General features: G+C 36.5%; 2 protein-coding genes across 2 annotated transcripts; both read left to right on the forward strand.

Moving 5' to 3' along the window:
* The first annotated feature begins 20329 nt into the window (after nt 1-20329).
* Nucleotides 20330-20866, forward strand: LOC131044436 (TMV resistance protein N-like). The gene has a single exon (XM_057977757.2). The coding sequence runs from the start codon at nt 20330-20332 to the stop codon at nt 20864-20866; it is 537 nt and encodes a 178-aa protein (XP_057833740.2).
* Nucleotides 20867-21099: 233 nt separating this feature from the next.
* On the forward strand, nt 21100-23201 carry LOC131857100 (disease resistance protein RPV1-like). Its single transcript, XM_059209185.1, has 3 exons — nt 21100-22155; nt 22294-22569; nt 22653-23201. Exons 1-3 carry the CDS (start codon nt 21100-21102, stop codon nt 23199-23201), a joined length of 1881 nt encoding a protein of 626 aa, XP_059065168.1.
* Nucleotides 23202-72089: the final 48888 nt, after the last annotated feature.

Below are 72089 nucleotides of genomic sequence, written 5' to 3' on the forward strand. Positions count from 1 at the left end.
ACACAGTTAGGAACCGCACCCTACAAAACACACGTTAGATCACAAAATCACCTAATGCTTACTAAGGAAGGTGATGAAAATTCGAGGGTAGCTATATGCCCCCCCCTGTTTCGGCTTGCTAATTTTAGTGAGTTGAAACAGGGTATCATGTTTACCACTTCGAATTGTTAAAGAATATTGATGACAAATGCTCACAAGAAGATTTGATATGAGATCAAAAACTAATGGAGAATCATTTGGTAAGAAAGAGGACTAAATCTCAATTCCAACACAACAAAGAGTGTGAGGATTTGAGAGTTCTCTAACACAAGATGAAGGATGTAAATGGAAACAAAATGCAAAGAGAAGAAAAGAAAGGAAAAAAAGCATGAATACACACATTGGTGATCCATGAGAAGAATAGTGAGAGAGAAAACATGGACTTCTCGCCCCTAGATCTTGTCTAGGTGATCCATGGGAAAAGGACATGGAAAACTAGCCCCTAGAGTCTGTCTAGGTGATCCATGTAAGGGAGGAGAGTGAGAAAGTCTAGCCTTATGCCGCTAGTTCCACTCAACCTCGTGCATGTGTGTGTAAGTGAGGTTAGAAGCACCTCATAGGAGTCTATGCCCGAGTATGCTACAACCTGTATATGTATAGTACAAAAGTGTGACATCTCGCTCTAAGAGTCTGTGCTCTGGTTCCAAGAATAATCACCTTGCATAAAAGAAAAATGGAGACATCTCACTCTAAGAGTTTGTGCTCTGGTTCCAAGAATGACCCATTGCTCAAAAAGTGTAATGTTTATGTCATAAGAAAATTAGAACAAGGATACCTACCTTTATCACAAAAGAAGATACCCCAAAAATGCAACAATGTCATAGATCCAAGCAAGAGAGTTTTACACTCTTTAAGCAAGGATAAAATAGTTGAGAAGGGATATCCTGTAGTATGTGTAAAGGAGATCCTTAGAGGAGAAGAGATCTTTGTACAAAAGACACCTATCCCTGAGAGAAATTGTCCTAGACAAATATAACATCTTCTAGAATAAGACAAAGAAGAGAATAAGAATGCAATACTTCCTTCTTTTGCGAGGTGAAAGTGATTCTTAATGAAGGATGACGCTCTTTTTAACCCAATCGGGAGAGTGAATTCATTATGGATGTATTTTACCAAGTGCAAAAGAGGTTGTAGTCAAGGACTTACACCTCTTGTAAGAGAGAATCCTTGAACAAACAACAACAAATGTGTACAAGGCATAACATCAAGTAATAAAGTCCACACCATCCACAAAATAGGAAAAAGTGGATCCTTAGATAAAAATAAGGAAAGATCATTGCCTCCCAAGGATAAGGACAATGAGAAGGACTTACACAATCTTCTAGGGAGAGATTTGGACATAAGCAAAAGAAGAGATGTATGAAATCATTCTTGTCCCCATAGGAACAAGAAAATTAGGCTATTATGTTGCTTCAAAAATATGATTGCACTTGAAATTGTACCATCATGAATGACAATGAGCCCCCAGTAAATGAGCTACCAATGTCACATAATGATGAGCAACATAATAGCCATTAATGTTATTTAAAGACATGATAGATTGAATGAGGTATTTGAATATGACATGCTAAATGCTCAACTATAAGTGAGATCAAAAACATGTATAAAATGATAAAAATTGAAGAAGAAAAGTCACAAGACATCTTAGAAGAGGGATGAATGTATTTTGTTAGAGCCTTATCCCTGGAGGAAAGGACTTTATGATGAATAGGAGATAAAGATTCATAAGTGGATTTAGAAATTTGAGGGGATTCATAAAGAGATTTGTTCATTGCCAAGATTTCCTTATGAGGGGAATGAGAGTTGATAGAAGTAGAAGATGATTTAGTTGAAGTGAGATCATCATCACTACTAAATATAGCATTTACATTGAGAGATGGTCTTTTAGATGCTTTGGTACGTTTGCAGGGATTGTAGCAAAGTCCAAAGGCATAATTGTGAAAATTAGTCTCTAGAGGAACCTTCATCCCTTGTTCATGAGCGCCACAACCATTTCCATGATACCCATGCTTAGCAAAAATGCGAAAACCACGACCATAACGATCAGCCATTTCAGGAAGAGAAGGTGGTTTTTCATAAGACAAAGAATCAAATCCTTCAGAATTAGAAGTGTGAGGAGAAGAAGTTTGAGAAGTGGCCACAAAATTATTGCTCATAGGTTCAGGTAAGATTGATTGATTTTTAGTTTCTTCCTTCTTTTTAACTTTAAACTCTCTAGGAGGAACCCTATACTCACCTACAAAGGTGGGATTAAAATCAAGGGATCCCCAATCGTCTTCTGCGAGAACCTTCTCAGGATCAAAAGCCTTTTCATGTGTAGACTCAAGTCGAGAAGGATCTTCTTCAAGAGCTTCAGACTCATCCAAAGAATTTTGATTATTAGAGGGTGATGATTCATCCATAGGTATCTTGTTCAAAGAGTCATTACTAGAAGAGGAAGGCTTAGATGTTTGCAAACAAGCTTGAAGATTAGTGTCACCTATCAAGGTATATGTCTTATTGTTATAAATGAATTTAACTTGTCTATGCAATGTAGAGGGGACAGCTTGCATACTATGAATCCAAGGTCTCCCTAATAACAAGTTGTATGTTAGATTTCCCGACATAACATGGATAGTAGTAGGCAAAGTAACAGGTCCCACTATGATGGGTAAGGTGATAATACCTAATGAAGACTTAGCCACATTATCAAAGCCTCGAATGGGACGAGAGTCAGGCTCAATAAGGGATGTATCCACATTCATCTTATGCAATAGATTAATGCTACACACATTAAGGCCAGAGCCATTATCTACCAGTGTTCGTCTTATAGCAGTGTCATTTATGATAACCACAATCATCAAGGGATCATATTGATGTTGAATTTCACTAGTAGGCAACTCATCTTGAGTAAACACAATTTGAGCTTTAGGATTCATCACAGAGTTAACCAAAGACACTATATTACTAGATGTATTAGGTGGAGGAACATTCAAATCTTTCAAGGCATCTTGTAACATTCCATGATGAGCGGAAGAAGTTTGGATCAAATCCCAAAGGGATATCTTAGCAGGGGTAGCTTTAAGTTGTTCTATGAGATCATATTCCTTACCAAGAACTTGTGAAATCCGTGGAGCTTGAGGAAGAATAGGTTGGGAAGGAGGAAGTGAAGTTGGGATAACTAGAGGAGGATTAGGTTGCCTATTGTTTCTAGTATTATAAGTATGGGCAACCGCATGATAACTCTCTCTAGTCAATTGCTTAGCATACTCATAAGGGCTCTTAGAGGAATAACCTCCTTGCACAGTAATAACCGGTTTCTTAGGAGTGCAAAAAGAATCATTAGCATAACCACCTTGAACCACTAAGATAGGCTTATTTAAAGGTTGAGAATTTTGAGAAGGACAAGCACCTTGGCCAGTGAAGAGAGGTTTGTTAGGTGTTTCATTCACATGTATCAAATTGATTGAGGATGGTTTAGAGGAATGAACAAAAGTGTTGGAAGAATTATTGATAGTCTTCTCTTGCACTAAAATCTTATCACAGATTAAATCAATTTTAGGAGAGAGACAAGGGGTAGGCATTGATGTTCTAGTAGGAAAAGTAATAATAGGAAACGTCATATCATCTTCTATCATCAAAGGATCTACATGGGGAATAAACTCTCTAGGAGAAGGATCAACATTACTCTCTAAAGTCTCACTTTTGAGAGGGAGATCTTTGAAAGAGATGTTAACCATCTTGCTTTGAACTAGGGTTTCCTTATGAGTAGAACCAAGTTGAGGAGAGGGAGATGCTTTATTTTTAGAGGGAGAATAATTGAGATTCAAGGAAGGGGAGAGACTATCAAGGGAGTTTCCAATCTTGATTTCATCCCCTTTGGCTAGGGGTAGAGAATAATCTATACCTTCTTCTAATTGTTCATCCCAAATAGTGAGGTTGTTGAAAGGAATGTTTGAAGTATTGTCAATTTTGGGAGAGGAGATAACATTGTTTATTAATTCCTCATCCTTAGGAGGGAGAGCATCAATAGATGTGTTAAACTCATCCTCTTTCCTCAAAATATGTTCAATAAGATCTTTAGGGGAGAGAGAATTAAGGAAATTGCTTATTATTTCATCTTCTTTCTCTAAGGGATGCTTATGGGTAAGACCAACTTTAGGAGAAGGGTAAGCATTTATCATTAATTCATCATCTCTAGTGGGAATTTTGTTGGAAAAGGAAAGGCCATCACTAGGAAATGTAGGGATAATGTCATCTTCTTGCACAAAAGGATCCTCATGAAGGGAGTGTTTTTTAGGAGACACAAAGGCATCAAGGGCATCATTCAACAAAGCATGATCATATCTATTAAAAGGTTTATCTTTTGATTCAAAAAGAGATATCTCTTCATAGAGGGGATCATTGAAAACAACCATGTTACTAGATTTAGTGGAAGAGCTGATAGGAATGTACCCTTGAGAGGAATCATTCGACTTATTTTTCTCATCACAACGAAATGGCATAGTAACAATGTTTATGAGTTTTTGGTAAAATGAAGGTTTGGTATATTTAGGTTTCAAAAATTCATCTAAAGCTTCATCTAACTCATAATCATCACAAATATGAACATCTTGCAAATAAAAATCTGACATTTTGAAATTGCATAAAATTTAAACACACAATGCAAAGAAAAACACTTTTTTTTTTTTTTTTTTTTCTTTTTACTGAAAATGAAATGAAAACACACTAAATCTAGATCTAGATCTAACAAATGCAATGCAAGAGGAAGCAATGATAGATTCACGTCGGGTTCACCAAAATGTGTGGGAGAAAAAGTGACACTAAGCAAACATGCCCTAATCTCACTTTCAAACACACACTTGTGGAATACGAAAGAGCCTAGAGGTATCACACAATTGGCTACTTCTTCTTGTGGAAGAGAGAGCCACGGGCTACCTATTAGGATTTCTATTCCTTTGTTGCAATTGAAAGATGAAATGATGCAAGTTCAATCCCTAACCCCAAAGTGCAAGTATGAACTAATAACAAGATTGCAGAATTGAACTTAAACAATGGAAAGTTGTAAACACAAGGACAAGACAAGAATGTAAATGCGTACCCGGAGTTAAAATCTGACTGAAAATGTTCGGGACGGGGGCACGGGCACCACTGTCCTGATTCTGCCCCTGAAACTGCTCCAGAAACTGTTGTTTTGCACTCTGGAAAAAGCTGTCAAAAATGCTGAAAATGCTGTCTGTCAGGAGGACCAGGGCGCCCAGCGCCCCTGTCCTGGCAGGACCAGGGCGCCCCACGCCCCTGTCCTGGTCTTTTGCTCTACAATTTGGTGTGGAGTGCTATCTTGACCTACTTTTCCCGGATCTGTCACCTGCGGCGTCGTCCGAGTCCCGAAACCTGCACTTATATCTAAAAAGGGTATGGGTGGCTATATAGGGTTTTGCCTTAGTCAAACCCCCGCTTCGGTGATTTCCACCTCCACGAATAGCCAAGTTGTATTGTAAAATGTATTGTGTGTGCAGACCTAGTGTGTGTGCAAGGTCCTTAAATGCAAGAAAGCAAACTAGAGCAACCTAGAAAGTAAACCCTAATTGCTTGTAAATGATAATGTAAATGATCTAAATCAAGATGCAAAGTGATCTAAAGCATGAATAAAGGATATATTGAAGCTTATGCAAAGACATGAAAACAACATGAAATCATACCCAACCCTTAAGGGAGGAGTACAAGCCAATCTTCAGTCGGTAATCTCCTATTGTTCTTCAATGTCTCCCAAGCCCTAAATGAATGAAATTGATGAATGCTTGATGGATGGATGTTGAATGTTATTGAAGTCTTCAAAGATCTGCTCTTTCACTGCATAGAAGGTCCTCGAAAGCCAAAATTCCCGATCCTTTCAAATGAAGAAAGAGAGCTCTTATATATGAAACCCTATGTCTTAATTTCAACTTTTGGCTGACCTAGAGATTGAATCTCCCGCCAATTTCTTGGGGTTAAGCTTTATTTTATGATTGGATCGCGCTCCTAAAATTTCGGGAAAAATGTCTGGGACCATGTGCACGTCGGGCGCCATGGTCCCGACAACTTTTCACCAAATTTTCAGGGCCGTCGGATATGATGATTTTAGAGAGAATCCCTAAGTTACAGGTGATTTCGAGATGTTTTGACCCCCAAAACCAAGCCCCCAAGTTCAAAATAGGACCTAATTAGGGTTTTTGATTAAATGATGTATAGGAGGAATAAAATGAAAAGGGCACACTTTAATGAAAGGGCCCAACTTTATGATGTGGGAGATGATAAAATAGAACCTTAGACCTAATTAATTTGATTAATTAAGTACTAAAGGGGAAATGCAATGCAAAATGCAAAATGACCAAGGCGGGTGCTAAACTAGGTGTGAAATTGTACCACCCTAGCAAGTGCGTACAATTTACGACGCTACACATACATATCTCATAGCTTGATGCTCCTTCCAAGATATTTTGTTTATCTTATCTTTTTATTCTTGATTTTAGATATACACAAATAAAAAAACATGGGTGTTTTAAGTTTTTCTATTTTTGCCAATGTTTTAAAGAGCTCATCTTCATATTTTACATTTTTCATGCAATATGTAAAATTGTGTTTTATGTATCTATTTCTATCTCCACATGTTTAAGGGTGAAACAAGGAGATTCATTATCTTATTACACATTGATTTTTTGAAACAATAATTTTTTAATGTGTTAAGTTTTTTCCTCAAAAAATTGCCTAAATAAAAATACTATATATTATCTTTGGTTTCTCTTTATTTTGTTATTGTTTCATATAATATATACATTACTTTTATTATATAAATTTATCAAGCTCATTTTTTTAAAAAAATTACTATTCCAAAACATTGTTATCAAAAGAATCTCAACAAAATGAAAACAAATAAGAAAATATCAATTTAGAATTACGAGGAGAGATTACTTAGGACCTAACATCAATACTTAACATAAACAAAAACCTCTTTTGAAATGTCAAACCCTTAGCAAATCCCAATGAGAAAAACTTATTATGCAACCTTGTTATTGAAAGTACAAGTCACAAAAGGGATTTAGTGGAAGCAACCAAGATGATCATTCAAGAATTGCATGTGCATTCTCTAAAAATAGTGTTTATAACTAAAATGTTGGAAATAGGAGCTTTCGCCTAGAAATATAAACTAGGAATTTAATTAATCACTATTACCACTTTTCATTGGAAGGAATGATCAATAAAATCGAACTTCAATCCTAAATGAGATATGGATATCATAAATGATTATTTCATCTTTTGTGTGTTTGATATGATTAGATATGATTTTGAATTAAAGATGCAACAACTAGGTATTTAATGACACAAAATGGAAAAGATTCAAGATATACAGGTAAATACAAAACAAAAAGCTATCACAAAAAGATAGATCTAGAAATAAGATGCAAAAAAGAACCTAACACTAAAATTTGAAACTAAAAATGTCAGTCAAGTGTGCTAGGAATCCTAGACCTAAAGGTTCATTTTTCAACAAAAACTTTGGATTTCATATCAGGATGCTCTATAGATTATTCCCTCCAAAATTTAGCCAAAAAGCATCAAACAGGTGTGCAAATCACCATAGTTCTAAATTTTTTGCCTATTTTAAGTCTAAAATTGTAGGACTCGGTCTGCCCTTGACAATTTCACAACTTTCAGCAATCAAATCTATAGCCTACACACAAAGAAGATGGGAATTATTTTGTTGTATAGGGGCTTGCCTAAGTCAAATCTCATGTTGGTGTTTCCACCTCCACAACAACTATGATGATGAAGAAAAGAGAGCTTACCTTCAGTAGGGCATATGCCAAATCTAAAATAAAATGCTAAATTAAATGATATTACCTTAGGCTTGATAAGGACAATGATGCAATGCTCTTTAGATAATTCCTTCAAGGGTTAATTCGATAACATGACATGACAATACATAACAAGATAGATCATGAAAGCACATTTGCATGTAGGTTGCAGTTTTCTTCTCCATAATGCTCAAATTTGAAGATACTTGCTCAAATGAAAGTTTTATGTGTGTGATTAGGTCAAAATGAATGAGATATGATGCCTTTATATAGAGTTCACATTTTATTTCCTATTTTAGTTTGACTTTCAAATGTCATATTAAAGTATCCAGATCAAATCACAAATGGTGAGAACCAACACTCATACACATTTGATTTTGAGCCCTTTTTAGAGGGACTAGGACACCTACACCCTAGTCCACCCAAAAGAGGAGCAAAGAAGGATTTTTATAGAGAAAACAATCCCAAGACATAGGATATGGTCATCAAATGAGCATATGAGTACAAATTGGTAGTGACACGGCCCAAAACAGGATTAAAATGAGCTATAAGAGATAATGCTAAAGTAAGGGCCCAAAAAGGAGTGTGAAATTGTAAAGGAGTTATAATCTATGAGACTAAATTTAGTCCCCACTTTAGTGGGATTATGAACTTACACTCATACTCACAGCAAAGTAGAGATAAAGAGATAAAGCAACAAGAAGCAAGACTAACAAAAAATTAGATGTCACTCTGTTTAGAGAACAATCCCCCAAGCCGAGGATCTTAACTCACACAATAATATCAAAGGTAGGACACATAAAATATAAAACAAAAAAATGGGGAAAAAGGCAAACAAGGCAAAATAAAAACACACAAAAGGGGTTAGTACTAAAAACAAAGGCTCCAAGTAAACTAGTTGAAGAGACCACAATGATCAAAATGTCTCCACTACTAAAATCATTGTTAGAACGCTATTGCAAGAGCACAAGTGGAATTATAAAAATAACAAGAGAATACATTGATTTGTGATGAGACAAGGGTCCATGGTCCAGCAACTAGAAAGTTATGTTATGCTAGGGGCCATTAAAAAACCATGAATTCTACTAGCCAATAAGGTATGTTATGTTGTGTGATTCATGTTTGTAGCATGGAGTCTAATGGCTAGTGAGTTGTGTTATGCTAGGTGATCTATGAAAAGAATGAATTCTACTGGACAACAAGATGTGCTATGTCGTGTAATTTGTGTAGTGCACCAAATAAATACACTTGCAAACTTCATTATTCTAGGCAATCAATAGTGGTAACCATACTAACAAGCTATGTTATGATAGATGACAAATCTTTTAACAATCAAATTAGCAACCCTCACTATACTAGTTGACCAATTTTTCGACAATGTGCTCATTTTTTGCTAATGGATCAAAGTAGTAAGTTGTGTTATGGTAGAAGATTGGGATCTTTTGGAGTCACACATGTGTAGCAAGGTGTGTTATGCTAGGTTTTCTATAGATCAAAAAATTATTAGAAAGATCATACTAGTAATCCATGATATACTAGATGATCAAAGTGTTGTTCAAGCTGCTAGAGATAGATTGTTAATCATACCTCAGGGAGAACAATGCAACACAACACCACCACTTTGGGGATACAAGAATTATTAACTACAAGCAACAAGGAGGACACATATGCCCCCCCCTGCTTAAGATGTCAACATATTATCATGTTGATATCTTAAGGAAGATTGAGATCCATATCAAGGATAAAACACCTTCAACAATAAAGAGATATACTTAACAAAACTACACGTGTTCCAAGCTAAGAAAGAGATCCGCATAAAAGGTAAAAATATTCAAGAAAGGAAGATATAGCTGCAAATATATCTTGCAACAAGTGTGAAGGAATCCTTATTAAGAATACATATCTATCAAAAGAGGAGGAATATATATTTGCCTAAAGATATATACCTCCAAAAAGAAAGGAGACCTCCAATACTCAACACTAAGAAAGAGGAAGAAGATCAAGAATAGCACTCAAGAAACAACCTTACTTAAAAATGCTGAAAGCTAAGAATGCTAGAGTACTTAACTAGGGTTTTCTACTTATAGAAACAACCTTACTTAAAAATGCAAAAAGCTAGGAATTCAAGATAAATATCACTTCGAACACCACTTCAGACACTACTGCCAAGAGATATAACGCTTACACTTCTACTGAATACTGAAAACCCTAGTCACCGCTAAACAAACTTCATAGTTAAAGAGCTCTACCACTAAAATATTTGAATGCAAGGTGATGAAAATTAAATCAAACTCTTGAATTTATTACTATTGGATTGTAATTGAACACTCCATCATGTCACCAATAATTTAGCTCGTGTGAATCTAGTAAAATTGGTAGTCGAGTCTCCTTTTAAAATTCTACCCTTTATCGCAGAGCAATAGATGGTTTGGATGCCTCTATTTTGAGTTAACAAAATGAAATTAAATACTAACTTATTTGTCAACCTTAACTCTTTATTCTACCTTGCAAACCTCCTTGACCATCCTTTTCTTCCTCCAACAGGACCGTGGGACATTATTCATCGAACATAACTCGCACCCACCATCCTGCAAACCCATCATGACTTAAGCCTTTACCCCCATAGGGTCATGAGTTAAACATCATACTTCATGCTTTATTACTGCCATCCCAAAGACTAACAATTAACAACAGCTTAGGCCCATGCGGGACCGCGAGGAGTTACTAGCACCTTTTCCCATCATCCTGCAGTCTAAGCTTCAACCTTTTCCTCTATTTTGTGGGCCTCTAGGGAACTATTATTAGACATTGACATTGCTTCCCACAATCTTGTTGGGTAAGCTTTAGCTTTCTTTTTCTTTATGTAGGCCTGTGGGAACCACTAGCCTTCAATGGATCACTCCCCGCGGTCCTGCAAGCTATCAAAACTATGATCGGCTACCATCTGCAAGGTTGCAGGAACAACTTAAATATCACAAAAACATATAATCAACAAGATTAAAGGTAAAATATAGTAAAATAACTCAATAAAGGGTAAAACTTAATAAAAGAGACTGGCTATTATACGGGATAACAAGAATTTAGGCAGTAAATTAATTAAGGATGACTTAATATCAGTGGTCAATGACAAATTAAAAGAAAATTAAGGTAGGAGGAGACTATTGGCCACACTTTAGGTAACTTTACTTGCCTTTAATGATCTTTCAAAAGACTTTAAGATGGTGCACAGTCAAAAATGGCCATTAAAATTTGACAGTCCTAACAAGTTACTTCTTTATAATGCTCAAATATGAAGACACTTGTTTAATAATGCTTGCTCAAATGAAAGTTTTAGATGTGTGCTCAAGTGGAAATGAATTAGAGGTTACGTATTTATATAGGGTTCACAAGGTATTTCCTATTTTAGGTCAACTTTCAGTGTTCATATCAAAATATTAGGATTGGATCACAAATTGTGAGAACTAACACTCATACATATTTTATTTTGGGACCTTTTTGGAGGGCTTATTGTGCTAGGCACCCTATTCTACTAGGATTATAGCACTAGGCATCATTTTCCACCCAAAAAAGGAGCATAGAAGGATGGTTGCAAAGCAGATGGTCACGAAACATAGGATCTTGTCACCAAATGAGCATGTGACAACATTTTTCGTAGTGTAGCATCCTAAATTGTAGTCACCTACAATTTTATCCTCACTTGGGCCCTCACTTTGTTCTTCATCCCCTAAGGCTTGATTGAAGATCTAATCCTACTCAAACCTGTTACCAAACCCATTCTGTTGGCCATAAATAAGGGAAGGGAGGAGGGGCTTAAGCCACAACACAAAGATATTAGTGATCTATATAGAATGTTATTATTGTCACAAATTTGGTTTGTATGCAAGTGAATGTTAGAAAAAGCAGCATGATCAATCAAAACAAAGTAATAAATGTGGTTGATGAAAAGATAGATTAAGGTGATCAATCAAAGGCCTTCATCATGTGCAACAGTGGTGAGTGGGTCATTTTTTAAGTATAGTATTGGGACAGTGGATGTTGCAACCATATTAGTGGTAATGAAAGTTTATTTCCTTCTATTGATAAAAATATCAAGTTTGAAATTAAAATGAGGAACAATGGAATAGTTCCAGTTGTGGGAAGAGGGTTTGTCATGATCCGCGCTAAGCAAGGTGACAAGAAGGAGATAGATAATGTTTATTTTTTCCCTAGTATTAAGAACAATCTCTTGTGTTAGATAGCTAATCCAAAGAGAATACAAAGTGTTGATGGAGAATGTTGAATGTGTCATCTTCTACTATAACAGGAGCAAGAATATACAAATGATAAAGAACTAATTATTCTCTTTGAGAATAGAAACTTGTCTTCCTCTTAGTATGCACTTGCATCTCCCAAGCATTGAAAATGTATAGAAATACAATAACAATCAATCTTCAAGACTATCATTCAAGGTCCCTCCACACTTTGTTAAACATTTTTTATCCTCTCAAGAATCATGTTTCGTCCTAGGGAGGATTGCATACTCTTGCGATCTCCTTTATTGTGAACTCTTGCCTCTGCATCTGCCATGTGTCATGCTTTTGTACTTTTCAAGGGGCCGACAGTTTGTAGTGCTTAAATTTTACACTATGCCCCCAAGTGTCTTGTTAGAGAATTTTTAACTATTAGCTTTTTATTCTTAAGTTGACATAGTGGTACTTTTAGTTTAGCTATAGTTGAGCTTTTTTAGTTCCTCATTCTTTTACTTTAGTTTTCCTAAATTTATCTTAAGGAATCTTTGTGCTCTCTATAAAAGAACATCATTATGTCTTGTAATTTTTCATCCTATAATCTTTGCTTTTGACGAATATTGCATATTTTTCATGCTACTCTCGTCTATGGAAATTGTTCTTGTTTGTTGTTTGATCTTGTAGGCTTGTGTTACAAAATTTTGTGTTGCAAAATATAAGATGGTATCAGAGAATGGACTCAAAAAACCCCTTCTCGAGATTTGAAAGTTTTAATTGTCAAAAGCGTTGTAGCATCACCAGGTTTGACTTCTTGTGTGAATCTAGAAGTGGGCAATTTTTATCAACTTTTGGAGAAAAACACATGTTAGAAAATAACTTTTTATTTTCAAAAAAAAATTATTTTTGAGAAGGTTCTATTTTTGAAAAAATTCAGTTTCTTAAAAATTTCTATTTTTGGAAAGTTTCTATTTTTAGACATTTCTATTTTGAAAAGTTTTTATTTTCATAAACTTTCTATTTTTTGAGAAATTTCTATTTTTTGGAAATTTTCTATTTTCAAAAATTTTGTATTTTTTGAAACTCTTCAAGCCTTAAAAGATCTAATTAACATGCAGTTGGTTTTTTGGCCATAACTTGGTCATACGAAGTCAAAATCCGGTAAAAAAGATATCATCAAAAATTTGGTTTTGGCGTTGATTAAGTGGTGTTGGTTATTTTATTATACTCTACTCTAATTTTCTATACTAGGTCTACAAAGTCAAAAATTTATTTTCGTTCTTTTGGGGCCATATATTGCACATTCAGACTCCATTTTTCAAAAAATAGATATTGTAGTAATTAGGTCTTATGTGTTGAGCCAACCTTAAGGTTAAGATTGATGATTTGTATAAATAAGTATTGTAATCATGTAAGATGTATGTCTGTGAGTGTTTGTGGTTGTATTTGGATCTGTGAGAGTATTGTATGTGTGAACAAGTGAATTTATGTTTTGGTAGTGGAGAAGAGAAGAGAAGTGTTGTTGTGCAGACAGTGTGCTTAATTGGAACTGTTATCAGGCATTTGGAGATGTTATTCTTTCAGTTCATGTAATCTGGATTGTTGTCTAATCTTTGTAAGGCAGTGAGCCTTCCCAAGGTTGTAGCCCTTTTTTATTTTTGAACAGTGAGCTTTAGGAAGTGTGCCTGAACCATGTGCATTCTCCATTGTAATATTTACACATACTACTGCAAAGTATCATCATATTGTGGGTAGGTTCTCACGGCAGTTTTTCCTTTAACCGGGTTTTCCACGCCAAAATATTGTGTTGTTGAAGTAGTGTTTACCTTTGCTATTATTGTTCTTGATCAGATCTAAAGTTGAGGTTAATTTGGTCTAAGTTTGGTGAAAACTGATTCACCTCCCCTCCCCTCTAAGTTTTCTTACATTGTTGCTACCAACAAAGTGGAGAAGCAAATGAAATTCAAAGGCAAGGTGCTAGGTGTCTCCAAGGCTAAAGTCATTTGCAGAACAATGATTTTCCAACCCAAAGAGAAAAGAAATAATAGTGATTCCTCATTAATTCATTTATTTGTGGGAAATTATGATAACCTCGGCATGACCAAGATTAATCATCTAGATGGAGAGGGTGTCATGGTGTTCAAAGATCAATTAGACACCTCCACTAGCCTAACTGCTTCTTGGGGGAAGCAAAGGGTGGAGACCATTCCTCTTCTTGGTTGTCTAAGTCATTGGTGATGAGTTGGGCTCTGCCTTTGTTTGTTTTGAGGTTTTTGTTGGTCTTTCCTCTAAAAGGAAATCTCTTTTCCTATTTAGTTCTGATTGAGATATTGTTAAAAAGCTTCTAATGAACCAACAAATGAAACTTTGATGAAGTTTAATGGTTTATCTTGTTCTCAAAGTTCTCATTTGAGAAATAAAATAGTATTAGAAATCTATGAATTAAATATTTTCATATTTGATAAAATCCTAAGTTTGTTCATGTATGTTTCATAATTTGTGAAGTGTACATTAATATTGATTAAATGTTATGGTGCTAAATATGAAGATCTATGAGTTTTCTCTTGTTTGAAGCTTGCATCCCTTTCCCTAAGCTGTGAATTAATTCTGGTAGAAAGTTATGTGGGTTTTCCAATGAATTTGTCTATGCAAAAGTTCATTTTATCATACATTAAATCTTTTAGTTTAGTTTTATTAGTAGTCCTTTCTCTCTTCTCTATTTCTGCTCCCCTACCTTTTGATGTTTATTTGAAATCAAAAAGTTTTGTATCACGTAATTGAAAATAGATCTAGGTGATTTCTTTAAAGTTTTAAGTACATTGGAGAGTTCAAATTTACAAATATATAGAAAATTGGTACACCCCATTTATCCCTTGTGTTACCAGTAAATGCACATGAACGTTGCTAAGTTATCTAATATGGTCATGACCTAACTTTTAGGATTCATGGATAAATGTCTCTTAGCCAATAAGATACTTTTATTTTTTAAGAGACATAGTGATACCTCATTGTACTTTGTATCTATATCTATGTTGATAGGAACATAAAAACTACTCAATCAACATAGCCCATAGGAGATTTCTCAAAATCTTTATCACTCCTTCCCTAACATTGTAGTAATAATTAAATATTACTAGTGCTTGCAGTTGGATGAGGTGCAAAGGCTAAGCCGATATATAGTAATTTATATAACTTATTTATCTTTATAATTTAAATTTTAAAAATATAACTAATAACAAGTTAAGAATTAGAAAAATATATGATCTTCATAATAGATCATAGTATATGATCAAAAATTTGATATTAAATTTATCGCATAGTCAAAATCTTGAAATCATTTCAAACATGTTGTCCATCAATATTTCTCACAAATTTAGCCACCAATCACTTTGGTGATGATTGTGGATGCCAACAATAGCATTCTAAAAGATGTATTAATACATACCTGTGGTAAAAATTCAATCACATATTTTTTTGCATTTTTTTTGCTATTCTTATGAAGGATCTCCAAAAGATCAATAAAGGAAAAACCCACTATTGCTTCACATCTTTCAAAATCAAAATGAAGATAAAAACAATAAAGGTCAAGATACCATGTCTTAAAACTTAGGAAATTGTTTACCTACCTTCTACTAATCAAACAATTCTAAATATTTTTTTGGAATTGGAAACAAGGAACAATCCATCTAATTTCTTTCAATAAGCTATGTTTCTTTTCCAATAAAAACATTTAGAAAGTTGAAAATTATATATTTTGATGATACATCATTTAAAATCTATACTATAAGAAGAGTTTGTATCATTAGAACAATTCATAATTAAAAGACAAGTGCCAAATGTTGAAATGTTGAAATGAGAACATCCTGACAATAAATAGATGGTCTCAAAACTCCAATATATATCCTACAACATCTTCCTCAATCATTACTATACTGGGGTCAATTAATAACTCTATTATTGCCTTACACATTTTTGGTTTTTTTATTTTATGTGTTTTAGGTGACTAGCTAAGACTAAAAACTCAAGTGAACTTAGGATCACAAACTATTTTAATATCATAATAAGCTTTTTCATGGAGTTTTACAATACCTACACAAATATCATGTTTATAAAAATTGTTCTTGTATTTTATTTAGCAATTGTTGTAGAGAAAACTTTGAGAACTCTTTTCTATATATATTTTCCTCTAAACAAGACATATTTTTCTTCTTTGTATTGGAAGATTTTATCTCTCCTCATCAAATTGGCTATCAATTTATTATGTTTATTTAGAGATGTCTTCATATCAATTATTCTGTAGCTTCAATTAATATTAGGGAACAATATTGAGAGGGTTTTTTGTTTTGTCATTTATTTTCTACATTAATATTTGCAGTTGTAGGAAAATCAATTTTTATTTTACCTATTATAACAATTGAAATTTCTTAGTGCTTATGGGAAATCATTCAATAGGATATATGTCTGTCTTATTAATCTATAGATGGAATAGCTTGAATTTGTTTGTGTGTGCTATAAATTTGTGGAATATTTAATGTAATTGCCTACAAAGATCGGGATTCATTCTTTTGCCATGGTTCCTTATGTCCATGCTACTTTGGGAGTTTACATCAAGGTTTGTTTGGATTCGGTTGAATCTTGTTTGAATCGTAACACATTATCTTTCATGGATTATGAGTTTTGAGGCCAACTTGTGTAGTGCTCTACATGTTTCATCTATTGTTGAGAATGTACATATGTTGAAGGCAATGAGCCAAAAGAATTCAAAGGTGCAAAACAAATATAATTATTGAATGATCAGTGGAGTAAAGCCATCTATTACAATCATTTATTTTTTCCGATATTATGCTATCAGGAGTTGTTGCTTTCTTGGGTTGTAGCCCTAAAATGAAGTTGATAATTATCTACAACATATTGCTAAAATAATGATTGGCAATAATCAATCAATGAATTGTAATAATTAATGATTAATTGAAGGCACGATAAATAGATGATATGGAAATAATTAAAATTAAAATTTAAAGAATAATTTTACTATCTACATATTAATTTACAATAATAAATGAATTGGTGAATGGCCAATGATTAATGGACATGATTATAAATTATATTCTAATAATATAGTGGTAGTAATGAATAATTGATGTTATGACTAATAGTTGACATTTAGAAGAATATTTTTAATATCTACATTTCTAAAGAAGAATGGTAAAAATGCAAGAATCCTCATCCAGTGACGCACCAAATGTTTAACACAAGACCATATCCTTTTGTGAGTGCATCTTTTTAAATAATAAGAACTCAAATTTGTGAGTTTGTTGTTTGAAATTTTTGTTGTGAATGATAATATTTCTTTGCACTCAAGGCTAATATGTGAAGATAAACCTTCCCTATCAAACAAATTTTAAACTATATAAAGACTTTCATTTTATTTAATATAATATTTTCAAGAATTTAATCATATTTTTAAAAAATATTTAAATATAATCATACAATAATGAATATCATTATAATCCATTAACCTTTCTAACTATTAAAAAATAAGATTTTTTTTTTTCAATAACTATTGATTACTAATTACTTTATTTATATTGTTATTATTTAAAAATCTTGAAAAATATTTTTCTATTAAATATCAATTATGAATAAAAACAAATTAATATTACTAGATAATATTTATGGAGTTTATTATTGATACATTTATTTTTTAAACTTCAAACTAAAAATGTTTTTTAATTATTTAAATAATATTAATTATTAAATGAAAAACTAAAATAATAATCGTAAATATGAGAGATTAAATTTAATTATTTATTTAAAAAATACATTAAGACATTTTTTTTTAAAAAAAATTTAAAAAAAATTCTAAAATTATTATTTTTTATATTTTTAATTATTTAAATATAAATATATAATGTACTATTTCTAGATATTATTAATATAAAATAAAATATAGCTTTTAATATAATTCATTGTAAAAAATTTGTTGAATAGAATTTAAATATTTCAATTAGCTGAAATCAGGTATGGAAATCAATATAAGATTCAACAAATGGAATTTCCATCAATGTAGCCTACAAAAAAATCGTTGGTTTACGGGGTCTAAATTAATGAAATTTATGAAGCAAATCGGCTAAATTTGAATTTTGAAATGGACAAAAATAGACAAATAGAGGGAATGTTGGATTTCAAGGACAGTTGGAAGAATGTTTTGTGAACCACATTTGTGTTTGTGAAGAGAGCGTAGTGCAACGTCAGGTAACTCTAGATAGAGGTAGAATTATGTAAGCTCCAAACGTGCAAAGGAATAGGGAATTTTGAGTAGCTCCAGATTGGGTTTGATTGGGTGCAACTCTAAATCACTACAGATAATCTTTTTAATTAAATATTGTAATCTAAGTTAGAAATAAGTTTGTAAATATTCTTTTATGATGTATAGAAAATAGAAAATTATCTCTTGCACTTCTTGTGTTTTGTATTTTGTGTGCATTGCTAGTTGTTTGGAAAATAGAGCTCTAGTTTCTATGGTCTATGTTTATTTTAGGAATTTTATTCAATATTTGGTATCAGAGTTAGTTGGTTCTAAGTCTTAAGTAAGTTGGGATTTTTTATTTTTATTTTTTTGCATGTTAAGTATTTTTTGAATTGTATAAATGGCTAGATAAGATTTCTTTAATTTTTTCTCTTGTTTCATCACTTTGGATCTTCTCTTCTTTTGTTCCAAACCTTTATGCATTCAAATCCATGGCATTTTCAGAAGTTTTTATGCTAGCCTCATACACTCATCCTTAGATACTTCATAGGCTAACAGAGTCATCCAAGAAACTCTCAGAACCACAGCTTCCAAAAAGAACTATCCTTATCAACCAAAAATAATTTATGAACAAAAATGAATTGAGATTAAAGTATTGTAAATTTTATTAGTTTAAAAAATATATAAAACTATATTGGTATTGGAGCCAAAATGATTCCAACCATTTGAATTGATTTAGTTCAAATATTTTTTTACTTACAACTATGTTACCATTATAGTTCTTTACATTAATTATATTTTAAAACATATAATTATAATAAAAAATAGTCACAACTAAATGTTATTTCATTAATTTTGTAGCTTTATGGAAAAAAAAATTAAAAATTAATTACCTATATAAATATCATACTTAAGAGAAAAATAATTTGAAAGAAAATTTGAAAGAAACAAGAAAAACAAAAATAATTTGAAAGCTAAGGAAAATGAATGAAAAGAGGAGACGTATGGATTAAATGGTGGGTGGGGACTCGAGATAAAGATGTTATATAACACCAAATAACATGAATGAAATGATGATAAGAATGAATAAATCAATGACTATTCTTAAATATCATCTAATAGCAAATACAACTTATAAAGATAGGGTGTAGACATGTAAGTCCCTTAAATGTGTGAAAAAAGGATTACAGTTTTTTCACTACCAACATCTTTTGAATGAATAGTTTAAAAAGAAGAGCATTGTGATCCAAGTTAATTAAATTATTTTTTTAAATATGAATTTGAGATTTTCCTAATAGAAAATTGGTCTATAATTCTTTTATTCTTATTTTGTTCATATTTCTATAAAATAGATTATCATTGTGAATTATTTTGTCAAATGAACCTCTAATTTTAATTGCACTTGGCCACAATTTAAACATCCTTATCTTATATTCAATCTTTGCAATTCTTTCAACTTTTTTGAAATGATTTGATTTAATTTGTTTCATGTCAATTTGATATGTATTAGTGATTTCATGGTTCTTCTACATTTGTCAAAATAAAAATAAAAATAAAGTAAATGTCTTTAAATTTTTAATCCTAAGAATTAAATAACATCTATTACTTTTTAAAAATCTCTATGCAAATTTTAAAGATTCCTTAATTTACATATTAATTTTAAAAGAGAAATCAGACAATACTTGGAATATCGTGAAAAGTACTTCCAATCCACCACCGCTAGTTTTTCTTTCAGGAAGAACATTGTGGGACGGGGGACCAATCACAAGAGCATAGCATCCCTTTGCCGCTCTTTCCGAGCCTCAATATTCTTTCAGATATTTTCGTAAACTTTTTCGAAATTTTTTAATGTGCACTCGAGATTTTCCTAGCAGGTAATCGATCTTGTTTTCCCGCTCTCGATCCACTTCTTTACTGCACTCCTTCCTCGAAGAACAGAGCGTGACTAAGTTTCTGAACTTGTATCAAGTCCACTGTGATTTACACTGTCCATCCTCATTATCATGGCGTCTTCCTCATTATCTCACCAACAAAGTGTGGAATCTGACCCTTCCAGTGAACTTGAAAGGGAAGGGTTCAGTGTATGTACAAAAGGATATGATGCATTCATTAACCACCGGGGTCCTGACGTTAAAGAATCTGTGGCTTCAGAAATTTACAATTTTCTGCAGCGTATGGAATATCGGGCGTTTCTGGATCAGCCCGAGTTGGAACTGGGAGATTCAATTCACTCTACCATAAAAAATGCCATAACCACTTCCATAGTTCAAATCTCCATCTTCTCACCGGGATATGCAGAGTCTTGTTGGTGCCTAGACGAGCTGCTTCTCATGTTGAAAACCAAGGCTCGATTTATTCCTGTATTTTGTGATGTGGATCCCTCTGACCTTCGCTATCCTGACAAGAGAGTTTATGCGCGTGCATTCGTTGAACATGAAGAAAAAAGGAGATTCAGCAAGGAGAGGCTTCAACGGTGGAAGGAAGCCCTCCACTCTTCGTCACTCTTCTGCGGCTACAATTTCAGCACCTCTAATGAGTAAGGCTAAGGCTTTTTCTCGCACTTTGTTATTCCCTTCTCTGTTTATGTTTCTGTTGTTTATTTTCAATTCATAATGATTCAGTTTTTCCATTTTTCTATTTTTTATTATCTCCACAATTATTTGATTACGTTTGTGATCGATTTCTCCTCTCCCTTAAAATTGTCAGTAATGTGAAGACCCTGTGTAAAGACATTGCCTTGGCTGTGAAACAAGAGGTTGAAAACACAAGATGTATGGAAGTTGCAAAATATCCTGTAGGACTTGATGATCTGGTGGAGGATTTTGAAAGGCAGACTGCAGGGAAAGGAAATATCGTTGGAATCTTTGCAATGGGGGGTTCTGGAAAAACAACCCTAGCCAAAGAATTGTTTAACCGCAAAAGACGGAGTTACCATGGATCAAGTTTTGTTTTTGATGTGAGAGAAGCATCTGCTAAAGATGAATTAACTTGTCTCCAAAGTCAGCTCCTCAGAGACCTCTTCCTTGAAGATCACAAATTTATGAGTAAAAGTGAAGGGTCGTCCCATCTTAAGGAGCGAATGGGGAGATCTAGTAATCAATTCCTCATTGTTCTCGATGATGTTGATGACCGGCAGCAGCTAGATGCTCTCTTGTTCAGAGATGTACTCGATTGTGGTAGTCTGGTCATTGTCACAACTCGTGACGAGAGTGTGTTAACAAAAGCCGGAATTACTAGTCATTATAAGTTGAAAGAAATGAAGAGATGTCATGCAAAAGAGCTCTTCTGTAGGCATGCCTTAGGACAGGCAAAACCGCCCAGTGGATATGAGAAGTTAGTTAATGACTTTGTAGAGTGCTGTGGAGGTTTGCCTCTGGCTATACAAGTGTCTGCAGCGAATCTTTCTAGCACTGTTGATGTCAATATTTGGCAGTCAGAGTTGCAGAAATTCAAGAGTAGTCTGAATCTGGAAATAAAGACCAAACTTGGAATAAGTTTAGGCAGGCTAGACCGAGAACAAAAACAAATTTTTATGGACATTGCATGTTTTTTCATTGGCAAATGGGTGAGTATGGGCATAAGGATATGGAAGGGATCAGGATGGAACGCAGAGCACACAGTTCAGAGTCTCAAAGATAAATGTCTTCTTGAAATAAGAAGGAAACCCACGTGGGTTGTTGGGAACCGTAGGTGTGGATTTCCTTATGATGGTCCGTTTGTTTTTAAAATGCATGATCTCCTTCGAGATCTAGGCAGAGAAATGGCGAGAGAAATGAATGTGCAGGCCTCTCCCCTTCGACTGTGGCGCCCTCAAGACCTTAAACTTTTGGTTGGCTTCTTTCCCACTTCATCTTTTCCTATTACAAATTATGAAATCTACCAAAACATTTTTTTCCTTAGCTGAATCTATCTTTTTTTTTTCAAATTCCATCTTCAGGGCTATTTTGACCTGGATCTTTACATGCAGGAAGAGAAAGGATTAAAAAATGTCCTCACTGAAAGCAAAGACAAGAAAACTAGGTGTTTCAATTCTGTTTTTGATTTGTCATTGGATTGCCGAATTACATATTTCTTAGGAAACTCAGATGATCGTGATCTGACGTTGACTGATTTGCTATGGATTGAGCTTCGACTCAATAGGCATGAATGGACAAACATCCCTTCATGGATTCCTCTGGAAAACTTGCAGTGTTTAAGAATCATCGGAGGACATCTACAGAGATTGTGGCAGAAAGATGGCCAGGTATGTTGTTTTTCTAGACTGGTAATTTTGCTAACAGTTATCACCATTATAGATAACTGTTCAACACACATTGTAAATTTCAGGCCCCTTCCCAGTTGAAAGAGCTGCTGCTTTATCGAACCTGGTCAGCAGAGTTTCCAAATGAACTAAGAATGCTCCATAATTTGGAAAAACTAGTCCTACAAGGAAGCTTCACTAATATGCCCATCGTTGATGGGAGGTCCTTGTCAGAATCGCTTGGAGAACTCGGTAATCTTAGAAATTTAGTTTTATTTAATTGCAAACTAAATGGGGACCTGATTTTGAGCAGCAGTGGATATTCGGAGAGTGAGTGTACCAGTACAGCCATATGCACAAAGCTTAAAAGCGTAGGCATTCAAGATGGAAATTTGGCATCCAAGGTCTCAGTTGGTGGAGAATATTGGCCCAGCCTTAAATATCTTGTCCTTGATTCCGTGAAAAATTTAAAAGCAGTGCATTTATGGCTTGCAAAACCATTGGATCATCTAAAGTTCAAAAATTGTAAGCAATTGAAAAGTGTATCAGGGAACTTGGACCAGGGAAAGCTTACACAATTGATTATAAGCAATTGTTCACGGCTTCAAAAGTTACCAACACAACTTGTGAGTTGAAGTTACTGTTTTAAAGATTTGAAAGGGATAGAATATCTCCATTTTTCAATTGGAAAAGTCGAGAAATACAAGACCTATTGTTCAAAGATCAATTCTTACCATGAGAATGAAGAAGACGCCATGAGAATGGAGAGTGGAGTTGGAGTGGACAGAAACTTAGTCACACTTGCCCTGCAAACCTAGTTTCCAACGGCAGAGAGTGTCAGGAGTGAGGAGAGTATATTGAATGTCAAGATGTTGGTTATCTTTACAAATTATCTATTTAAATCTTTTTATTTGATGCCATATTTACATAATTGTGAAATGTTCTGTTCTTAATCATTATTTACTAGAAGACTATCCTTTTCTTATCTTGCTTCCTTTTTCCTTACTTGTAAGTTGGTTTTGGAGCGTATAACTAAAGCTTACTGAACAACTCGTTTGATGTAATTTTTAAAGAGATATAAACTGGTTAGACAGAAATCATAATTGAATTAAATAAATAATTTTATATTACCATTTCTGTTTTTATATAAAAAAGAAAAGTGAAGGTAATATAATAAAGAATAGCATCACAATTTATGCCTAATATAATAAAGAATTGCATCACAGTTTATGCTTATATAGTAAGCAATTGATTTTTTTATTTTTATTATTAAAATGATCTGGTTCTTGTAGAATAAATGTAATAGAATATATTTTTTATTTTTGTGATTAAAATAATATTATGTATACAGAATAAAATTTACAGAATAATTTTTTAATCTTTTGTGATTAGAATAATCTATTTTTTATACTATAAAAACAATCAAATAAATAATATTGCTTTTTATGAAAAAAATGTATTGATAGTACAAAATGAAGATTATAGATTGAAAGAATCTTTTATTTTATGATTAAAATAATTTGATCTACATAAAGTAAAAGTAATAAATATTTAAAATGATTTCATTCATATAGAAGAAAGCAAAATATAGAATTTTTATTTTTATGACTCAAATAAATCTGGCTTACACCATGATTAAAAATAATAACAAGATGAATAATTTTAAATTTTTATAATTAAAATAATATAACCCAATAGAATAAAGATAATTTAATTAAAAAATTATCATTGTGATTGAAATAATTTGACTCACATAAAATAAATTCAACAAAACTTAAAAATTATCATTGTGATTGAAATAATCACTCACATAAAATAAATTCAACAAAACTTAAAAATATTAAGATAATTGTGACTATAAATAGCATTCTTATATTTAATTTAAGAATTTCTCTAAATACTAAAATACTATAATAAATGAATAAAACACATACATATTCAGCTAAATAAATATGTTTTTATATTTTATAGAACACTCCTATTTATTTATTAAAATATTTATTGATTCATTGAATAATATATATATATATATATATATATATATATTTTATAGAACACTTCTATTTATTTATTAAAATATTTATTGATTCATTGAATAAGATTTAAAAAAGAAAAATTGAAAAAGAAAACCATAATAAAGAAATAGTGGAAAGCTTGCTGGTCGATTATGTTGAAAAAACATTTGTCGCCATGGCAGAATTGAGATTAATGTGGAGGAATTGTCATGTTACTTAGATTTTTTATTTATTTAGCAAGATATTATTTTCAAAATTTTTATTTTATAAATATTAGTTGTCTAATCTTTGTAAGGCAGTGAGCCTTCCCAAGGTTGTAGCCCTTTGTTATTTTTGAGCAGTGAGCTTTAGGAAGTGTGCCTGAAACACGTGCATTCCCCATTGTAATATTTACACATATTCAGGGAAAACTTTAAGAAACCCCCCCCTTGGACAAGGTGTAAAAACCTGGCAAAAGTTGTATAATTCCCGAGGAAAATTTTAATTTTACTGGCGAATTTTTGCAGTTTATGGAGAAAAATAATAATCTCCATTGGCGAATTAGCCATGATCGCTCAAAGTTTGTGAAAAATCCTGAAGAATTGTAATGTTTTTAAAACCAAAAAAATATTTGCATGGGCGAATTGTAATGTTTTTAAAACCAGAAAAATATTTGCATTGGCAATTTCAACCTATTTTCAAACCATTAAAAAAAATATTGGCGATTTCAACCTATTTTCAAACCATAAAAATAAAATATTGGCGATTTCAATCTATTTTCAAACCATAAAAAAAAATATTGGCGATTTCAAGATATTAAGTCATTAAAACAGGTGGCACACAGTCGTCAACTCTCTACCTAAAAGACTGCCCATTAGAACATCTCGTGACCTAGCGACAAGCCCTTACGATTCTATCTCCAACTCGCAAGCTGAAAATGCTAAGCCTTCATAACCTTGAGATCTAGCAACTAAGGGAAACTGAACTGCCACTCACCAATTCTTGATCACAAAATGTTAAGTCCTTGTCACCACAGCGACTTGGAGATAGTGGTACAACTTTAACCCTTGTCACGTAGTCGCCAACATAAAATTGTTTATCTCTTAACCGCTAGCACTCCACTCGCAAGCTCGTAGCTTGATCAAGTCTTCAGACATTTAACTTCGCGAGCTGGCGATAACCATAAAACTTAACCACAAACTGTCTAGTCGCTAGCTCGTAACCTAAAAATGCTAACATTAAACAAACATGAGAGCTAGCGACAACTGTATGAAATGAGTTACTCGCTAACTCTCGCAGCTATAATGTATGACATCAGACTAACTTGAGACCTCGCGACCAAAGCAATTTCATTAACAATCTCCAGCTCGGTAACATAAAACGCTAACACCCAAAAAGCTAGAGACCTCGCGATGTAAACCCAAACCAACTTGTCGCCAGCTCGCGGCTTGATCACGTCTTCAGACATTTTACCTCGCGAGTTGGCAATAACCATAAAACTTAACCACAAAATATCTGGTCGCTAGCTCGCAACCTAAAACTGCTAACATTATACAAACATGAGAGCTACCGACAACTATGGTGGCAAGCTAATATGTGCGAGGAATTTTTAAGGTTTGGATGTTGACTCATTCCTGAGGGACTAGTTTGAAGGTTTCTCCTAAGTCGAGGTTGATTAGACAAGTGAGGATGACGGTTTCAGAGGCATAAAAGGATTGGATAGCTTTTGAGTTAGAGATAGGAGATCACGGATTTCTCTGAGAAATCAGAGCTTAGGTTGCTTGTTGTCAGGGATTCTGAAGAAGAATTTGTCCAATCAAGGAGGAACAAAATCAGAACAAAATCATTCACAATAGATGAGCCTTAGCAGGATGCAGTGGATTTGATAGACATGACTTCTAGAGTCTACAGTCATGTTGAAAAACACCAAAATGATGATTTTTCACATGAATAAGCATCACCAAATGAAGTGTTAAAAGGTTATAAATACAATAGAGTGGTGACTTAATTGGTAGAAGAGAAAAGAAACCTTTTTCATTTTCTGAGAGTGGTTTTCTCCTCAAAAAGGAAGATGATGTTTGAGCAGGATCGTGCATGCAGTTGTTGTGTGCTCTGTGATACTGGATGGGTGTTTTTTTGTTTTCTCCTATGTGAGTTTGTTTATTGTCAGATTGGTTGTGAAAGTGAGAAGCATCGCCAGAGGGGGTGTGAAAGACTTTTCTTATCAAGAAAGGCCAAGCATGGCACATCCTCTTCTTCTACTCTGCAATAGGATGGCAGGGGTTTGAAGAAGGAGCCAGCAAAGGAATGAAAAAGGATTTGTTTGGGTGGGGAGTGGTAGCCAGTCATCTTTGTGATGACATGGAAGCTGCAACCCCTCCCCAACATATTACATTTACCCTAAAGCTCCTCTTTCCACTTTCCCTGATCGTGGGCATGAAGGCTCGAGCTCCTCTATCCATTTTCTCTGTTTCTGGGCATGAAGGCTTCCTCCTCTATTTGGAAATGATTTGTTGGACAAAATGTAACATCTCGCATTCCATCTAAAGGCATCAGGGTGATAATGGCATGGCTCAAGCAGTTTTGCAACTTGTATAGTCATTGGGGTTCCTTTTCTGGTTCCAGTAGTGATTCTAGACTTTAGGTGAAGGGAGCAAGTTGTATAGTCATTTACAGAGCAAATGAAAAGCATTTAGTGTCAAGCTTTGTGCAGGTTCTTGAAGGAGTTATATATAAATTTATTTTGTGACGGTCGACGAAAGTAGTAATTTTATTCAGTAGAAATTAAATTCTGATCTATTTCTCTTCGATGTATAATTCTATCTCTTTCAAATGATACGAATCATGAGTTTTAACTTTTTTTATTTGTTGCATTGTTATGGTGTATGTAATTTTTCATTTAATGCTTCCTATTATGCCCAGGAATGCAAAATTTATGTTAGTCTGGAATCATATTAAAGATTCACCTAATTGTAATTGGTGGGTGGATTATAGGTATGAGTAAATGCCAACTTTATGGAGGAGGGAAAACATGTACATGATAGTCATAGAACACCTCCATATATACTACATAAACATCCATAGCATATAAAATCATAAGAGTATTAAGAATGAAAGTATCAAACACCACAATAGATAGGAATACAACATAATTAGTAAAACATGCATGCAACTCAATTAAAGGGAATATCTTTTGAGGATCCAAATCCATGATAGATGTTATAGACAAATCACAATTTCATAATCAAAGGCAAACAAGAAAATATATTCACCCACAATGAATCAACTATTATAAATGGAAGGTCACTTGACCAAGTCAACATCAAGACAACAGACCAGTGCCTTATCCTAGGGCATAGAGTCACTTACAATTCAAAGACAACCTGATAATAAACTTCAATAAGATTCATTTGTAGATAAATAGGAATGAATATGCCATTACATACACAACCCAGATTCATATGTAAACTAAAAAACCCTTGACAATTCAATTCACAATGAAAACATAAATTCAACACAAAGACAATTATGTGAAGATCCCAAATTGCAAATGATATTGATATTATATTCATAATGATATTAGAAAGTAAATTCAAAATGTGATTCAGCTATGCACTTATCAAATTCTTGAACAGTTGAACTATTATAACTATATCAGAGTTTTCAACATCAATAAAAGTGGCCAAATGGCCCTCCCTCTCTACTGATCATAAAGAAAAAATGGCCATCCCTCTCAAATTAATCTTGGAATCCTTTTATAAGATGAATATTCAACAAGCTTAGAACTACTGTGAGGAATCTTGGGTAGCAACTTGACATTTCTTCTTTTGCTTTAGCATGGCTTGCCACCTGTCCACCTCTTTGTCTGTTGGCCAACTGAATGCCTTTACCTCTTCCAACTTTGCAATTGAATCTGTCCATCTAGCATCTATAACTACCCTGGCCTCAACAATAAACTTTGCATGGTCAGCCTCAACCTTGAACAGTGAATCAAGCATACCGTTAAGGAAATCAGCATCAACCTGTTCATATATATGCTTGATTATTTCTTCTTCCTCCATAATCAAATCAAATTCGCTGGTCCAATCAGAAACTGATTTCAAATCTCCATTACTACTATAAATTGAAGGCACCAATTTACTATAACCTTCCCCAAATGTCTTCAATATTTCATTTATAAGCACATCCTTCCTTGTGAAAAATGCATAAGCTGCATTCATTACCTCCACCATGTCTTTAGTGTCATTGATCTTGGGAGGGAACTCGTCACTATACATCATTGCAGTATCTAGCTTATCCATTAATCTGCTTCTTCCTGACCAAACATTGATCAAAGGTCCAAGAAAAGCAATAGCCTCAGAGGATGTTTTACTTGCCTCTTTCAAAGAAATGTGCAAATCATACACTACCATCAATTTTCCTTTCAATACATTAATCCTGTGTTTCAGAATTCCTAACACAATAGAGATAGCCTTGACATTTTGTTCATTTTCAAGCTTTTCAATTTTCTCTATGTATTCCTCCATTTTTGATGTCACATCAGCTGGTGTTTCTTGTACTTGTTCTGTAATCTGTATTGGAGGGGGCTCATTTGCAATTTTTTCTTTCAACTCCACTAACTCTTCCTCCAAACGCCCTTCTTCATCAATGTCTCTTCATATTTTTTAGATAATGCAATCAATTGGCTATATGTTTTTGTGTATCTTCTTGACAAATCCTCTGTTTTTGATAAATTCATGAAAGAAACTTGAGTAAAAAATGAGGCAATCTCTGTGTCAGTTATGTTTTGCAAATTCCAGATCATTCTATCAACTTTCTTTTCTACTTGGATATTTTGAAGGTGGGGCTTTTGAGTGGAAGGGGCCAAAGACCAAGCAGCAAGTGTCTTTGACTTAGGATTAAATCTTGATCCTCTTATTACATCTCCAATTTCAAATTCAGTTTTAAACATTGAGTCCTCTTGCTTCCTAATCTGATCAATAATAAAAATAGACTGGATATCTCAGTCAGGCATCATAATCATACCAGTACTCTTAATCAATTGTCTTGCCTGTTCCACAAATATTTTCTCCCTGTAAGGATCATATTCCTGCAGTGCCTTGATGATCTCCTCTTTCTTTTCTACATTTCCTTCATCTATGATCAGATTTTGTCTTAATTGATTTTGTTTCAACCTTGTCAAAAAACTTTTAAATTCATCTGACTTAATAAAGTCATCATCTTTCATGAACTCATTTGACAACATCACACGCTCATCAAAGCCTTGAGCAAGGGCTTCGTTTGTTTCTCCCTGTTCTTCATTATTCCCTACTTCTCTAAGACGTGTCCTTATTTGATGAAAGTAGTGTCCTTGTTCTGTAACAATTGCTCTAGCAAGGTCTCTCCTCACAATTGTACCGACCTCTTTGGTTTTTTGGTTCTTTGCAGGTGGCACTCGAGTAGATTGAACTTCAACCCCACTCTCTATATCATCAGCAGACACACTAAGTGGCCTCTTGTCATGTGAAGAATGTTAGAGTAAAGTAATTAATTAACTTTACTCTCCTCTTAAGATTTCACTTTATGCATATATTAGTCATTTAATAATTAATATTTAATTATTAAATGCTCTCACCTTAGGGTTAGGTTTTCCTTTCGGTGTTGATCTCCTTTATAAGGATTGATCTCTTGTATTATTGTCATATTCTTGATTCATTTTTCTCTGCTAATAAATCTTTTCACTTTGTCAGAGCCAAAACCCTTGTTTCGTTCTCTCTCTTTCTCTGTGACAGGTTTCTTGCATGCAGGTTTATTTGGGTTCTGTGGATTTGTATTTCTCAAATCCTACATGGTATCAGAGCCATATCTGCTGCAACTTGTTCAGACTTTTAAAAGATTTTGAGATCTCCGTTTTGGTTGCATCAGATCTGTGTTTGTCTTCTGTTTTTTATTTTGGAGTAGGGGGTATTTTTTTTGGTGCACTTTGAGCCCAAACGGACCTCACCGATGAGATCGCAGCGCCCAAAAACCCCTATTTTCATATAAAATTCATCTGATTCGGACACAGTTGCTCCAAAAGGCAAAAAAAATTTGCCCCAAGGCCGTACAGCCCCAGGGCACGCAGTTCGAGGCAAAATAAAAAAAAATCACAAAAAAAAACACAGCGCAGTTTTTAAAAAATGGGCCGCCCGTTTGTAGTGCGCGCCACCGGTGTGCAGCCCGGCGGCCACTGCCCGGCCACCACCGCAAGCAGTAACAACCGGCCGCGGCCCGGCAGCCACCGTCGCGCCGCCGATGAGATCCCCTGCTCCTTGTGCCGCCCGCCCGCCTCCCGCTCTCCGCCAGCACTAGCGGCGCCACCCCCGCGCCGCCCTAGTGCCACCAGCCCTGCGTAAGCCCCTGGTCGCCCAGCGGACCAGGGCCTATTTTTTTAAGCCCTTGAGGGCTATAAGGCTATAAGGGCCCATCTGGGCCTTTTTGGAGCTGTTTTACAAAATCGGGCATAAATCGGGCGTCCGATCTCCGTTTTTCAAAAACGAATAGGCGTTGAAAATCTGACTCCGAGCCTGTTCTAATGGTGTAGGAATTTTTTCATATTTCTCTAGTTTTATTGCATTTTTTTGCAGTCAAAGTCCGATGAGCCTTTTTGCACTCCGAGGGGCATAACTTGCTCATTTTTGCTCCGTTTTTCGAAAGCGAATAGGCGTCGGAAAGGTGGTTTTGTGCTCTTTCCAGATCTGTAGTCTATTTCATTAGTAAATTCTTTAGGTGCTCATAATTTTGTCTCAACCAGTTACTGCTTTCTATCATTTTCAGGCTTTCAGTTTGTACTGGGGATTGGTTTTTTGCATTGTGGGGGGGTGTTTTTCTTGCTTTCTATTATTTACATCAGAAAATCAGAATATACAAACACCAAAACAAAACAACCAAACCCCTTATGCATCTTCTGTCTAGTTCTGAAAGACCACTTAATAATAATTAAAAAATTCAGAGCAGTTGAGGCACAGTTCATAGGATGGCCGACATACCTATTGAATCTCTCACACCGCATAATTACCACACTTGGAAGGGTCGCATGATGACTCTTCTCCAGTCTTGAGGGTTATGGTCCTATTTGGATGAGGTTCAACCTCAGTTGACACGTCCCTTTGAGGTTATGCAGCACAGGAACAATATGGATCAAGCTATGGGATTGATGGCTTTCCACATTTCCGACAGTCTCCAGTTTCATCTTGAGGGTTGTCTCACTCCTCGAGCCATTTGGACCAAGTTTGATGGACTTTTTGGTACTGTCAACGAGTTCAGAGCTTCGCAGCTTGAGGCAGAGTTAAATTCCTTGGTACCTGATTCGTTTCCCTCTATTGAGGACTTTCTGATGAAGTTCAAACAACAAAGATCTATCTTGCAGGGTTGTGGTAAGACTAAGACTGATACAGAGTGCATTTTCCTGATCCTCTCCAAGCTTCGAGGTCCATTTCAGATCTTCTCTTCGACCTTCTATTCCACCATGGATGCCTTGGGTGCTCGACATGTCATGCCTTCTTTTGAGGTCTTTTGTGATCGTCTGACTCATGAGCAAGCTAAGATTAAGCAGTTGGATTCACTTTCAGGTTCATAGAACCAAGCATTGGTAGCCTAGTCCTCCAAAGGAAAACAGAAGCAGAAACCGAAGCCTAAGAAAGATTCAAAGGCTAGTGAGAATCCCTCCAAGCCACCACCTAAGTTTGATTCAAAACCACAGTCCAATTCTAAACAGGGAAAATCTTCAAAGTCTGGTGAGTCTTCCTCCAAGACTAAGAAGAAATCTGGTAATCCTTGCAGTTTTTGTGGCAAGGAAGGACATCTCATTTCCAGGTGTTGGAAATGTATAGAGGCTTTGGAGGAAGCCATGCAGCAGCATAATATCAGTGCACCTCAGCCTCCTTCACAGCCCACAGGGAAAGGTCATGCTCTTTCTGCACGAGCATTGTCCTCAGCATCCACTTGGATTCTAGATTCTGGTGCCTCTCACCATATGACACACACAGAGGATTTAGTCACCGCTCTTGCCCCTACAGTCACTAGACATATTGCAGTTGGTGACTTAGCACAACTTTCCGTTCAGGGTTCCGGTACTGTTTCATTGGATGGTGGTTGTCTACAGGATGTGCTTTTGGTTCCTGACATTTCGACAAACCTTCTATCCGTTTATCAGATTTGCCACTCTAGCTCTGGTAAGACAGTTAAGTTCTCACCTCATGATGTGGTTATTCGAGATCGTCATGAGCCTGACTTGGTTGTGGCTACTGGGAGTGTGGATTCTGCATCTCACTTATATAGTTTTGATGGCTTTGAGAGTTCAGACACTGTTGGTTCCTCTCTTATAGCACATGCAGATTCGGTGAGCAGGCTTTGGCATGAGCATTTTGGCCATGTCAATTACAGATATCTACAACAGATGAGTACACAGGCACTTGTGATTAGGCTTCCATAGATTTCTTGTACTGATGGTGTATGTCGTGGTTGTGTCCTTGGCAAACATCATCGAGATCCTTTTCCTAAGGGTCAAGCCTCTTGTGCTAGGGCAGCCCTAGAGTTGGTACACAGTGATCTTATGTCCTTTCCGACTCCTTCCTTTTCAGGGGCCCGTTATGTGCTCACTTTTATTGATGACTTCTCCCGACGTACATGGGTGTACTTTCTTAAGTACAAGTCTGATATCTTTGACTCATTCAATATTTTTAAGACATTTGTGGAGAAGCAATCTGGACTTTCTATCAGGAGGATACGCACAGATAATGGGGGGAGTATGTTAATCAGGCTTTCAGAGATTTTGCACTGAGCATGGTTTACAACATCAATTTACAGTTCCTTACACCCCTTAGCAGAATGGTGTTGCTGAGAGAAAGAACAGAACCTTACGGGAGATGGCAAATTGTATGATACAGTCTCGAGCTATGAGTTCTTCATTTTGGGTTGAGGCAGTCAACTGTGCCAATTATATTCAGAATCGGATGCCTCATAAGGCATTGCGACATATGACTCCTGAGGAGGCTTGGACCCATGTCAAGCCTGATGTTTCTATTGTAGCGTCCTAAAATTGCGACACTTGCAATTTCGACTGCATTTTGGTCTTCACGATGGCGACGCAACACGCAACCTGAATGGAGACCCCAAAACTTGCTCACGACACCAAAAACTGCATTTTTCAAGCACCATTGGCCTGAACCTCCTTGCACCCCGCTGTCCCGGAGGTGGGACCAGAGCGCCCAGCGCCCTGGTCCCTCAGGACCAGGGCGCCCAGTGCCCTGGTCCTCCAGGACCATGGCGCCCAGCGCCCTGGTCCCTGGGTCCTATTTTGGGCCCGGTTTCCTAAGTGATATCGGGTCTTTTTGATTGCAATTTGGAAATATACTTCCCTGGTCGGCCTAAGGTCGGGAAAATCAGTCTATCAGCCCTAATTGACAAGTATATAAACTACATTTTCCTCTCTCATTGAGGTAGATATCAGAAAAAAGGCAAAAAAGCAAGATTCAAACATTCAAGCATTCAAGCATTCAAGCATTCAAGCATTCCTTCTAAGTCTCCATTCAAGGCTAAGTGTTGCATTCAAGACAAGGATTCAACCATTGAAGAGGAGATCACTTATTACATGCTACATACTACAACATACAACATCTAAACCTTTGCACATAAGGATACAAACATCCTTAGAACAAGGTATTAGTACTTGTTTTACATTACAGTCATTTACATTTACAGCACTTGCTCATTTCTTGGTTAATTCCAAAACCGAGGTTTGACCTAAAGGCAAACCCCTAATCCCTAACCCCCCATCGTCTTCGCTTTTCTGTGTGTAGGTTGCAGGTACGCGGCTGAGATTGAAGATCTGGAATCCTTGTGCAGAGACGAACCGATCCCCCTTCGTTTGACGGATTTTTCGGAGGACCGTGGCGTCGGGCGCCATCGTCCCGACAACTTTTGCTCAAATTTGCAGGACAGCGCCGTATCGACATTTTACTGCTAATTCCAGGTCCGCAGCTTCATCCTATAACCTAAACTCAGTTTATAAGCGAATCTTTATGACTTTCTATGTATTCTTGGCTTAATTTCCTTAACAACATTCTTTACAAAAGAGGGTAGCCTTGCTTTCCTAACCCTTGAAATTCATTTAGCATGCAATCTTACATTGTGTAGGATTGAATCTTATGAGTTTCAACCCCTCTTTTGAATGTAAAGTCTTCCCCCTAAGTGAAAACCCATCGAATCCTAGCGAACCTCCCTTCTCTCTCCTCGGAGTCAGAAGAGGGGAGAACAACTAGGGTTCGACCGCGATTTTCCGCTTTACATTTTGGTGAACCCGACGTGAACATCCTTTCTGATTTTTCATGCTTAGATCTGAAAAGTTGATTACATTTCCATGTTTGATCTTTTGCAAAATTTTAGAGGTGATTGCATAAAAACCCTAAATTTTCTTTTTGAACATTGAACTTGCGAAATGTTTAATTGTTAATGCTTGCTTCAGATCTGCTTTTCTATTACAAATTATCAATTCATGTCTGTACTTTAATTTTGAAAATTAAGTGGTTAAAAGTCAAAACCCTAATTTTTGAAACCCTCTTGATTCAACCTTTGTCCGACAATTTCACTGATCAAAACATCGCCAAATTAGCTGTAACTTTGGATTCTGCAATAAAATCACATTATCCTTCATCCCTGAAAATTTGGAAAAAAGTTGCGAGGACCGTGTTGCACTCCGAGCGCCATCGTCCCCGACATTTTTTCCGAAATTTCGGGAGCGACATCTTACTGTGTTTTTCTGCTAAAATCCAGAATTTTGGCTGATTTTATCAATTATAACACCTTCAAAATTACAATCAAAGTTGGTCTTGCGATTGCTTGGTCTAAGGCTCCTAATCATTCAAAAATTGTCGAAATTAAAATTTTGTGTCAAAATTGCATTTTTTATTATCATAAATCTGAAAAGTGTGTCTACATTCATTCGAAATTTCAGTGCTTTATTCAAATTCTTGCAATTTATGACTTTTGAAATTAAGTGCTTAATTACAACAACTTTGATTTCCGCTTTCAAAATTGAATTTTGCGTGAAATTGAGTCAATTTTTAATTTTCAAAATTTGCATTGCTTTTGACATTCCCTCTAAAATCATAAAATTCAAAATTTCAGTTTCCCTCTCTTTTTCAAAACTCAAAATTTTGCATTTTTCGACAATCTTGATAGGGTTCAATTTTGAGATTGCAACTTTAATTTGGCCTATCTACAGATCGTAAAATCCCTCAATTTTTTCAGATTAGCTCTAAAATCATCATACCTTTCATCCCTGCAAATTTCGAAAAAAGTTGCAAGGACCGTGTTGCACTCTGAGCGCCACGGTCCCGGACATTTTTTCCGAAATTTCGGGAGACTGTTGTGATTGTATTTAACAGCTTAAATCTGGAAGATTGGCTGGTTTTACTGAAAATTGCTACCTTTAAGATCAAAATCTTTTCTCTCTCTCTAGTGCATGAGTTTTACAACAGTAAGCCCTACTTACACTATTCCCGTTAGACGAAGCCGTAGAATTAAGTCCTTCCGAGGTTTAACTACCGAGGAGATGGAACCTAATTTGAGTAGCCTTTTTAACGAGGATATGGGTAATTCCTCTAATCCTCCTAATGATGAAGAAGCTCCCCATGAAGTTTCCGTTGAACAACTTTCCAAATTGGATAACCAATTTGATGATTTTCACCAATGGATGTCTCATGAGTATCCCGATAGTCAAGCTCTTCCTTTAATTGAGGGTCTAAAACGCATGCTTCAAAGTGATAAGAATGGAATTGATGTTTTACGTGGTATCGCACATATTGTGGATTCGAATATGATGCCTATGAAGAGTTGTGCTGAATCTTTAGGTTATACACAACCTCCTACACAAGTCAATCATTCTATTCCTTTGACTACTCCTATTGCTAGTATACCTACCTTTACATCAAACATCATGGCTACCTCTATACAAGACATTCCTCCAGTGATCACTAGTCATGGGGGCAATCCTCCCTCTTCTTCAATTAATCCTCTTCCTTCATTCAATCCAACTTCTTCGTACATTCCTTCAATGAATGTTCCTATTACATCTTCACAAATGAACATGACGCAAGGAGGCAATTCATTTAACCATTCCATTCCTCCTTGTAGTGTTCCTCCTATCCAATCAACCCCTATGGTTGACTATCATAGGGTCCCACCACCTTACTCTTTACCTTCTTTCAATAACATCACACTTCCATCTCAATCTAACACATCCAATATGAATTCTTCGACTGAAGTGACCATTAACAATCTTGCACAAACTGTCTCTTCTTTACAGCAACAAATTGCCTCTATGAATCAATCTAAGTTTAGTGTGCCCACATTTGACGTTGCGAGCCCACTTTCTCTTGATATTGTTCGAGCTATTCCCCCTAAACATGTTGAAATTCCGCATTTGGAGCTTTATAATGGTAAAGGAGATCCTCTAACACATGTTAAGACTTTTCAAACAATATGTACCGATTTTGCTTATGACCAAAGGTTGCTTGCAAAACTGTTCACTAGAACATTAAGAGACAAAGCCCTACAATGGTATTGCTCGTTGCCTTCTTATTCTATTACTTCTTTCGAACAACTTGCAAATGCTTTCATTCAACAATTTCAAAACAATATAAGTCCTAAAGTTACTTTGATTGATTTAATGCATTGTAAACAAGGTGTTAAAGAAAAAGTGACTGATTTTATTGGTAGATATAAGCATTTGTATGCTCAAATTTCTTTTCCAGTGCCTGATAATGATATTCAAAGAATCTTTATTTCTAATTTACAAAAAGATATTCGAGACAAACTTCTGTTTTCTGAGTTTACTTCTTTCCAACAGTTGTGTGCCACTCTTCACAATTATCAACTGACTGTGAGTCAAATGGAACAATCACATCCTATGGCTCCGAGTGATAAGGGTGATAGCAGTCAACAACCATTTGGGAAGATTAAACCGAACAGAGATTCCATCAAATTCAATGAAAACATCATCAACAACAATGTGAATGCAGCATCAGGTGTGCCTCCTATTTCTAAATTTTTCAGGAAAGAAAGAAAGTATACTCCTTTGAATGAATCATTGCATGATATTATGAATAAGTTATTGGGACAAAATGTTCTTACTCTTCCTCCTGTACGAAAAATTGATCCTGCAAAGATTACCTCACCTTATTTTGATCACAAATCTTTTTGTCATTTTCATCGTCAGCCTGGTCATGATACTAAAAAATGTTTTTCTTTAAAGGGTAAAATTCAGGATTTGATTGATAATAATACTATTTCTGTTTCTGGAGTGAATGATAAAGGCAACACATCTGTAGCTCCTCCTAACCAAAATCTTCAGATTTTCACTGATCCATTGCCTTCTCATACCTCTTATGCAATTGAGGCTAATGATTCCTCTCTTTCATCTGATGGTCTTGTGTCTATGACTCCGAATGTGATTAACTTTGTAGAGCAGCAAGAAATCCCTAAAGAACCTTCCATCACATTTGATTCTAGTGAAACCATTAGAGCACCTGATGGTCCTTTATACATAGTTGCAAAAGTCAAGAATACACCTTGCCATGGAGTGCTTATTGATCCTTCGTGCATGGTTAATGTTATTACTGAAGAATTTCTTTTTACTTTGCAATTGAATCAAGTGATCTATGACAAAACAGATGTGATTGTGAAACTATTTGATGCATTTTCTTCTCCTGCAATTGGTTCTATTACATTGCCTCTTGAGGTCCATAATAAATCTCTTGATGTGAACTTTGCTATTATTCCTTCTTCCGAACAATTTCGTGTGAAGCTTGGCTATCCTTGGCTATCTTCCATGAAGGCTATTGCTTCCCCTATTCATAAGTGTTTGAAATTTCCCTATAATGGTGAAGTTGTTACTGTCAATCATAGTCTCTTTAAACCAGCTGAAAGAACCTCTAGTGTTCCTATTGATTACTTTTGGCCTAAACAATTCCAATCCCTTCCTCCGCGAAGTGATCATCTTTTCAAATCTTATCAAAAGTGGAAAACAGATATGATCCTATCTCTAAGTGAACCTAGAACACCTAAACTTGACATTCCTATCATTCTTGAGAAGGAAATTCTTCCTTTGAAAGATAAAACTAATGACTTTCCTCAAGAAGATTCCCAACCCATCCCTATGGATGTAACTATGTCTATGCCTAATAAACCTCCTAAAAGTAGACCTATACCTCCTCGTCATGATGGGCTTGGTCTCCTTCCTAAACCAAAAATTCCTCCTTTATATGGAGCAGTTCCTCCTCCTTATTTTTATAGAGAGAAGAGACCTTCTTCTTCTCCTATTATCCAGCCTAAGAGACCACAACCTAAACATCCAAGTGATAAGGATGAGAACATCCCTCCTCCTCAATCTCCTAATCTTCCTACTAAGACTAGACGAAATCGTTCTGCACGTGAACGCCGGCGAAAGCGTCGTCTTAGAGCTCAAACTTTGCAATCTCCAAAAACACCTTCAACAAGCATTATTCCATTTTCTCCTCAGCCGGATATTGAGCCTAAATCTCCTAAACATAAGATGCATGATGGTCTTGATCCTGTGCGAGTTAAAGATCCTATTTTTATAAATCTTGATGCTGATATAGATGAAAATGTTATTCATGATGAAAATGTTACTCCTCTTGCTTCTGATAGCGAATATGAACTTGTTGATGTTGATAACCATTTATCTAATGAATTTTCTAAAGCACTTATCCTAGCTCCTAGACAAGAACAACGTGGCTTGGAACATGAACATAGCCCTTGTTTGGACCTTGTGATAGCTCCATCTGTTGTGTTGGATGTTCCTCCTCTAGCGTGTTCCCTGCCTTCCCGAAACATTGATCAGCAAGATCGGGGGGTAGATGACATGCTAGACTAGTTACATTAGCATGGCAGATTCTCTCCCCCTCCTTTTTGTTACTTCTTCTATATGTTATTCTCATTCTTCTATTTGTCATCCTTAGTGTTGTCTACTTGAGGACGATGCAAAGCATTGAGATCTCTTTGGTCTCTCTCTCATGTTGACTCAAAAGACACACGTGTTCCCTTCTTCTAGGTGACCTTCCTTGATTGGGGAATGAAGAACAATTATGCATACATACATATGATATATACATGACTTATCATACAGCATACTGACCCCGAGGAAAGCGAAGTCACCTCGTGTTTTGTGTTTTGTGTCTATTATCCTTGGGTTTATCTCACACTTGGGGGCTAAATCCTTGCGATAACGTGCTCCTTTCCTTTCTCATTTCTTATGTGTATCACTACGTTAAAAAAATCACCCCCGTTGAGGCGCGTGCGATCGCTTTAACGTAGGGGGGCATACACCCTGTCTATCCCTTCACGATACATGAAAATTTCTTGGCGAACTTAGCTTTGCCTTGAAAATTTTCAGTATTTCTCTTACATGACTCATAGTGAGGGAACCTTACTACTAACAGTCATGGTTCTCCCTCGTGATCTTCCCTTTTACTTTGTCAATCGAAGTCGTAAGATCCTTAGTCCACTGGGGGCTTGGTGTATCTTGCCTCCTTGACGTGGTGAAAGTCTTTTAATGTTGTTTCCTTGTACTTTACCGGAAGTATGAGCATACATACTCCCGCTAAAGTGGGGGCTAAATGTAGCGTCCTAAAATTGTGACACTTGCAATTTCGACTGCATTTTGGTCTTCACGATGGCGACGCAACACGCAACCTGAATGGAGACCCCAAAACTTGCTCACGACACCAAAAATTGCATTTTTCAAGCACCATTGGCCTGAACCTCCTTGCACCCCGCTGTCCCGGAGGTGGGACCAGAGCGCCCAGTGCCCTGGTCCCTCAGGACCAGGGCACCCAGCGCCCTGCGCCCTGGTCCCATTTTGGGCCCGGTTTCCTAAGTGATATCGGGTCTTTTTTATTGCAATTTGGAAATATACTTCCCTGGTCGGCCTAAGGTCGGGAAAATCAGTCTATCAGCCCTAATTGACAAGTATATAAACTACATTTTCCTCTCTCATTGAGGTAGATATAGTAAAAAAAGGCAAAAAAGCAAGATTCAAACATTCAAGCATTCAAGCATTCAAGCATTCAAGCATTCAAGCATTCCTTCTAAGTCTCCATTCAAGGCTAAGTGTTGCATTCAAGACAAGGATTCAACCATTGAAGAGGAGATCACTTATTACATGCTACATACTACAACATACAACATCTAAACCTTTGCACATAAGGATACAAACATCCTTAGAACAAGGTATTAGTACTTGTTTTACATTACAGTCATTTACATTTACAGCACTTGCTCATTTCTTGGTTAATTCCAAAACCGAGGTTTGACCTAAAGGCAAACCCCTAATCCCTAACCCCCCATCGTCTTCGCTTTTCTATGTGTAGGTTGCAGGTACGCGGCTGAGATTGAAGATCTGGAATCCTTGTGCAGAGACGAACCGATCCCCCTTCGTTTGACGGATTTTTCGGAGGACCGTGGCGCCGGGCGCCATCGTCCCGACAACTTTTGCTCAAATTTGCAGGACAGCGCCGTATCGACATTTTACTGCTAATTCCAAGTCCGCAGCTTCATCCTATAACCTAAACTCAGTTTATAAGCGAATCTTTATGACTTTCTATGTATTCTTGGCTTAGTTTCCTTAACAACATTCTTTACAAAAGAGGGTAGCCTTGCTTTCCTAACCCTTGAAATTCATTTAGCATCCAATCTTACATTGTGTAGGATTGAATCTTATGAGTTTCAACCCCTCTTTTGAATGTAAAGTCTTCCCCCTAAGTGAAAACCCATCGAATCCTAGCGAACCTCCCTTCTCTCTCCTCGGAGTCAGAAGAGGGGAGAACAACTAGGGTTCGACCGCGATTTTCCGCTTTACATCTATATTCTGAGTTTTTGGTAGTGAGGCTTGGGCATTTATTCCTGATGCTCAGCGGACAGCCATGGAGAGGAAGAGCCGACCACTCATATTTGTTGGCTACTGTGAGGATGTTAAGGCATACAGGTTGTTTGATCCTGATTCCAGAGAGGTCTTGTTTCGGCGGGATGTCCAGTTTGATGAGCTCTATCCTCAGATGGATTCTCCATCACCAACTTCTCCCTCATTGCCTCCTCCTTCCTCTTCATCTCTTGAGGATTACTTATCTCTTGAGGGTGATGTAGATGATGATCCACCTTCTCCTCCACCACCAGTGGCTCCGTCTTTGCCGATGTGGGCCCGTGATACTGTTGATGCAGCTGGTTCTTTGGCAGGTGATCCTTCAGATACTCATCGCACTCGTGCTCAGACATCTGGTTTTAGTCTTTTGAGTCATGCCATTTCAGATGATCCTCAAAAGTTTTCAGAGGGGACAGGACACCTTGAGTGGGATAGGGCCATGGATGACGAGTATTCTTCTTTGATGAAGAATCATACTTGGGATCTTTGTCCTCTTCCTAAGGGAAGAAAGTTGGTTCGGTACAAGTGGGTGTATCATACCAAGTATGCTACAGATGGTTCTATTGATAAGTATAAGGCTCGTCTTGTTGCGAAAGGGTTTTCTCAGGTAGAGGGTATTGACTACTCTGAGACCTTTGCTCCTATCGCCAAGATGAATTCTATACGCCTGGTACTTTCACTTGCAGCTTCACAGGGATGGACAGTGTTTCAGATGGATGTGAAGAGTTCCTTCTTGCATGGAGACCTACATGAGGAGATCTATATGGAGCAGCCTCAGGGATTTGTGCAGGACACTTCTTTGGTTTGCAGACTTCATCGTTCATTGTATGGTCTCGAACAAGCCCACAGGACTTGGTATGAGAAGATGGACTCTTTCCTGCTTTCCTCTCACTTCACACGCTGTCATTCCGATCACACAGTGTATATTCAGCGTCAGGAGGGTGATCTTTTGATTCTTGTGCTATATGCAGATGATCTCATCCTTATAGGTAGCTCATCCTCCATGATTCAGAGTGTTCAGAGAGCTTTGATGGAGCAGTTTGAGATGACAAATCTTGGTCTCTTGCACTTCTTTCTAGGTCTACAGGTTATTCAGTCTTCGGATGGGATTTCCATATTTCAGGAGAAGTATGCTCTTAATATGCTTCAGTGATTTGGCATGCTTGATTGCAAGTCTTCCCCCACTCCATTTCAGTCAGGTGTTGTTTTGTCTTCCACTTGCTCTACTCCTTCAGTAGACCCCACTTTATACAGGTAGTTGGTTGGCAGTTTGTTGTACCTGACACATTCTCATCCTAATCTTTCCTTTGGGGTTGGCCTTGTCTCTCGGTTCTCCCATGATCCTCATGAGAGCCATTGGCAAGCAGCCAAACGTATTTTGAGGTACATTCAGGGCACCACTCATTATGGCATTCACTACACTTCAGGATCCCCTCACATCATTGGCTTCACTGACTCCGATTGGGCTGGTGATGTCAATGATCGGAAGTCTACTTCTGGCTTTGTGTTTTGCCTTGGTTCTGGTCCTATCACATGGTCTTGCAAGAAGCAGTCTGCTATTGCATTATCATCTACAGAGGCTGAGTACCGAGCAGCAGTGTTAGCCAGTCAGGAGGTTTTATGGCTTCGGCAGTTGATGGCAGAGTTTGGGTTTCCTCCAGATTGTCCCACTATTCTTTGGTGTGACAATCAGAGTGCCATTCACATTTCTCGCAACCCAGTGGAGCATCAGTAGACAAAGCACATTGAAATCCACATGCACTTCATCAGGCAGTTGATCCAGGATGGTTCTCTCATCTTGGAGTACATTCCTACAGAGGAGCAGGTTGCAGACATCTTCACTAAACCTTTGGCATCTCCGCGCTATCTTCAATTGCGCTCCATGCTTGGGGTGAAGGAAGTTGTCCTTGGGGGGTCTCAGTGAGGCCTTCCTTCCTTCATGTTTTCTTTTCAGCATGTTTCTATATCTCCTTTTGGAGAGGAGTTTTTTCCCACTGGGTTTTCTCCTTTACTCCGCTTTATAGAGATTTTCTTGTATTCGGGTACCTGATCAGGCCTTGTTGCCGAGACCCTTTATTGCATTCTAGTTCCTTTGCTTTCTTCTGCATTGTTTGTAGCTGCATTGTAGCTCATCTTAAGGGGGGTGTTAGAGTAAAGTAATTAATTAACTTTACTCTCCTCTTAAGATTTCACTTTATGCATATATTAGTCATTTAATAATTAATATTTAATTATTAAATGCTCTCACCTTAGGGTTAGGTTTTCCTTTCGGTGTTGATCTCCTTTATAAGGATTGATCTCTAGTATTATTGTCATATTCTTGATTCATTTTTCTCTGATAATAAATCTTTTCACTTTGTCAGAGCCAAAACCCTTGTTTCATTCTCTCTCTTTCTCTGTGATAGGTTTCTTGCATGCAGGTTTCTTTGGGTTCTATGGATTTGTATTTCTCAAATCCTACAAAGAATGTCCATCTTGGGGGTCTTGTTGCTGAGCAGCCACTTCTGGAATTTGAGGTATTTGTTCCATCAGAGTTTCATATAAACTCAACATTCTGTTAATCCTCTCCAGCTACGGATTATCAGAGCAAAAACCTGAAAAACTAGGGTCAACAACCTTCAATTCTGCTTCAACTCTCATCAAATTTTTCCATTTTCTTCTCCTTTCTTGTACTTCCTCTTTTCTCAGCAAATTTCTAACCACTTCTTCATCATCCAATGGTTCATGGTCCTTTATTATGGCCCAAGGTGTCATTTTTGGCAATGCACGTTTAACAAATTGTTTAGGATCAAAGAATCTAGACACGCCATTAACCAACCTATACTGTTTAAGGAAATTGTTTACTTCATCAAAGGAACTCCTACCAATGGTAAAATCAAACACAACCCAAAGCCTAGGAAGAAGAGAACCCTTCCTGTGTTTGTCAAGGTATTCTTTTTCAACTAGGGTCAATTGCCAAATAAACTCCATAAAAGCAATCCTAATTGGAATAAATTTTGGTAAAATATGGGGAGGCTGAGGACACCCATAGACTTTGATCACAGTAAAGTTATCAAAAAATAAAAAGTCCCCCCAGTTATGTGAAATAGACCAGTTTGGAACATACTGGTAAGGTCTCAAAACTCTCCTAATATTAATTGACAATCGTTCCCTATTTATTCCTAGCATTTCCATAATTGGCAAAACAATCCAATTTTCAAAGAAAAGGAAAGAAGAATGGGGAGAACTATTGTCTCAAACCTAGGTTCATCTTTGTATTGGCATTAAGACACCCAATTCTTCTTTGAAAAGCTCCAATTCTTTATTCATGAACTCAACGTTATAGAACAAGATTAAATACATCAGCAATGAATAATGCTTGAATGTAGGGTTGGGTGCACCACTCTGAATTTCAACTAGAGCATTATGAATGTGTTCAACCACATAGCCCACATAATCATAATCTTTGTTAACATCTAGGTTTTGAATGTCCATATCCATCATCGGTAATTCAGCTGACACTGTTGAATCTCCATCAAAACCCAACACTCTGCATAATCCATAGATTGTACAATGCATGCAATGGTGGAAAGGTGTGATGTCAAATGGTGGTTCAATACTATCTAGAATTATAACCGGTTTCTTATTCACCCTAGGCATGTATCTGGGCATTGTATGCTTGATAACACCTTTGTATTTGTCATAATCCTCTACAATCTGCTCCAAATCTATATCTATACATGCAGCACCAGTAATCTGGAAAGCTTCAACAAAGATAGCTCTGTTAATTGAAACTAGGGCAAACTGGTTCTTTCTTCTGATTACCGTAGATACTGGGCAATATCATTTGGCCAACTCTATGATCAAATCCACATAAACATACACATCTGGCACAATTAACTTTGCCATATTTAAATCACAAGGGTTTGACATCGAGACACCCTTAACCCTATTATTCCAGAAATAATGAAACAAAGCAGAACCAGTCATATGAAGCGTGGTCGGGTTTCTGCATTGGCTCAATAAATCTTTCCATGCCAAATTATTTGTATTCAAAGCAATGGAAGTCCCTTGCAGCAAATCTACAAATTCTTCTTTGTATTTCTTATCCTTCTTTTCCTCAGTGGCCTTGGGGTTGGAATCTCCAGTTCCACTCGTCGCCTTGCTCGTTTTAGTTGTAGGAGAAAATCTTAACCAATTTTCTGAAATTTTCCCACACCCAACACTCTGAATTCTCCAACATTGTTGCAGAGCTCAATTCACTGGATTACCTCGAAGATAGAATGCATTAATGCAATTATATAAAATCTCGACTCGATCATGTAATTTATGGTATTTGGGCGTCGTCACTTCTCTCAAGTCTCATTAATTGCCACACTTGCATGAACTAGCTACTGTGGCATTAATTTAAAGCTAAAGTACTCGAGCAAAATTTGAATTCATGCCCTTCTATTTGATTGGCGATTGTCATTCAAAACTTTTACAGAACTCGGCAAACAAGTCCACATGTCAATCCCCATCTTTAATCGCACACTCACAACTGATTATAACAATTTAGAAAGTAACCGACGAGTTAGCAACAATGCTACCAAATCCTCTTAATCGCAAGCTCGCAACCCTTTTTATGAATCCTCAAAGAATCTCACGAGTGAGCGACAGCCGTTGATCTTCATCGAGCCCTTCAGTCGCAACCTCGCAACAATATTTGTAAAATTATTTCTTTACCTGTGACCTGGTGACCACTGCAAATCTAACAAAACAACTTATTTCATTGCAAGCTCGCAACTTGAAACTTAACTTGACCTAAACCCTTGTGATCCCGCGACAACAAGACACTTAACTGCCATCGCATGCTCGCAACACTTTTTGACTTAAGACTTACAAACCCACGAGCATGCAATGACCAAAAAATCAGACCAAAACTTATCTGTCGCCAGATCACAACATAAAATGCTAAACAACTTCAAAACCTTGGAGCAAGCGACAAAACCAACTAAGCCGTGACACCAACCACATCATATGATCACAAATTAAAATGACTTAACCGCGAACACCTCGCAACCTTGCGATAACATAAAATCACACCTAGTCGCAACCTCGAAACATAAAATGGTCAAGTGCAAAACATCTTGCAAGGTAGCGACAACTAAAATCTCCCAGTACTTGCAAGCTCGCGACTTAAACTGACATGATGATAAAGGACCTGCGAGCTAGCGATAACCATAAAATCTCAAAACTATTTATCTCTTAACCGCAGTGACCCAGTGAGTACCAACAAAAATCAATGTTTTATGTTAATTACCTTCATAAACAGGCACGAGCAGTGGCACACATACCATTAATGACTTACTCGCTAACTCTCTTGGCTATAATGCATGGCATCAAACCAATTCGAGACGTTGTGACCAAAGCAATTTCATTAACAATCTCCAGCTCGCTAACATAAAATGCTAACACCCAAAAAACTAGAGGCCTTGCGATTTAAACCCAAACCAACACTCGCTAACTCACCACTTAAATTGTTAAACATGAAATTTATCTGCGAGTTAGAGATGAAACATTAAACATGTCTCATTGTTTGACCACACTTGACATTGACATGGACAAATAAACAGAGGACAACTCAAATTTTCAACACATGACAAATTCGGTTTACTATCCAACTAAGACAAAAAAACAAACACAAAACCCTAATCGCCATGAACATCATGTTAAGCATTTAATGTAGAATAGTAGAAAGGTTCTAATAGTTATGCAATATGAATAATTTTATGGATCTTGTGACACAAATTGTTGCATTTCATGTTCAACATAATGTGGAACCAATTTACTAATAATTCAATTGTCTATTAATAATTCTGAAAATAAATTCTAATTTTTTACTCATAATTCAAATTCACAATTGAAAATATGAAATAAGTATTCCTTCTGATTGACAAATTCAAGGAATACAATATAAGAAATCATCAATGACAACTATAGTATTGTAAATTGAAATTGTAATATGACTCAAGAACTGTAGTATAATTATAAATACCTATAAATTGACTACTAATTCACTTCAGTGACTCAATATGAGGCTTCTATATCCCAAATGGACTCAAGATCCAGAAATTGACTAGTACTAACAGGTTCATCTTCATTCTGAGTCAAGTATTCAAAAATTTCTTCATCTTCATGCTGATTCTAAGTCTGCGATCCATCATTTGTCTTAGCACTAGCAGTAGCAGTAGCACCACCAACTTTTTCAGTGTTGCACAGCCCTCGTCTTTCATGCATGGAATTCCAGATTGCCAGTGCCCTATCATATGGAAAATCTCTAACATTATACTGAGTTACAAACAACCTCAAGCAAGTTTCCAAATTTTTGTCTAATTTGTTTCTGATCTTTGATTTCAAAAGCCCTAATGCAATAAAAACTCTCTCATCTTCCACCGACCCCAATATCATTGTTTGACATAAATCAACAAGTTTCAAAAATTCTGGTATTGCAATATGCAATACTTCACTTTGATCTATCCTTTTCCAAAGCCTTGTGATTGATCTAGGTTCAAATGGACTCTCCAAGCCAACCAACTATTTTTTCATAGACAATGCAAAGTGTTTACATTGTTTTTTAAGATGATCTGAATTTAAAATTCCTTCTATTGGTTGTCCATTGCAATATGCATCTTTTGAAAATGTCAATATCAATTCCTCTAGTTTTTTATGAAACACCTTTACATCATTTGGATTATCTCCAATTGAATGCCAAAATTGAGGATACACAAAACCCATGGCTTCAAGTATTTCTTCTCGAGGGAATCTTTCACGAATCTTAGTTGAAAGTTCATATGCAATAAACTTCAAATTATCACTAACAAATTTAACAATCCTGTCAAAATCTTCCTTTCTAACTGGTAGTGCTATGTCTTGCTTGCTCGTCCTAGATTGGTGCATTGGTATCTAAAATCCTTTTACAAAGACACATAACTCATTTTTTGTATTGAAATGTAAAAAAATTTCAGCATGATTCAAATCTGTAATTATCTGCCACCTAAAAAAATTCGGGCTTCGCCCTGTTAGATCTGAATATAGACCATCTAGGCTCAAGCATGCCATTTTACGTAGAGTGCTATAATTATTTATATACATAGTTTTGTCTTGGGATTTCTTAACAAGTTTTTTTATTGAATCCAGCATGGGGAGAAGACTAGCTAAAGTTAATAGTCTCTATATCACTTAACTTATGTAAGAGATCAGGAGTTTTGCCTACTGTGAGGTGTTGCTCATACATTAGTCCGATCAAGGATTGATATTATGTTAGAACTTGTTCCGCTGGTCCATGAAAGGAGATCCGTCTGGTCTTAACATCCCTGAGAATCTTGTTTCCTTTTGTTACTCCCTCAGCAAAAATCTAAAATTATGCAAAATGTTTAGGACTTCAGCAGAAGTATGAGTGCAGCTTGTGGACCAAATCTTCAACTTTTGACACTATAGGGAAATTGCTTACAATTCTATATGCTAAATTCATTCGATGGGTCATGTAGTGAATGCTAACCATGTATGGTGTAATACTACTTTGTAATCTTGTGCAAAGACCAGTCCTTTGACCTTCCATTACTGCAGCTCCAACACACACCAACTTGGCAATTGTCAAGTCATCCATACCAGCAATTTCATTCAAAGCTTTCCTAACTTCCAAATATAAATTTTCTATTGTTGAATTGCCCCTCATTTTATGAAAACAGAGTAGATGAGCTCGACAAACGTGTTCTTTTATGGTATACACATGCATACAAACCCAAGCAGTGTCATCTACTGCAATAACTTCATCTATGGATAATGAAATGAAATTTGACTCTTTTAAACTCTCTTGTAAATTTTTCTTTTCCACCTCAACGAGACATTTTTCCATTTCACATCCAGTGTTTATTGACCAATGTGACATAGGATAGTGAGGAACATTCAAAAAAGATAATAAATTACTAAATTCTGGGAAATCTTTCATAGGATGCCCTCTCGACAGAATATGAAAAATAACACTCATCTGAACAGTTTTTGCTAGGTTTTCATCTTTCGCTACATGTTCAAGCCCAGCCTTGATTGTATTTCCAAATCCACTATTACCGATCAATGTCATTTTGTGGTTATGCTCTTCATATTCCATGGCATACTTAACATGAAGACATTCTTCCTTTGATTTCCATCTTACTACTGGTGTTTCCTTTCCGTCTATGATCTGTTTTCATAAACCTTACCAATATGCTTTTCTATGGTGTCAAGCTTTAGCTACATCTTCTTCTCTCTTTTAGTTTTCCAACTACAAATCTTACACCTACATTCTGTTGGTTGATCATCATTATTTGGGACTAGGTCAATGAATGGGTACTTTTCTACCCAATCAATCTTAAAACTACTTGTCATCTCCCACTCTCACCCTAGTTTTACTTTCCTTTTTCTTTTCTTCCTACCAACATCATCTTCAGTACTAGCATTTGCATCCGAGTGAATTATCTCATTGTGTGTATCCCTTAGAACATCTTCTATCGTGTCGGTATTGTCATCCTCATTTGATGCATTTAACTCGATGACAATCCCACCTTGTGGTGGTGGTGAGCTACTGTGAATGGAATCTGCAACTGCAGAAGTTGGTGGACCAGAAAGTTTGCCAATTCCAAAGAAAGACTTTATGGTAGTATCTTTAAGTTTAAGTTTTGGGTGTTTTGATGTTCTCCCAATCCCTTTAGTTTCACCGCCCTGAGGAGTCTTACCCTTGTCTGACATCCCAATCCCTTCACTACCCTGAGGAGTCTCAATCTCACCCTTGTCTGACATCTCAATCCCTTCACCACCCTAAGGAGTCTCACCCATGTCTGATTATGACATCTTGAGTCTTGACCTCTTACTGGGAATTAAAAGTTAAAACTAATACTATCAAGTATGAAGAAATGATTACTCACCTTTATGCCTTCTCAATTCTCTAAATCAGGAATCAGGAATGTCTGGGCCTATGTCCCAGGATTGTAACTCTGGCGCTCCGCCCTACAATGAACTTCGACATTCCAACTCAAATTGTGGAATATGAATCGAGAGCTCCCAAATTTACTAATTAGACATGAACAAATTGTAAGAAAGAGTGTATTTATATCAATCCATGATTGCATTTTTGGCGAATTGCATAGGCATTTCAAAATGCATCTTGATTTAAGTGGGGCGAAATGGGTCCTCGAATGCTTATAATGTTTTAATTGATATTGTTGAATTTGGCCGACGCATGCAATGAACATTTAATTTACGGTTGGCAAATTAGGTCCTGGGTACATGGTCATTTTACTATTTCTGGCGAATAATGGAGGTGATCTAATACCCACGTCTGAGTGATTCTAGGTGAATATTATGGGCATGCACGTCAAATGGTGTGTGGTCAATGGTGAAGCCAGAATACAGTGTATCGTTAACCCCAAAATTCTGAGCGATTTGACCACTATGTTGCCCCAGACTATTCACCATTTCCTCAAAAAAAAATACACAAAATTCGCCAATTGGCGAAGATTCACCACTAAAAAACTCTTTGCACATACTACTATAGAGTATCATCATGTTGTGGGTAGGTTATCACTATGGTTTTTCCTTTAACCGGGTTTTCAATGCCAAAAAGTTGTGTTGTTGTAGTGTTTACCTTTGCTATTGTTGTTCTTGATCAGATCTAAAGTTGAGGTTAATTTGGTTTAAGTTTGGTGAAAGATAATTCACCCCCCCTCCCCTCTCATTTTTCTTACATTGTTGCTACCAACAAAGTGGAGAAGCAGATGAAATTCAAAGGCAAGTTGCTAGGTGTCTCCAAGGCTAAAATCATTTGCAGAACAATGATTTTCCAAACCAAAGAGAAAAGAAAGAATAGTGATTCCTCATTACTTCATTTATTTGTGGGAAATTATGATAACCTCAGGCATGACCAAGATTAATCATGTAGATGGAGAGGGTGTTGTGGTGTTCAAAGATCAATTAGACACCTCCACTAGCCTAACTGCTTCTTGGGGGAAGCAAAGGGTGGACACCATTCCTCTTGTTGGTTGTCTAAGTCATTGGTCATGAGTTGGGCTCTGCCTTTGTTTGTTTTGAGGTTTTTGTTGGTCTTTCCTCTAAAAGGAAATCTCTTTTCCTGTTTAGTTCTGATTGAGATATTGTTAAAAAGCTTCTAATGAACCAACAAATGAAACTTTGATGAAGTTCAATGGTTTATCTTTTTCTCAATGTTCTCATTTGAGAAATAAAATAGTATTAGAAATTGATGAATTAAACATTTGCATATTTGATAAAATCTTAAGTTTGTTCATGTATGTTTCATAATTTGTGAAGAGCACATGGATATTGATTCAATGTTATGGTGCTAAATATGAAGATCTATGAGTTTTCTCTCGTTTGAAGCTTGCATCCATTTTCCTAAGCTACAAATTAATTCTGGTAGAAGGTTAAGTGGGTTTTTCAAGAATTTGTCTATGCAAAAGTCTATTTTATCATACATTAAATCTTTTAGTTTAGTTTTATTATCAGTCCTTTCTCTCTTCTCTATTTCTGCTCCCCTACCTTTTGATGTTTATTTGAAATCAAAATAATTTGTATCACGTAATTGAAAATAGATCTAGGTGATTTCGCTAAAGTTTTAAGTACATTGGAGAGTTCAAATTTACAAATCTATAAAAAAATTGATACACCCCATTTACCCCTTGTGTTACTAGTAAATGCACATGAACGTCGTTGAGTTATCTAACATGGTCATGACCTAACTTTTAGGAGTCATGGATAAATGTCTCTTAGCCAATAAGATACTTTTATTTTTTAAGAGACATAGTGATACCTCATTGTACTTTGTATCTATGTTGATGGGAACATCAAAACTACTCGATCAACATAGCCCATAGGAGATTTCTCAAAATCTTTATCACTCCTTCCCTAACATTGTAGTAATAATACTAGTGCTTGCACTTGGATGAGGTGCAAAGGCTAAGTCGATATATAGTAATTTGAACGGATCATGATAAAGGGAGAGGGGGAGTGCGGCTCCTTATCAACCCTAAATGGAAGGAGTGCATCATTATTCAAGGGCACTCACCATGTAATAGAGTGGTTTGGGCCACAATCAACATTAACAACTCAGTTATTGGTATCTGTTTAGTATATGCTGCTAATGACTATAGGGAGAGGGTTGAGCTATGGGATTGGATTGCTTCTCTTCCTAGTATCCCCTGGATCATAGGGGGGACTTTAACATGATTGAAACCCATGAGGATAAATCTAGTGGTGCATCTATGGAGTGTATTTCAAATGGTGGGTAGAAACCCGAGGAAGAGGAGAAGGAAAAATTCCCAATAGTTGGTGCTCGAGAAAATTAGGGCAGCTAACCCAAAAAACATTGAGCAAGATAATGGTAGAACTATTGTAGAGAGAAATGTTATATCACCTATGAAAGATGATGCGCATGAATTATCTTTAGAGAGAAGATTCTCAAGTACGAATGCCAATACCTCTCTGGTTAATTATATGGTTAGAAATTTTGAAGGGTTGGACCGAAATAGTAGTGAATTAGGTAAGGGAGGAACCCCTGTTGGGACTCCCAACAAACATGAACCTCATAGGCATTATGCTGAAATGGATGTGTCCTATGAGCCTTCTATTTCCAATGACCCTGGAGTGGTGGAGGGAGGTCCCCCTCTTACCCAATTCACTACTGATTCGGCCATGGCCCTCCCCCCTAAGAAGTTTGTTGAGATTGAAAATAACTGCGTTATTGAGGTCATTATTGTTGACCCTAGTAGTGGTGTTTGTAACCTGAGTGAGCCGTCAACAGATGTTGTTGATGGTCCTGGTTGCAATAGAGATAGACTAACCACACATGGACCTGATATTGGGGGTGACGTGGCCATCAGTCAACCTGATCTCAATAAGGATTAAGACTATGGAGATGACTCCCAATTTCAGGAGGATTTTGTAGAGGAAGGAGAAGAGATGGTTGATAGTGAGAACACTGACCCTAAGCCTAGGAGGAGAAGAGGTAGGCCACTAGGGTCCAAAAACAAAGGCCCATCTAACATAAGGAAGGCAAAAGATAAGAAGGAACTCCCTAAATGCTTTAGCAGTTTCAAGACTGCCAAGGAGACATAATCAATCCCCCTTGACATGATGAAGTGTATCTCATGGAATATCATAGGTCTGGAATCACTAGACAGGAAGCAGATAGTTAGAAGATTTATTAATCAACATAGAGATGCAGACATGGTTATGTTGCAAGAGCTTAAAGCAATTAAGTTTACTCTCGAGGTCAGTCTTTATTTCATTTGGAGAGATTCTATCAAAATTTGAATGGATCATGATAAAGGGAGAGGGGGAGTGGGGCTCCTTATCAAACCTAAATGGAAAGAGCACATCATTATTCAAGGGTACTTACCATGTAATAGAGCGGTTTGGGCCACAATCAACATTAACAACTCAGTTATTAGTATTTGTTTAGTATATGTTGTTAATGACTATAGGGAGAGAGTTTAGCTATGGGATTGGATTGCTTATCTTCCTAGCATCCCTTGGATCATAGGGGGACTTTAACATGATTGAAATCCATGAGGATAAATCTGGTGGTGAATCTATGGAGTGGAAGGGGTTTGAAAAGTTACATTCGGATAGGATGAAGAATTGTAAAAATCTCTTTGACCCCTTAGTAGGTAACAAGTAGGTTGCAAAGGGGATGTGGTATACCTGGTGCAATTACCAGAGAGGAAAACACAGAATATTTTGTACACTGGATAGATTTTATGTAGACAAGGATCTTTTTTCTTTCACACCGAATGAGCAGGGCAATGCAATGGTAGTTTGGTCAGTTTCCCTATCTGATCACCATCTAGTCATCTCTCACATATGGAAGGGTGGAGACAAATTTATACTCAATACTCATCTTCTTAAGGATCACAATGTGCCTGTTGGTTTTAATATTATTAGGATTCTTAACAAAGGGAACAAGAACTTGCACTCCCACATTAGCAGATAGAATCAGAATGTTAAAAGATGGCAAAACCTATTGCAAACAATTGGATAGAAAAAAGCTAAAAAATAATAGATTTCAGGAGAGATCCCTAACTGATGAGCTCCATCAGGTGGCAAAAGAAATCAGAGCAACCCAAGCAATATTGAGTTGTCCAACAGAGTTTCCCAGGTTAGAGACACTATGAGGAGACACCAACAAGTTAAAATTAAAGGAGCTATGGTTAGGGACCGTAGCAATTGGATGCAATTTGGAAACAAAGGGACTAAGTTCTTCTTCAATCTACTTAGAAGCAAAACAGAGAGAAGATTGATAGACTGTGGGTTGACAATAAGGAAGTTTTGGAGGTAGAAGACATCAAAGAATCCTTTGCCTTATTCTACAAGAATCTCTTCTCTTTTGAAGATTATGCCGCATCTAAGAGAGCTAGAGAGAAATGCAGAGCTCTTATCCCCAACAAAATTTATGAGGAATATTCTCGAACTCTGAAGCAAGCAATACCTATGGAGGAAGTGGAGAAAGCCATGCAGGCTCTGAACAATGATAAAGCTCTGGGCTCGGATGGATTGCCTGTTGACTTTTATAAAGCCAATATGGGTTAGATTAGCAAAGACCTTCATGAACTGTATGTTGAGGCTCTAGAGAAAGGGTCCCTAAAAGGCTCCATAAATAAATGGGTTATTAAATTGTTACCTAAGGAAGGAGACAAGACACTTATTAAAAATTGGAGACCTATTACTCTCCTCAATGTGTCTTATAAGATATTGGCCAAAATTCTAGCCCTCGAATTGGAAAAAATGTTGTCTAAATTCATTTGTCCTACGCAAACATGTTTCATCAAGGGGAGATTCATACTTGAGAACTTAATTACCAATTGGGAAGCAATGGACTGGGCCAAAGTTTTTGGGCAAAATGTTGCAATGTTTCTTTTAGATTTTGAGAAAGCCTACGATAGAGTTGAATGGATTTTATTATGATGATGTTAGAAGCATTTGGTTTTCCCACTAAGTTCTATCACTATGTGGAAGTGTTATTCAAAGATGCATCTGCACTAGTTGAGGTAAATGGTTCTCTTACTTAGGTTATTAAACTGGAAAGGTCCATCAGGTAGGGATGCCCCCTTGCCCTGGCTTTGTTTTTCATTGCCTCTTATGCATTGTACTACTTATTAAGAGATTGCACTATTTCCCCTAACATCAGAGGTGTTGTGCTTCCTAACGGTTCAAATCTGTTGAACATCTAATTTGCAGATAACACTGCTCTATTTGTGGAGCTATCTAAACAAAACTTGGAAGCCCTTGATAGTAAAATAAAATTCCTTGGTGAAACCTCAGGGGCCAAAGTCTCTCAAGTTAAGTCCATCCTTCTTGGGTGGAAGGTGGATCCTCTGGATTAGCTGGGTCAATTTGGTTTTCAATGGGGAGGACCCAATAAGATAGTAAGGTACTTGGGAATACCCTTCTCCATATCTGCTTCCCTTAAAGAAATGTGGATATGGATTAGATGGAAGATACAAAAGAAGTTGAATAAATGGAACAATAAATATGTTTCCCTAGCAAGTAGAGTAAAGGTCTGCTAGAAGGTTCTCTCATCCTATAGTATCTATTACTCCTATGTCTAGATGTTTTGCAACTATCAAATCTTGGAAATCTAAAAAATCATAAGGAAGTTTTTATGGTCTAATGGAAAAGGGAGCAATAAAATACATGCAGTTAAATGGAATTCGTGTCATACTGAGAACAGGTTGGGAGGGCTCGGAATGAAAGATCTGAGACTTCAAGGGATTGCATTTTCTACTAAGTGGATATTTCAGGCATTGGAAGGTAATGAACCATGGAAGGTCCTTGTCAGAAACAACATTGAGAAGGTGATTCCTAAAGGGGCCAAAGCATGGAAATATCTACCCTTTTGTGATCTGGAGGTTGGAGGTTTCCCAATCTCCATGCAGGGGACATGTGTGTTTAAATATATCTGAAGGGCCTGGGAAATTGTGAGACCTTACATCACCAATAATAGGGCCAGCAACAATGACCTCATTCATAGAGAAAGATCTATTTGGCAGAATTTGTATGACACCTCAAAGTCACTTGCCCTTACTTAGAGTTGCTCTGCCAAAGCATGGGCTAATAAAGGTATCTGCTTCTTTAAAGATATTATTGTTAAAGATAATCTTATGAGTTGGTAGGTACTTAGTAACAAATATGACCTTCATGCTTCTCATAGAAGAACTTATAATATGGTTAGAAGTGCCTGTAGTGTTCTTCAATTGCCTAAATTATGTAATGTGGATAATAATAGATTTATATCTTACAAATGGAAGGATGACATTCTTCCCTATGATGTTAAGTCTATCACTGTTTATAACACTCTTGCTTATGATGAATCGGTAATCAATCATGCTAAAAAGTTGTGGTATGCAGATTTAACGGTAACATAGTGGCAAAAAATATTTGCAGATTTATGGAGCAGCCCCATTGCTCCTAAAAAGATGTTTTAAATGGCTTATGTTAATTAATTGACTTCCTTTCAGAAAAGATCAATCAAGTGTGTGTAATGTATGTAGAATACCTAAATCTAAAAGACTTATTTTCTTTGAGTGCAGTATTGCTAAAGAGATCTAGTTAATGTTTGGCATTTCTATTCCTAATCAGGTTAACATCATGGTTTGAAAAAAGACACTAATCTGTTTTGGCATATTCTTTCTATTGATATTTTATGGTACATCTGGAAGATTAGAAATGAGGATAAGTTCCAAGGTAAGACTAGGGCCCTTACTGAGTCATTTCGTGGACTCACTCTTCATCATATTATTTTGCAGGTCACTATCACTATGAATATTGAGAGGAACAAATTTTTGAGATTTATCAAGGATGGCCATGTGATAATGTTTATCTATGAGCTGAAGAATGACTATGAGTGGAGACGTATTGCAAGAGATCATAACTCTTTTTTCAAAGCTCTTGAGACTCTTAATGTAGAAATCTGGAAAGCCAGGGATCCCTCAGTTGAGAACAATATGGATGGAAGGTCCCATGGGCTGGACGGCATGGATGGAACTCTGTCATGGTCACCTCCATGATTGACTTCATACTTTTTTGCCTTTTTTTGCTAGTCAATTTGCTCGTTTGGACAATATCTATATGTATAGTTTGTATTTTTTGTGTAAGCAGAACTGATAGCATCTCATCTTAGGTTTGGACACGAGTATATAGGTACTAGTTGTTGATCTGAACCATAGCCTCAATGGACTGTTGAAGATGTATTATTTGTTTACTCTCTATAATTAATATAAAAAATATATGTGTAAGCCAGATTTATTTTAATCATAAAACAAAATTATATATTTTTCTTTCTTCTATATGGATGACAAATCATTTTAAATAATTTATTACTTTTACTTTATGTGGATCAGATTATTTAGATTATTTTAATCATAAAGATAAAGATTCTTTCATTCTATGGTCTTCATTTTGTATTTTCAAATCATCTTAATCATAAAAATCAGTATTATTTATTTAATTATTTTTATAATGTATAAAATAGGCTACTCTAATCATAAAAATTTAAAAAATATTCTGTAACTTTTATTCTATGTCAGATCATTCTAATCATAAAAATAAAATAAAAAATTCTATTACATTTATTCTAAAAAAACCCATATCATTTTCATGATAAAATCTAAGTATTATTTTCACAAATCAATTGCTTACAATACAAGCATAAATTGTGTGTTGTCTTTACTCTTCTTTTTTATATAAAAGAAGAGATTCTCATATATAAATATGTGTAAAATTCAATAATGATTTATGTCTAACCAAATTATATCTCTTTTAAAATTACATTTCCATCAAACTGCAACACAAAGAAAAGCGAGTTGTTCAATAAGCTTTAGTTGTACACTCCAAAGCCAACTAACAACTAAGAATAAAGGAAACAAGATAAGAAAAGGATGGTCTTTTAAGTAAAGAATGAATAACAACTATTGGTCTTCCATTGCAAATCAACCTGAGCAACAGACACCTAGGTACTATGATTCCTTTTCTACCTCACCATGAAGTGGCAAGACCCTTGAAGTAGTGATAGTTAGCACATTGTGAATCCCCTTCTGTAGCTCCATGCAACTCCATTCAACATAGCAGTAGAGGTAGGACCCCATAGCATTTCTATTCATTCTCTCAAAAATTAATTAATATTAAATTATTATTATAATATTTTATATTATTAATAAATTTTAATTTTTTTCATATATTTAAGTGTCACAAATTTGTCAAATTTAGTATTTCTAGTTTTTATTGATGAACAGTTTTGCATCCATATGTGAATATATCCACATCAAATTAAATGCTTCTAGTTTATATTGATGGATGTTTTTGCATCCACATATGAATATAATGCACCTTTAGCATAATAAATAATTACATATCAATTATGATGGTTATTAAAACTAGCAATTGCATCTTGGTGTGCAATGGGTATGGCAAAGAGGTGTGGAAGGTCAATTAAGGAAAATTTGGGTTTTTTTTTTGCATAAATTTGTGTAGTATATGATATAAATTGGTAGGCCATTTAGAAAATGATAATGTTTATTGAATAAAGGTTTCAATGGAGAATTGATAGCTTCAAATCTGCTTTGTGTCCATATATAAGGATCTAATCATAACTAAAACAAAACCTGTAAAGTAGGGAGATAACCAAGTTTCATTACCAATAGGCTTATGTTAAGTTTGCAATAGGGTGAGAGGGAGAGAGAGAGAGATGAAAATATGGATAGATAGAGGGAGGAAGAGCAAGAGAGGGGGGGGTAAAGAGATTAAAATAGAAAATAATCTATAAAGATAGAGATGAGATATATATGGAGAAAGAGGAGAGGAAGATGAAGGAAAGAAGAAACATATGGAGAGAAAAAAAGAAAGAGGAGGGAGGATTACATAGATATGGAAAAGAAAAATAAATATAAAGAGAGAGAGGGAGAGATAAAAAGATAAAGATAAAGATAGGAAGTGATATATAGAGAGAGTGAGAGATATAGTGGTAGAACGAGATAAATAGATAACTAGATAAAGATAGAGGGATAGGTGAAAGAAGAAATATGGAGAGAGAAATAGTGAAGAAAAGAGATGAATATAGAGTTCTAAAAAGAGGGAGAGGAAGAGAGAGGGGGAGAGAGATGGATGGATAGATCTAGATATCTCTAGAGATAGAGGAGGAGAGAGGAAGATAGAGTGAGAGAATAAGAGGGAAAAAATAGATAGAGAGATGTAGAGGGAGGGATAAAGATAATAGGGGGATATAGAGGAAGAGATAGAGAGAAAGAGATAGAGAGGTCTATTGAGGAAGAAGGAGAGATACAGAGGTAGAGTGATAGAGAGATAGATATAAAAGGAGATATAGAGAGAGGGGGAGAGGGAGAGAGATAAAGAGATAGACATAGAGAGATAACTAGAGATGGAGAGAGTGTGAGAGAAATAGGGGAGATAGAGGAAGAGTTAAATATATATTAGAAGAGAAAGATAGAGATAGAGATATACGAGAAGATAAAGGGAGAGAGAGGTGCCAATAAAAAGATAGATATGGTGATAGAGATGGAATGAGGGAGGAAGAGTTGGGAGAAATAGAGAGATTTCAATGTATAAAGAGGGAGAGAGATATATATAAATAGAGATAAATATAGAGACATAGAGAGGGATAGGGAAAGAGATAGAAATATAGGGAGATGGATAGAAGGATAAGTGGATATAGGTATAGAAAGATATGGATAGAAAGAGAAAGAGAGAGGAGAGTGATAAATCATAGAGAGAGAAAGAGGGATTGGTATAGATAAAGTGAAATATACATAGACAAATAGGGAAAGGGAGAGAGATAGAGAGATATGTATAGAAGAGATATAGAGAGATATAAGAAATGGAGAGGAGATATTGTACAAGAGAGATGGAGCGAATGAGAGAAAGAGAAAGAGGTAGAGATAATGATACATAGATAGAGAGGGGGATAGATATATGGAGATAAAGATGAAGGGGGCAAGGCTGATAGAGGAAAAAGGTGACAAAGACTAGAGTAATAGATAAATCTTTAGAGAGGGAGAAATAAAGAGATGGAGATAAAGATAGAGATAGATAAATATATAGGAAGCGATATAGAGAGAGATAAAGTAGGAGAGATGAGGATAAAGAAGTGTATAAGGGAGATACATAGAGATAGAGATAGAGATAGAGGTATAGATAGGGACCCAGATAAATAAGGATTGTATTTGTGGAGCGAGAGACATATAGAGATAGAGAGGGAGAAACAAGGAATGTGTGTATGAAAGAGAGAAATACCAAGATAGATGTATAAAAATAGATAGAGAGGGGAATAAATAGAGGCTAAAGAAGTAGAGAATATAAAAAGAGAAAGTGATAGGAGAGAGGGATAGAAAGAGGGAGAGATAGAGTTAGATACAATGGGAAGGATATATGAGGAAGAGATGAGATATAGGGAGAGAAGAAAATATAGATAGGGGAGAGATATAGAGATGGAGATAATAATCAAATTATATGCTACCCTAAGAATAACTCCCCAAGGACACATGATATCCTTAAATTGTTGGCATGAAATGAGAAATCAAAAGTTAGTTTCTCTCTTGCTCTCTCACTCTAAACTTTTATTTTAGGTTTTAAGTGGAACTTTATTTTATTGTATAATTAGACATACAAACTTATATATAATTATTTATGGTGAAAGTGGATAATGGAACAATATTGAAAGACTAAAATAGAATCAACCATAAAACCCTATCCTAACAACAACAAAGATCCACCATAACATATGAAGATTACCTAAGACAATGCAAATCAATGAAATCACAAAGATTATACCATCACATGTCTAATAGGGTTTGAATCTCTATTCTTCCTATCTCCATTGATCTTGCTTGATATATTTGCTCTCATATTTTATGTGTGCACAAGAGCTCAACAAAGAACAAAAATGTGGTTGCAAGTAGGCTTGATCGCATGTGTAAAATTCAAAAGCATACTTGGGGGTTGATAATGAAGGAAGCATCTCCTTATATAGAAGACACTGTAAGAAATGGAGGTATAAGATTGAGAGGTGTAAAAGATAAATGGTCATCTAGGATTAGAGGGTAGGTAGAGAAAATAAGAAAATAATGAGAGGGTAGGTACTGTAGGAATTAAGAGATGAATGACATGTGTCATAGGTGGAAAAAGTTAATGAATTAATTAAATAAATAAAGATTCATTTAATTAATAGAAGAAGTGGGATCAATTAAATAAATGAAATATCTATTTAATTTGGGAAAAGGATTATTTAAATAAATAATTGTATTTATTTAAATGAAAAATAAGGCTAGAAGAGGATAAATGAATTAATTAAATAAATAAAGATTTATTTAATTAATAGAAGAATTAGGTTTAAATAATTAAATAAATAAAGATATTTATTTAATTAGACATAAGACATGACAACTTTAGGTGTCTACATTTTGCCCCTCTTTGAGACAATGCAGATTGTCACGTTGTTTCAAAGAAGATAAGATGAACTGATACAAAGTTGCCCCAAGATAGGAATGATATGCCCCCTTGAGAGATTGGATGAAAATGTCTGAAAATATTGCAGACAATCTCTAGATAAGAAAGAAAGGCTAGAAAGGACTGACAAGATAAGATAGAGTGACAGAGTCATGGGATGAAGAAGACTGACTCGGGAGACGAGGGCTAGGGTAGTCTATAAGATAGACTACTAGGGAAAACATCCTCATTGTCATCCACACATCTAAGAGATCAGATTGCAGAGAGAGCAGAGAGCAGTCAGCAATGATGGCAATGATGCATAGATTCGATCACGTTCACCGATATGCGAGGCCAGTAGATGCAGGAGAGTTGGTAAGTACCGCAAAACCTCCTTGTACCTTGTTGCATTAATTGTTGTCATAAATGCATGTTAGGTAGAGAAATAAATGCATATTAGGTATGTCATAGAAATGTGTCAAGAAGGTCAAAAGACAGAAAGGTGTGTCTGTGTTGGTATCAAGTGCGTCTGGGTAGGCTAGGCGCGTATGTGCTTGGTCTAAGCGCGTCTATGATTGTAAAAGTATCTATATCAAATGCGAGCACGTTTGCGAAATACAGGCGCATCTATGCAGGGCAGGCACGTCTATGCAGAACAGAGGCACGTCTGTGTGTTTCAGGCACGTCTATGAAATGCAGAAATGTTTGTGAAGGATGTAGGCGTGTTTGTATCATAAATGTGTGTTTATGTCTTCAAGGTCGAATTGACAGTTATGTGATAAACATACATTGTCGATTGGATAAGCTGCTGAGAGGGTACACTCAAACAGGTCCTCTAGGGAAGACTAGGAGATCCAATAGGGCTAGGATTGACAATTCTATGATAGAACATACGTTGCCAATTAGGAAACCACTCAAGATGATACACTCAAGCATAGGTCCTAGGATAGGATATAGTGATGCACTTTGCGATGAACAGGGAATACCAAAAAAATTGACAATTTTGTGATAGAACGTACATTGCCAATTCGATTAGGCTGTGATGCTCTGCAAAAAGGACAAAGTTAGGATAAACAAACACCGAACAAGAAACAACAAGAAGTCGATTGTTAGATGTTAGAAAATCATAAATTAAAAACTATCCTAAGCAAGCATATCAAGAAAGGCACTACTAAGCAAAAAGAAAGCTTAAGGAATCTACAAAAAGCAACTAAGCTCCTCCAAATGCTCTCTACCATGTTGGTAGTTTCTCCTTCCTTGTTCCTCTCCTCTCCAAGTTCCAAAATAGTGTAGCTCTCAGCAGCTTTTTGCACTATGGATGCTTATGGAGATTCAAGATTAAAGTATTTTCTCTAAATATGAATGAAAAGCTAATACTAGATCCTATAGATACGAAGATGATTTGTTTTAAACCAAAATGACAATTATATGAGTTTATTATGCTAAAATGCTCTCTAAAATTCACTATAGATTAAATGCATACAAGTTTTCAAGATCTGGATTATGAATAAATGGGCTCTATTTATAGGTAAAATGGAGCAATGGATGGTTGAGATTGAGTAATCTCAACAAGGGTCAGGATTGAATGAAATTCAATCCATGTGAGGGCTTTCAACCCAATCCCAGGATGACAAGTGTCAATGTGAGATAGGTTGAGAGGGGAGGGAATAAGCATTAAATGCTTGACATGACCTGAGAGTTAACTTGGGGGTTAGGGTCAAGGTTGGGTTGAGTGAATAAATTCTTTATTCAAAGAATAAAGCTTTTATCCAATGGATAAACTCTTGTGCAAAGGCAAAAGGGATAACCATAGTCAAAGCAATAAATGCTTGAGGAGACACATGAGTGCAAGTTGAAATAACCATAAATGGTCATGTAAGAGCCATTAATGGTCATGTAAGAGCCATTAGTGGTTTTGGAAGACTTTGGAGGTTAAATTGTTGAACACGCAAAGCATTAAATGCTTTTCAAAGACTTTGAAGTCTTTGAGAAGTGACTCCAAGTTGCTTAGGAATGTGACAATAATTAGGGGATGGATTAGGCTAATTAGGAGGGGGTTAGAAGAATCTAGAAGGGGATTAGAAGTGCAAGTGGATTTGGTGGGTGAGGGAAAATAGGATTTTAATTAAAATAAAATTAATCTATTTCAATAAATGTGTGCAAGTTGCATTTGTAGGAAAATGCAAGTGGGGGGGGATAAATGATTTAAATAAATATTTGATTTAATTTATTTAAAAGAGGAAATAGGGGGACTTAATTAAATAAATAGTATTTATTCATTTAATTGATTGTGAATTTGGTTGAATGAATTAATTAAAACAAATTGAATAATTTATTTAATTAATAGGAGAATGTTTGAAGATGCATTAATTAAATATTAATTTAATTAACTGATGGCTAGTGGATTTTTAATCAAATAAATATGAAATATTCATTTAATTAAAATGGATAGATTTATGTGACTACATTTGCCCCTCTTTGAGATAGTGCGGTTTATTGTGTCGTTTCAAAGAAAGAGAAATAGGTGTGAAGAAATGCCCCATAAAATGTAAATTTAATGGGTGGTATGCCCCCTCGAGAGATGGGCCGAAATTTTTTGAAAAATCGGGCAATCTCTCGAAAAAGAATGAAAAGTGGAGGGGAGGTAGAATAGAAGAAATTAGAACTAATGATGAAAGAATGGGAGAAAATGGAGTGAATACGAAGAAACAACAAGCCAATGAGTACCCTGAGGTCATGCAAGAGATACAGAGCAGATGTAGTGTGTGGTTTGGATTGATTCTATACAATTGATCAAAATTGGTTGGACAATCTGGTGCAATCGGTTTAATTGCCCCGGTCAAGTCAAAGCGTGACAGTTGATGTCACTTGGTCGCTTGGACAGGATAAAGTCTAAGTAAGTGAATCAAAGTGACCTCATGTGACTTAGACAATTGATGTAATTTCTCGATGAAGTCAAGGTATATGAAGCAAAATACTCATTGAGACGTAGACAATTGATGTAATTGTCCATTGGATTGTGTTTGATTGGTTGATCAATTGATAGTGTGTGTGTGGGATGGATGGTTGTGGTGAATCATAGCAGCCCCGTTGAGACTAGGTCATTATGATAAATGCCTAATGTAGTCTAGGATTACCATGATCGATTAGCTGTTGAGACCCGAAGATACTTGATCAGAGTATCTGTTGATAGTCTAGGTGTGTGTGAGTCAATGTACCTATGCAGATAGAGTAACTTGCTTGATTGTGTGGATGACTGAGGATGGGAAGCGCAATCCCTCCTGTTAGAGAATGGATGGTGATGAACGTAGCTTGATTGAGTGGATGGGAAACAATGAAGGGATATGTGATGTTGATTATCGATATGGGGAGGGTTGGGGGGGTTTGATGTTAGATAGAAGAAATGGAGGACCTATGACTCATTCCTATGGAAGAAGAGGAAAATAGAGTATGCATTGTCATTACTATGTATGCATGATATGCATCTATTATGAATGTATGGATGGGTGGAATGCAACAGAATGCAATATATACAGATGAGATGGAATAACAATCCATAGTGCTTTATTTTCATCCTTAAGCTTTAAAATATTGTAAGAAAATACATGCAACTTGACATAATGATTCAAGATGACCTGAGTATTCCTTACATCGATTTTGATATAGCAAGTTAATACAAGCAACTTGATATAATGGATCAAGTTGACCAGATTATTTCTTGCGGAACAGACAAGGATCATCTTCATTCATGCATGACATGGATCATCCTCCTTGATCTTGGGCTGATCATATCCTAAGACAAGTTCACACCTTAATAAGAGACAAAAAAACTTTATCCAAATTGGATGAGGAGGAACCAAAGAAGGAGCATTGTTCGTGCAAACAAAACAGTATATACATAAAGAATAAATAATATGGATCCTTGGTAATAGTTCATGCTCATATGGTCGAGGTATACGCTGTAGTCAGCAAGCAGTAATGATCTATGACTGCATATTGCATAAGATCATGTAGCTTAATGAACTTCCCACGTAGACACCATTAGGACATGCCCCAGAACTTCATCGAAATAAAGCGTCGAAGATACACAAACAATGTTGTAAGATCCTGATATAAATAACCCACAAATCAACCAAGTATTTGATAGCTTAACACATAATTTTCTTGTCAAAGAAAATGTCATCTTGTCTTTGTTTTGGTAAGGAAGGATGCATCCTTGTTGAAGATAGTTTGATTGTTGACGTTCATTTTTTGGTCGATTGATAAGTGGTCATTTGTTTGGTGTATGTCGCAATGTTGTTTGGTATCTGCTTTGAAGAATATATGTATAGGGTGGTGCCATGTTTTTGATTGATTTTCAATGTTTTATCATGTTTTTGGATTTTGTGATTAATTTCAAATATTTTTGGTATTTTGAAGAGACAGTTTTGAGTGTTTTTGGATTTTGTGAGATAGTTTTGAGTGTTTTTGGATTTTGTGAGATAGTTTTGAATGAAGAACCAATCAATCACAAGTAATGCAGAATCCACTTCCATCAAAAGGTTAAGGGCATTGCCCCTAGTTTAGACATGACTCTGAAAAAGCGGGATGCAAGACGCATGAAGTACTGTTTTTGATTGCAGATCAATAACAAGCCCTGGTGTGGGTGGATGGATGTGTGTATGTAGTGGACATGATTGCAACAAGTCTGAAAGACAATAGAGCCATAGCCATTACGAGTGGCGCCTGTTTGCCAGGTTTTCACCATCGTACTTACCCAAGGTGCCACCGGAGTGGTTGTTCACCGTTTGGATGCATGATTTTTCTTTACTATTTTGATGTTTTTGTATTTTCTCAGATCATTTATCTAGATGTTTCTGGTATTTTTGACAGTATATACGGGAGCCTAACGCTCTGTGTAGCTTATGTATAAAACCTTTTGAGGTGCATGTTGTTGATCGGATCTGCTAGTGGTTCTCCTTCTGAAGTAGCCAACTAATATGCCCCGGACCCAAATACAACAGTGATAATATATGGACCCAGCCAATTTGATTCAAACTTTCCTTGATGTTCTCGATTGGGTTGGTTACAAGGATTTTCTCGAAGAACAAGATCACCTACCTCAAATGTATGAGGTCTAACTCGATGATTATAGCTTCTGCTCATGTGTTGCTGATAGGCCTTGAGGTGATTGTATGCAGCTTGTTGCTTCTCATCAAGTACCTCTAAGTCCTAAAGACGGGATACTCTGTATGCTTCATCATCGATGAGATTGTGCAAGGAAACCCATAGTGATGGGATCTCAACCTCAATAGGTAAAATAGCTTCTGCACCATAGACCAATGAGTAGGAAATTGCGCCTGTAGGGGTTCAAATGCTAGTTTGATATGCCCATAGTGCTGGATTCAATTGAACGTGCCAATCACGACCGGCATCATTGACTATCTTCTTTAGGATCCTCAATATGTTCTTGTTTGATGCTTCGGCCTGACCATTGCCTTGTGGGTAATAGGGAGTGGAAAAGCGGTGTTGGATGTGAAATTTCTCACAAAGTTCACGGACATCCTGATTTTTGAAAGGAAGATCATTATCTGTGATGATGGACATGGGTACACCATACCGGCAGATGATGTAATGGAGGATGAATGAGGCAATCTGCTTGCTGGTTACTTGGGTAAGTGGAACAGCTTCGATCCACTTCGTGAAATATTCGGTGGCGGTAATAATGAATTTGTGACCATTGGATGAAGATGGATGGATTTTACCCACAAGGTCAAGACCCCATTGAAAAAAAGGCCATGGTGTTGTGATTGGTTGTAGTTCCTGTGCTGGTGCATGTATCAGGTCTCGATGAACTTGGCATTTCTTTCACTTCCTAACAAAGTAGTAGGAGTCTTTTTCCATGTATGGCCAATAGTATCCAGTGTGCAAGAGTTTCTTGGCTAGTGACGGACCGCTTGCATGAGTTCCACAAATTCCTTCATGTACCTCTTCCAAGGCCTTTGTTATCTCATCTTGTTCCAGACATCGAAGGAGAGTACCATCAAGACTATGTCGGTATAGGGTTTCGGCAATAATGGTATATCGAGCAGTTTGGCGAAAGAAGGTTTTATGTTGGTTATTCGATTGGTTAGGAGGAAGGGTGTGATCGCGGAGATAGGTGTAGAACTCACTGTACCATGGGGATTTAGAACTGATAAGGCAACATATCATCTTAGATTCGGGGATATCATAAGCGAGAATCCAAAGCTATTCAACCAAGAACTCGTAGCGTGTTGAATTTTGTGGAAGATCTAGAAGAGATGCGATAGTAGCCATAGCGTCAGTAGCTCGATTTTGATCTCTTGGTATCTGCTCAAAGGTGATAGTAGTAAATGATGGCTTTAATTTTTCCACCATTTGCTTGTATGGCATGAGTTTATCATCCTTGGTCTGATATTCATCTATTGCTTGTCGAATGACCAGTTGGGAGTCGCCATATACTTTTAGTTCTTGTAATTTTCATTGTATGGCTAGCATGAGTCCTGTGATCAAGGCCTCATACTCTGCTATATTGTTTGTGCATGGAAATGTGAGCCTATAAGACTTTGGGATGTTGTCACCTTGAGGTGTGATAAATAGAATGCTTGCCCCCGAGCCATGTCTAGTGTACGAACCATCAAAGTATAGTTTCCACGGTTGTGTTGTTGTGATCATGAAAATCTCTTCATCTAGAAAATTGGAAATGAGAGGATGATCGCCTGTGAGTGGTGCCTCGACCAATTGATCGGAAATAACTTGTCCTTTGATAGCCTTACGGTCCATATACTCAATGTCAAATTCACTGAGAATCATCACCCATTTGGCCAAGCGGCCTGTCAATGCTTCTTTTCTTAGTAAGTATTTGAGTGGATCAATCTTTGCAATGAGCTGTACCTTGTGTGTTAACAGATAGTGCCTTAGTTTAGTTGCTGCCAAGATTACTGCTAGGCAAGCTCACTCAATAGGGGTGTAATTGAGTTCATAGCCAACCAGTGTGCGAGAGATGTAGTAAACAGCACACTCTTTCCCTTCTGCATTGTGTTGTGCCAATAGTACACCCAATGTCGTATTTGTTGCTGATATATAGAGTAACAGAGGTCTGCTTGGATCTGGTGGGATCAGCAATGGTGTATTCATGAGATAATCTTTAAGTATCTGGAATGCTTGCTGACATCTGGTATCCCACTAAAAGCGGATGTTTTTGTAAAGCAGATGTGTAAAGGGGTGACACTTATCTGCCAGTTCTGCAATGAATCTTCAAATGGATTGTAGTCGTCCTTGTAATGTCCTTAGCTAACTGATGTTCTTTGGTGGTGGCATGTCCATGATTGCTTTGACCTTTGTTGGATCAACCTCAATACCTTTGCTTGAGACAATGTATCCTAGAAGCTTCCCTGAGGTTACTCCAAAGATGCATTTCTTTGGGTTGATTCGAACATGATATTGTTCCAGTCTATCAAAGATTTTATCTAATATGTCGAGATGACCTTCTCTGGTGAGTGATTTTGCTACTAAGTCATCAACATAATCTTCCATCATAGTATGCATCATGTCATGGAAGATGGTGGTCATTGATCGTTGATAGGTTGCTCTTGCATTCTTTAGACCGAAAGGCATTATATTCCAGTAGTATGTGCCCCATGGACATGTGAAGGTTGTCTTATGTTGATCCTCTAGTGCAATCTTTATCTGATTGTATCCGGAAAAGCCATCCTAAGTGAAAGCATGGCATGTCTTGCTGTCAGGTCTACTATGATGTCGATATTTGGTAGGGGGAAGTCATCCTTAGGACATGCCTTATTCAGATCTCTGATGTTGGTACAAATGCGGATGCCCCGTTTTAGTTTGCCGACAGGAACAATATTGGAGATCCAATCTGCATAATCAATTGGTCTAATGAAACCAACATCTACGAGTTTCTTGAGTTCTATTTCGACTAGTACTACAATCTGAGGATGCATCTTGTGAAGCTTCTACTTGACAGGCTTGTCTCCTTCTATGACTGTGAGGTGATGCATGACTAAATCAGGATCAAGCCTAGGCATGTCTTCATATGACCATGCAAATTTGATCTGATGCTTCTGGAAGAACTCTACAAACTTAGGTTGTTCCTCTGGAGTTAGAAGAGATGCCAGATGTATGTGGTGAGGAGTTTCAGAAGTCCCCACATTGTATTCTTTTGTTTCCTCGATGAGAATCGTTGATCGTTCCCGTTGTGTGCTATAGGGAAGGATGTCAAACCTTTCATCCTCAGGCACCTCAGAGAGGTTTTCACCATTGGATACGCTCTTTCTATTTACTTTTGTTGAATCAAACAATGTCATAGTGTGGTTTTCACTGGAAGATCCATGTTTTATTGTTATATATTTGCAACTGAAAGGTTTGGCATCCACCCCAAAGTATGTTGTTCTATTAAGTTCTATGGCAAATCTAGCTTTGTGATCCCTGCTTGGTATGTTATCCCGTAGTTCCAAAAATTAAATGAGTGCCTCATCATTTTGGAAATGGTCAAGACATGGGGGATTAGGTGGGTTCCATTTGATGAGTTCAGGATGGATAATGGGCATTACCTCATCGATTAGGTTAAGTTCGTTAGATGTGTCAGTGAGGGTTAAGACGTTGTGGTGAAGGTCATTGATGGTACTCTCCCTATCAGAATCAAGCATAGGATGTGACGTAGGGTCTGTAGAAGAAGTTTCCAGCTCAGGAACCCAAGAGGTCTTTATTTGTGCTTCTCCGTAAACAGGGATGTCTTTGTGAGGTGGAGGTAGTGATGTGTCTTCCTCATCTGAAGTATTAAGCTGGATGGAATCAAATTCACATTCATGTGAGTTGGTCTCTGAGTCACTTTCCAGTATCCGATTACTATACCATACTGGGATGTCCTTTGAGTTAAACACTGCAGGTGTGATCGGTTGATGTACCTTTGTAGATGAAATGATCGGTGTTGCAGGAAGGATAATGGGGATCAATGAATCCGATACGAGGAGTATCGGTAGTGTTGACTTTGTTGCCTCTACTGGAACTGTTGGTGTTGTAGATGTTGCTACGGGTTTTGATGTAGTTGTCGCTGCTAATGGTGCTACTGATGTTATTGCTACTGCTGATGGGATCACTGGTTTGATGAGTGGGATGATTGGTCTTATAGGCGGTTGTGCTAGGATTTTGAGCCTTGGTGGGGGAGTTGCGATGGTGTTTGATGCTACTTTTATAATAAAAGGTGTCCTCTTTACAAAAGGCTGATATAGTGGTTTGTTGGGTTTTCCTTTGAATCTGAGCTTAGGAAGGATCTCCTTTTGAAAACCTAGGCCTGCATTATCCTTGGGCTTTAATTCTGGCATCAGTGGTTCATGTCTTCCTTGTTTGCAAGGTCCCAAAGCACTTTGACCATCGTAACCCATTCTTTGCATAATGAGGAGGCCTTTGCCATACTGATCCATGGGAAGTGTAGCTTGCGGCATATCGGTGGTGATGGGATCTCTATAGATCCATTCCGCTAAGTCCTAATCTATGGTTTCTTCTTCTTGACTCTTCCCAAGGATGAAAGGCGTCAAAGCACATGCTGGTGTGATCAGTGGTGTTTGAAGTAACTGCTAAGGTTTTCCAAGTGTTCTAGGAGAAGTGGGCATTTGTCCCACATAAAAGAGTTGACTCAAATTGTATTCCCTAGGACCTTCCTCTGCTATTTTCATCTTAAGCTTTTCTTGCTTGGGTATAGTGGTGTTTGAACTAGCAAGAGAGGTTGGACTTATGTATGAGATGGAGGAGATGGCTTCTCTATTGTTAGGAACGGTAATCTCTAGTTGATGACTGATATTATGACCATATGCAAAGGGGTTTGCATCGCCCAGGATTGTGAACCCTACACCGTTATGTGGGAACTTGATACACTGATGGTAGGTGGATGGAACAGCTTGCATGGCATGTATCCAAGGTCTTCCTAACAATAGATTGTATGGCAGAGGAACTTCTAGAACTTGACAGCTGATGTGTTTCACCACAGGACCCACTCAGATTGGTAGTACCACAGCTCCTTTGGTTGAACTCTCTGCATCATCATAGGCTTTGAT

The sequence above is a fragment of the Cryptomeria japonica genome, chromosome 1, assembly GCF_030272615.1.
Source record: "Cryptomeria japonica chromosome 1, Sugi_1.0, whole genome shotgun sequence".
Lineage (NCBI taxonomy): Eukaryota > Viridiplantae > Streptophyta > Pinopsida > Cupressales > Cupressaceae > Cryptomeria > Cryptomeria japonica.

Excerpts from the sequence above, each read along its gene's own strand:
- LOC131044436 (XM_057977757.2), top strand. The coding sequence starts at position 20,330 with ATGGCGTCTTCCTCATTATCTCACCAACAAAGTGTGGAATCTGACCCT.
- LOC131857100 (XM_059209185.1), top strand. The coding sequence starts at position 21,100 with ATGGAAGTTGCAAAATATCCTGTAGGACTTGATGATCTGGTGGAGGAT. Across the intron at positions 22,156-22,293 it reads CTCAAGACCTTAAACTTTTG|GAAGAGAAAGGATTAAAAAA; the intron begins GTTGGCTTCTTT and ends CTTTACATGCAG. Across the intron at positions 22,570-22,652 it reads TGTGGCAGAAAGATGGCCAG|GCCCCTTCCCAGTTGAAAGA; the intron begins GTATGTTGTTTT and ends TGTAAATTTCAG.